Raw genomic sequence first — 64,891 nt, 5'->3', positions numbered from 1 at the left:
AGTTGGTTCAACAAGGGTTAAGCATCTCTGACTGATTTTATCTTCGTCTTGCGGCTCCTGTTTTTGGACATGTTAATTGATATCCTTGTCTCCTGTCTACATGCCTATACTGATGGGCATCTACCTCCGCTGTTCATGCGTGGCTCACTTGTCTCATACGCATCTAACATTGTTGTAAGGTCTCTGCTCTTATGACACCACCATACATATTTTAAATAGCTGCAGATATTTGTTTGAACATTCCTAGAGGACATACTTCTGTAGATACAGACAATGCTGAATGATTAGCATCTTTATGCGTCCACTCATGCAGACTGAAACAGCCTGATTATCTCAGGAGGGTGAGGAAAAAAAATTATTTCCTATCAACAACATATTTTAACAATTTGAAGGATCTGTGAACGTGCTCCCTCTGCTGGTGAATATCTTTATGGCAAGTCAAAGAAACCTCAAACACCCCCATCTGCTTTGTGTAAAAGCAGTGCGATTTGCTTGTTGTAGTTGGTGGTTTTTGGCAGATAATCCTGCAGTTGTGTGTAGCCACCAGTCCAAATGTACTGAAAGTGGTCCCACCACTGCTGATCTCTATTGCCCGAACAGTGACATCAGCCCTCTCTCCATTGGCTGCTGATTGTCAGGCCATCCTCTTCACGGCATGTAACACCTCGCTGTTTAGTCCCACTGCCAGTCAGAGCTCAGTCACCTCACTGTGGACAGTCAGGCACTTACAGCTCGGTTCTTGCAGACATGTGCAACATGTCTGCAAGGACTTGTTAAGTCTGCAGGACTTGTTAACTAATATAATGCTGGTGTGCTTTTCAGGGCATCTGATGTCACAATTTAGTAGACATGAAATGATTCAGAAAATGATGTTGGCCTAATGCACGCAGATGTTTAAATCAAAAAGAAAGTTAAATCAGAAACTTAATGTGTATAACAAGATTAATCATATCTTTCCTTTTCTGTTTCTGAAACCTACCTACATGCAATTGTTTTTTCAACAATGTCCTACTGTCCTCCAATCTGGTTTCTTACCACAAAGGAAATTACTGAACCAATAGCACGACTATACAATCGTGCTTTCAAGATCCACAGTAATCTCCCAAAGTGGTCTCACCATTGCGTTGCACTCACACGCTCAAACGCTCTGACTTATCTGAACTACATAAACAGCCACGCTATTGCATTTTATTTTCAGATTCAAAATAGCACTTCACCAACACTTGGTGCACTTCTCCCGACAAACGATATGAGACCAGTACGCATTACTAGGTCAGTTTCACAGGTGTTCATTCCAGTCCCCCCATAGAAAAACAACTATGGTCAGAAATCCTTTTTTCATACATACACCAAAATTTGGAATGACATTCCTCATCACATCAGAACACTACCATCCATCACATATTTCAAAAAGGCATACAAACAGTTCCTTTTCAACAGTTACACTTGCACACGTTGATTGTTCATGTATTGTCCAAGTCTTGTTTGCACTGTTTGTATTGTTGTTTTATGTGTTTGCATCTGTCTAGCCCATGCTGATGTCCTGTACAAATGTTTCTGTCCTCCTGTGCTGTAACTATGTTCAATGTTTTATGTTTCTGCAGAACAGGAACCTGCTGCAAACCAGTTTTAAAACTGAGTCAGGCCCGTTTATATTGTAACTTAATGTTACTTTTAAATGTTCCCTGTATAATAAACGAAAAATGAAAATGAAATAGGCTATCTGAGGTTTTTAATCCCCATTATCTCCAATTAGACTCACATTTCAATATGCTCAGGCGATTGTGCAAAAGATAGAAGTGCCGCTATTTTTCACATTTATAGAGAATTATGGAAATTTGCTGACACCTTGCTCTTATGACTTGTTGCGATACTATAGGCCTAACTGTGTGCTTTTGGTGATGCATTATGTAAATGAATTATATTGTATTAAAAATGCTAAAACAACAGAATGGATCCTGCTGTTGTCTCATTTAACTTGTCATTCCTCTTTAAATCTTAATCCAAAAACATCCCTCAGAAGTCTCCCCCTTCCCCTCCAAATCACTTTTTCTCTAATCCTAATTTGCACTAAAGAAGATTGCTAAAGGGCTGCATGTGCCTAAGGAAAGGGTCCTAAGGGTCAGACGAGGTTATTGGGGAATAACCCTCCATGCAGTGCAGTAGGGACCGTCTGGATTAGTGATGCAAATGTCCCATATGTGATCAATGGCTAGGCCGTCACTCTTCAATCCACCTTTGTTGGGGGGGATCAACACACGGAGAATTTATCTTTGCCATCTTAATAAATGAAAGTCATGATTGAAATTGCAGGAAAACGTGAAAATAACAATAGGCCAAGTCTCAATGAAGTGAATACGATAACACTCTTTAACGAAACACAAGATAACTATTAACGTGACGATTGATTCCTTATCATGACCTAAGACAAGTGTATCAGCGACTTCTTCAAATCACACATTGTATGAAACAGAAAACTAGACAATAGGTTTGGCATTTTCTTATTTGCAGGTGTCCTAAATAATGACGAAATGTCGTGACATCCAATTCTGTGACCGTAATGCGCAGATAAAATGATCAAAATCAAATGGTTAAGATGGTAGCTTACTTTTGAGTCGTCTTCCGTGTGAGTAATAGTCCTTGTATTTCAGGGTGATAATTAAAAACATTGATTGAAACATTGATTGAATCACACCTTTTGTTAAATCACGAATGACTTCCTCGAGAACAAACACTATTTGTAGAGCTATCAAACTAACCATTCGTCATCCAGAGGACTCTTCCACTAATCCCTGACAATCAGATGCGTGTTAGATAGCTTAAATAAACTTTATTCTCTGAGCAGAAATTCAAGGGATCAGTGTTACACTTTTCCTATAGGATTAAACAGATCTTCATTTGCTCTTGAATGGAGGCAGGGAACCTACCGTTGCCCAGCCCTGAAGGCCCAGGGTACCCTTTTGATCATTTCAGTCTCTCCTTGGTGCAATACTTCTGATTGGCCAAGAGAGTAAGAAGGGGGAAAATCTTTAATTAAGCAGATAATCTCTTGTTGGGCAAAGAGCAGCTCCATTTCAGAGCGCCCTCCTTGAATCTCGGAAGCCCTGGTGAAGTTTCATGTGCTGGTAGCTCAGTCACCTCTCCATCGTTAGACTGTCTGCAGGCTTTGGATCAGAGTCACCGCCACCCCCCTCACCTGTCAGGATGTTCATGCATTTGGAGGTTTTCTATTACATTTTCATTCTCCTGGCTCACATGAGGTCGTACTGCTGCTGGTGAGTTTAATTTAGTATTCGACATCACTTTTTTGCAGATTAGTTTTGTGTCCTGATGATGTTCATCTCTAAACAGTTCATCTGTGGCAAGTGTTGCAATATGCAACACAAGCATTTATTTTTGTCAGTATAAAATAGTTTGAATGCTGTATGTATAATAGTATTATTCAAAAGTCATAACATGACTCATACAATCACTTAATTGAACAATTGGGCAATTGGAAATAAGGAAACCTAAATTAGGGACTGTCTGGATTTGTTTGCATTTCTTTCACCAGTAGGCTTCCACTTTTGTATAAGGCACCTTCTATGAAGGATTTGTAAATTGTAATTAATGGTTTTATTAATGATGAATAAATCATTTACTAATGATTTATAGATCAGTTGTAAGCCATAAGTAACAACAACTTTTGGGTTGCTGTGAGAACTCACCTCTACCATCTGACTGCTTACTTCTAGGAAAGAGCTGCAGACCAAGATCCATTTATTAATGTATCAACACTAAAAATTGCAGACTTGATAAGTTAAAGCCATGTATTAATGACTTATTAACATTTATAACGGCAGACTTGATAGCTTATTAGAAAATGACAAACCGATGAGCATTATCAATGGATTTCCAACATTTATAACTGCATTCATTTTCAAATAGAATGAATGGGATTTTTCACAACCTGGCAACCCCAAATTTCAAATAATCAAGTGTTAATAACATAGTTATTGCCCTCAGTTCTTACATTTCTAGAAACTTTAAAAAAAAAATATTTCAGCAGTATTGTTCACTGAGGTTACAAAATGCACTAATGAGAGATGTTATCAGAGGAATTTGTGAAGGACACTGAGCTTCCCTGAGTGAATAAGCTGTCTTCTTTTCCAGGTCAGTGAATAATTTCTTGATGACTGGACCCAAGGTAAGCCAACTTTCTTTTGATCTGTTCTCCCTGTCCTTTTCCCAAAAGAGAGAAGGAGAAGTTTCTTTGTTGCACTGTGATATCTGAACTCAAGATTATGGACAAGCTCTTGTACCTGTATGTTTGCAACGATGGCACTAATGATATATCAGTGATATTCTAGGCCCTTTGTGCCCCCCCACCTCTGTACACTTGATCTTATTCAGAGGCTCTGCGTATCTGCGGGTTGAATGTTTTAAGGGGCGAGGGAAGGCATTGCTGTAGTGGGTGGTCATCATTAGTGAGCCAGGCCCCTGTGAAAGAGGTGGCACTCCATCTCCCCAAAGGCCACTTGAGACATATTAGTTATATTATCTTTCACACAGTGTGAACAAGCCGCAGAGAGCCAAGGACAGAGCGTACTGGTTTAGGAGAGCTAAATAGATCAGCGTATTCACTGCGGCTGATAGAGTTAAAAAAGTAGAATCATGTTTGAATTGGTTCACATTGTTTGTGTCATTAAACGGACAATGAGCATACTCTCAATCTCCAAAACATTAAGGACTTGTTGATATGTTTTGCACTTTGCAATTCTTGAGAAAGAAAAGTGGCAAGACACATTGAAGAGTAAAAATTTGACACCAGTAGGAAGATATCAATGTAAAAGTGACTGAGACTGGTTCACATCACAATTCCTAGTTTTCTTGCAGATGTAACATTTGATTTTCTTAAATTTTTTGCATCAGGTAAATCCTCCCTGAAGACGATACTAATTTTTATGGTGGATATATCTTTGTATCAAATCATGCCAGATGCTTCAGAACCATCTCAACTTCTCGAATCATGTTGTCATTGTTGCATGATGTGGGGTGCCTGTGAGTTATTCTATGGGTTTAATATTACCTCTTTCTCTGCTGCTGCAGGCGTACCTGATCTACTCCAGCAGTGTGGCAGCAGGAGCTCAGAGTGGCATAGAGGAGTGCAAGTATCAGTTTGCATGGGACCGCTGGAACTGCCCCGAGAGAGCCCTGCAGCTGTCCACACACAGCAGCCTGCGCAGCGGTAAGTCCAGAGTTCCCAGACACCAGCTCAAACATCTCAGCACTGCAGCTAGGCTGAGAGAGAGAATTTCCACTTCTAGATGGGAAATGTGGCTAATAGGTTTCCAAAGATGTTTCAAAAGTGTTTTGAAATTGTGTGCTTCTGTTTCAAGATTCTGTGTTAGAGGGGAGTTTTCTTTTTCCCTTTGTGAAATAGCGATGTTGGCTTAGTCCAAACATTCATCACCCTTTTAGATGGGTACAGTGGGCACGGTCGCTTGAGGCAAAACAAACACCCTAATCCATTTCCCAATATACCCCAGAACCACTACCTCTATGTGCATCTTATGAAAGCAATATGCTGAGATTCATTAGACAAAGAGTCAAATGTGTTTGGCAATACCAAATCCACCTCAATTAGGCACAGTTTAGAAATGTAGATACCATTAAGACTGGTTTATGGTCCTGAACAGAATATAGGATGTCGACTAATTAAGTCACTTTTTTTTTTCAAGACGTTTTATAAATTAAAAATAGGAAAACATATGTAATATGAGATGCAGGTAATTGAACTTATTAAGAGATTGTCATAGAAAGTATACGATTCCTAACCTACAATGAGGGATCTGTGTGATGAGACAACCTCGTTAATAAGTCTCTCTGCTGACAGCAAATCGGGAGACAGCGTTCGTTCATGCCATCAGCTCTGCCGGAGTCATGTACACTTTAACCAGGAACTGCAGTCTCGGAGACTTTGACAACTGTGGCTGTGATGACAGCAGGAACGGACAACGAGGTCAGAGAAATACACAAACGTGTACATAAATACCCATAGATCAAACAGTACAGGTTATTTTTATATTCAATCTTTGTCATTCTCCAAGGTGGTCATGGTTGGCTCTGGGGAGGATGCAGTGACAATGTTGGCTTTGGCGAGGCCATCTCCAAACAGTTTGTTGATGCGTTGGAGACTGGGCAGGACGCACGGGCAGCCATGAATCTCCACAATAACGAGGCTGGGCGCAAGGTACAGTAGGTGCTCTTAATTCACTCACATCCACTTGGCAATGAGAGATGAGCCCTTGGTATAAGATGAAGCACAAGTATGTGATGTTAATGCCTTGATTTGAACCATACAGTATTTAAACTGGGTAGTGGCTTGCTTGACATTTTAGGAATCTCTCCTGGCCCTCCAACTGATTGCCCAGTCTAAAGCATCTTTTGAATATTGTTTTCCTGCTCAGAATTACACTGAGTGTGCCACCCAAGCATCCCTTTCACATTGCTATAAGTGAGGTGCCACTCGTCCCCAATAATAACAGTGTGTTCGGTGTACCAGAAGGGCCTATTTACCACTGCTGAATGCCCCTTATGACAATACCTCAACTCGAGAATCTCAGGATCACTGGTGCAAGTTTAATTAGAGATCCTGGGGAGCCAGACATTGCACAGCATTCTGTATTATGCTGCTTTTTAAAATAAGTGTTTAGTTTTATTCTTGCAATAAGGATCCCACATTTATGTTGGTCTTTGTTTGGACCCGAGGGAGTCTGAGGGGACCACAGGCGTGCAGCTGAAGTGCTCTTTGTTTACGGTGCCTTTGCTCCCCCCTGTTGGGCCCTGGGATCCCCATGGCACCTGGAGCATCATTGTAACAGAAAAAAAATGGGGATAGAAAGAAAGAAAAAACTCCTTTTTCATTTCTCCACTCAATGGGACACTCCATTGGGTCTTCTCACACTAGAAAACATGTTGATAATGAACATGCTAAATAAATACGCCTATTTCTTCTGGGGGGACAATAGGACTCAATGTGAAACTTTGATTCAGCCTCACCTCAACAGAAAGTTCATCCCCTCCTCGCGAAAAGAAAAGGTCCTCTTTTCAACCGACAGCTGTTTTGTGTCGGGTAAAGTCAGGAAACACTGAGGAGGACAAAGAAACTCAGCTATGGACCTTGAAGCTATAATTTCTTCATTTTAGTATATTCATCCCTTTTTTAAACTTAGAATACAATCAGTTAATTTGACAACACATCAATCAATCAAGAGACACTGGACATCCTGTCTTTTACACACATATACTTACATAGACACACATACATATGAGTGCAAATGCATATTCACAACCACAGAATCAATTTCTTTGTTTTGACACTTGTTTTTCATATGAAACTAACATTCTTTAACACACTATGAATACATTTTACAATAATAAAGTCTCTTTCCGTGTCTCCAGGCTGTGAAGGGGACTATGCAGAGGACATGTAAGTGCCACGGGGTGTCTGGAAGTTGCACCACTCAGACCTGCTGGCTGCAGCTGCCAGAGTTCAGGGAGGTGGGCAACTACTTAAAGGAAAAGTACCACAGAGCTCTGAAGGTGGATCTTCTCCGAGGTGCGGGTAACAGCGCGGCCAGCCGGGGGGCCATCACCGAGACCTTTAGCTCCATCTCTCGTAAGGAGCTGGTTCACCTCGAAGACTCCCCCGATTACTGCCTGGAAAACCGCACTCTGGGCTTGCCGGGCACAGAGGGCCGCGAGTGCCTCAAGAAGGGCAAGAACTTGAGCAAATGGGAGAAACGGAGCTGCAAGAGGCTTTGCGGAGAGTGTGGGCTGGCTGTGGAGGAGCGCAAAGCTGAGATGGTGTCGAGCTGTAATTGTAAATTCCACTGGTGCTGCGCGGTGAAGTGTGAGCAGTGCAGGAAGACAGTGACCAAGTACTTTTGTGTCAAGAAAGGAGGTCAGAGGGTAAGGAATGAGAGCGCTGGTAGCCGCCGGAAGAACCTCAGACTGAGGAAGAAGCACTGAGCATCTTCATCACTTCTCCCCTGCTGTCATCATATTTGTACCACCGCAGCTCCTCTCAACACCCAAACTCTCTGTGCATGTTCAGATAGTGTTTTGGATAAAAGCTTAGCAAAAATACATTTTCAGAACATCTTCATTGTCTATTTTGTATTAAAGATGTTAAAGACAGTGGAATGTGCACAAAGGCACATGCTAGATAAGTTTACAACTTTGTAGAATTTTTGGTATAAATGTATTTAAAATATATTTTTATACTTTTTACAACATTTTGAAAAGTCACTGGGCATTTGAGGAGTATTTCTCCGGCTTCAAAATTCTCTGATTTATTTATTTTCATACATACGCATAAATCTTCGGGAAACATTATTTTACAAATTATTAGTTTTTGAGTGATGGATGATCTGACTGTTAAGCAACGGCATAATTCACTTTTTAAATCACAACTTTTGAGAACCCGTTGGTTATGTTCCCATGAATACTTAAGACTGTCAGCCTATAGCAGTAATCTTCATATATATTTCAACCATCACTGCCAAGCTTTGAATTTATTTGGAAGTATTTTGACATTTTTGGGGACAGTCTGCTTTCCCATCATCTGGCTCGCCCTGACTATGCTGCCCTCTTGATGTATTTAATTGTATATAAAATGAAGCACTTTGTACTGTACATTGTTAATTTATTGCACAGCCTCTCTTAGTTGTTCTTTATTGTTAGTTGCCATGTATTGAAAGAATAATAAATCCTTCAATCTTATATATCATTGAGCCTGAAGAAAGTGTTCATCCTTCTTTATTCCTTGTGGCAGTGATACCTTTTGGTTTGCAGTAAACACAACCTTCCCCTTCACATTGTTCACATGGGGTTAGGATACTCTGGGGCAAACCAACAAGAATATATAACTTTCCAGCGTACTCTTCGTTCCATCACGCCTTTCTCAATTTCGCCTCAACAAATACCTCCCCATTCTCTCTCTCATCATGGTAATCCTCAAAGAGCCCCCTAACTCCCAAGCGCTTGGAAGTTTCTTTACTGTTTAATACTAGTTTAATTAACTTTGTCCAGACAGAGTAGGGACGTGGGGGTGGAGGGCATGAGGCAAGTTGCCCTTAAAAAATCATCCCGCCTCTAATTTTGTATGCTAATCTCCTTTTTCACGCCGCACCTCTTTAGGAGTGGGGGAAAGAAATGTTGGGAAAACTTTGGTTTGCCTGTGCAGGGCTTCCTGCGGCTGTTTTATTTCTGGGCCCACCTATTTGGGTCCTTTCACTCCTCTAGGGCCTTCCTTTGCTCGATTTAACAATGAATGCAGAGCTAATCAGCTCTCTCGGAAATGCACCACTGTCGAGGAAGGTAATCCCTTCTTCTCTACTCTCAATGGGCTGTCGCCTTCTAAAGGACTTTGGGAAAAGGCTTTGCACAGATTCACACTGTTCTCTCAAAAGAAGTTAGTTCAAGTATTGTGCCCAAACAAGTGGGTTTTATAAACACATGCTTGCCAGGATACTCACCCCACCTGCAAGTAAGAAGTGCCAGGCCCAGGCAGACTAGCACATGGCAGCCGAAGCTGAAACCCTTCAGACGAGATGGGACATGAAAGAAGAGATTAGAGGTCCCATTGAGAAGGGGGCGTTCATTTCTGCACCTTCCTCCTTATACTCAATAAAGTGTCAAGGAAACACCTTGTTGACATCTTATTTACCAAATAATGATCATAATCAAAACTCCTCCCTCTTCTGGTGACCCCTGTGGGCTGCCTGGATTTCTCTGCCTAGCATGCAGCAGAACCCTCTCAGCAACAAAAAAACAGCATACCAAGTTTTTGCCCTGCGGCTCTGGGGAAGTTCTGCAATTTACTGTGATAGGGAGTACGACAGGGGCACATCAAACATGTTACTTCACAGGATTTTAAAGGTAATGCCAAATTATAATTAGGACATGCATTTTAACAAAGCCACTTTAAACTCGGCATGCAGAGTGCATTGATTCTTCTTTAGACTTTTTCTCGGGTTTAGTATGTGAGTCATGCTGTTGTGTATTGGCTCATTATCAGCAGAAAATTGCAGCCTTATACCCACATGTAAAAAATATATCACAAAAAAGAAACGCCTGCTGACACAGCTGTCAGTTAATGTGTGGGAAAGTCAGACAGAAAAACACGTTTGGCTGTTTTAGAGTAAGACAGCAGTTAGACACACCTGGAACACCGTTTGCCCTTCTTCAGTCAAGATCAGTTGTGCATCAGCAGCAGAGATGAAAGAGAGGGCATTGCTCTAGTAAGCAGTATATGAAGACAATACCGTGCTTAACCTGGAGACCTAACATCAGGTGCTGGACTGCAGGTTTAACTAAGAGAAGCAAAACATCTCAGCTTTAAAGAGTGGATGCTTATATTGTACAGAGTTGCCACTTACCCTTTAACCTGCTTCTACTTTTCTTTCTGTCTTTAATCACGGGTGGGTTCATAATGGACTCCTAAAGGTAGGCTATGAGATTCACATGAACAACTAGAGGCCACAGTTTGAGGCAAAAACCTGAATTGCAGACATACAAAAACATGCAACATATCTTTATCATCAGCAGTCTCTGTCAATTGTATTCCCTCAAATAAACAACCACACAAATGCAAAAAAGGGAAGGGAGGTGAACTGAATAAAAAAAAAACACGGCATGTGAAACAGCACATAATATCAATCATGACACAGAACTTCCCAGAGAGTGACACGACCTCCGACCATGGGGTCTAAACTTCCGTCTCTCGAGCTGGCCCTGCCATGTCCAATTTGGCGTAACACATGAGCCCGAGGTGGCGGCGACACCACAGAGGAAGAGTGTGGTTTAAAGCAGATGCTTTCTCACAGAGCTTGAATAATCGATTTAAACTTCTGTGGGAACACCAGAGATTGTTGTTAGAAATGTGTACATGCTTTTCTACTATACAGTACTGGCAGTATAAAAAAAACAATTATCAAATTTTGAGTTTTGGTTAGCGGTGGAATTAAGTTTTTATGTTTAAATTACTTTTGTGGCTCTGCAACATACCACTGTGACGGATAAATAATATAGGAGAAGATTTATCTCAGGTAGCAAGTGATAATGCAGTCAATGAAGGAGGGGAAAACGACTTATAATGCTTCAGAGAATCCTTGACTAATAGGATTTATGGGTTAGGGATTCTGGACCTATAACACCTAGAGGGGCGAGGGTCAGTATGAATGTGAGAGAAAGCCAACACAGATGAGTGGGACGTCCACCATTTGCTCCTAAACCAAAACTCAGTGACATCTGTAGTTACCTGTGTTGAATCTTTGTGACAATGTGTTAGCTATAAGCTCAAGAAACATCAGATGCTGTTCACTGTTTCATTGTAGCAGTAGCTCCTCAAGAAAGTCTTTGTTTTGACAGCAGCCCATCTGCTGCAGTGGTGTATGTGTTTGTTGCTATCAGCAGGATTGAGATGCAAGCTTCTTGAGGCTCACCAGGGTGATCAATCTCGTGGCTCTATCTGCAAAGAATGGGGAGAGGGGAGCATCAGGGGGATCAGCTCAGCTCAGCTCACTGATCTGCACAGGAAACAGAGCATGGGAACCCACCAGGGAGCCCCAAACTAGTCCCTGCAGTGGAAATCTGCTGATAAGGCCTGAATCAAGAGAAAACATACAAGATGTATCAGGTTTTACAAAAATGTCAGGAAATGCTTTTGAGACCCAATTCTGCCTGTCTGTGGCTTTAAAAAGCTGTCACACAGAGGTTAAAAACCCAGAGTGACAATAATCTAAGTGATAAGATGTACTTGATTTCAACAGTAGGACATTGACGAAACAGGGCTAGGCTCCATCAGCTGATCAGTCCAGTGTGCAAGGTACAGCGTGCACTGCTATCTCTTGAAGAGTGATCGCCCAGTGATCAATACAGTGATGCTGAGGCAACAATGACCTAGTCAAATATTGTCTCTGGATTTCAAAAGTGTTTGCTCAGTTTTTTCATTACCATAGAGAGGAGAAAAGACAAAGAAAGTGGGTACAACTTATTAACCTGTCTGATGAAAAACTGTCTGATGAAAAAACTGAAAAAAAATTACATTACTCTGCATTTTTGCTACCTACTGTACAGTGCATTGTTCAAACAAGCACTGGTGGAAAAAAAGTATTTAGATGGTTTACTTAGGTAAAATTACATGCGTATTATCAGCACAATGCAGCGTCAAAAGTAAAGTATGTATGCAGAATGACCTCTCACAGTGTTATACTATTATATTGTTGTACTTTAATGTTGTAGTTGGGCATGGTGGAACTGATTTCAACAGCTTCATATATTTTTGGGTAGTTTAATCTAAGACAATGCTTTAAAAGTAACTTGTCACTTTAGTTGTGCAATGTAGTGAACATACAGAATGTCCTTAAAAAATGTAGTGAAGTAGAAGTAAAAAGTAGCATAGGATGGAAATACTTAAGTGAAGTGCAAGATAAGTACAATAATTGAGTGAATCATCTGATATAATTTGAACCCCTGCATGCAGCATATGCTCATTCGGAGTGCAATGTAATGTTCCCTAGAGCTGTAGATGGTTTTATTTTTTCAGTCATTCTGACTTTGAAATAAGCATTTATTGTATTCCCCTGCCAATTACTCTGATTTCTAGATGGAGAAAAAAACAGCAGTGTTGAATTTGCCATTAGGGATGTGTTGTCATCCAAAGGCAGTGGTGGAACTACAGTGCTGTGAGATCAACCAGGGACCAAAGTGGCACGTTGTAGAGGAAGAAGGCTACTCTAAACTGTTACTTAAGCTTAGAGTACTTCCCATACTTCCTCAATCAATACTTAAGTAAAACAACTAATACCTATACCACTGTGTAAAATACTCTGGTACAGGTAAAAGTCCTGCATTCAAAATGTTACGTTGTAAAATTAAAAAAGCATTATCAGCTAATTAAAGTATCAAAAGTAAAAGTACCTATTATGTAGAATAGCCACGTTCAGAGTATTATGTGCATTATACTGTTATGTGTGTTATATTATATTGTTATCATTGATGCAGACATGCCAGCTGCATTTTAATGTTGCTAATTGGAGCCGATTTCAACTACATAATATAGGCTACTGCTGGGCATTCTACTCTCTAACAATACCTCATATTTTATAAGATGATCGTATGTTTTGTTTAAAACAAAACTTTATCTGCAAAGTGTATTGATGTAAGATAACTGTAGCGGGATAAAAAGTACAATATTTCCCTCTGAAATGTAGTGTAGTAGCTGAATGAAGTAGGTTAAATATTCAAGTAAAGTACACATAGGCCTATTGATTAATTTTTACTTGAGAAAATATACTAAAAGACTAGCTGAGATTTAAAGACTGACATATTATGACTTTAAATGTATCAGTAATGATAGTGTCTGCCCATGGTTTTTCTGAAAAACTACGAGAAAGAAGAATAAGAAGAAGTGCAATAGCGCCATCTAGTGGTTAAGGCAAATGATCATAGTATGAGCATTCTAGTCACCCAATGCACTAGGTGTCGCTGTGCGATATTCTGGACATACAACTATCGAAATGTTTCCCTTCTCTTCCTCTTCCCTTTGTGTCGTTTGTTTTCTGTCTGTAAACACAACCTACACACGGAACAGAGCCGGGGACAGGGGCTCTTGCAGGAAGGTACATCAGTGTGAATGGGAAAACTTGTATGATAACGTACATAGTCCCGCGGCTGACTCTTTAGCCTAGCAGGGAGAGTCCGGAAGAAAAGCCAGTGTCTGGTTGTTTCATTGTAAGGAGGACGGAGACATCCAATCCGCGCTTGTCGGCGACCATGGCAGCGGCGACCGCTGTGGAGGCTGATCCGTCAGCAAACGAAGGCGGCGCTGCTTTTACCGGCGTCCCGAACTGGGACTGGGATGAGTCTCAGCTCCGAAAATATTCATTTCCAACCAAGCCCATTCCGAGACTGTCTCATACGGACCCCAGAGCAGAGATGTTAATAAGCAACGAGGTAAACCGTTTCGCTTGCTGAAACTTTTTACGTTAAACATACCTTACCCTGCCCGAAGAAATCTCAGACCTTTTCATAGTAGGAACTTAACGTTACAAAAGTAACGTTAGATCTGCACCAAAAACCCTGTTTTGATAACACTTTATTGGTCAAAAACAGTCATTAGTGTTCATCATCTTATTCACGTATAGAGAGGCAGTGAAAGTGAACTGTAAATCATGTTGTTAAGGTTTATTTCTTAGCCTGGTTTTGAGTGAAGGTTTTCATCGTAACGTTAGGTCATCCCAGGGAAATTTATTAAAAAATGTACCCTAATTATAGAAGGCAACTCAATTTGTAATTTGCATTTTTAACATTTGATAATCTGTACAATATAATAAGCAGCCTAATTGTACATGTTTTGTATAAGTGTGACTTTGCTTGCTATCATTGTAGTTTTGGGAATGACTGCATAATAAAACTGCAAAGCCCATTGGGATTTATGTTTAAGGGTAATCCAATCAGCGATGTCCCATCAGGTAGTTTGCCTTTGGCATCTGGTTGGAAACACCTGCTGATATTGTGGCTTACTCAGAAATGCAACATAACCCATAACGAGCAGTCAGCAGCAGTTTTTCTACTGTATGTGATTTATTGTGGATTTTCCCCTTTCACCTTTTTGATGAAACAGCTGTAGGTTTCTAATCCAACTGAAATGCTGGCCCTACTGTCAGTGCTGGGAAGGATACTTTCAAAACGTATTCCGTTACAGAGTACAGAATACATGCCCAAAAATGTAATTTGTAACGTATTCCGTTACGTTACTCAGATTGAGTAACGTATTCTGAATACTTGGATTACTTCCACATTGAATTACATTTTATAAGTAGGAAGCGGCCATCACATACAGCAGTTATATTTCGTTCTCTCTTTCTTTAATGTGAAATGCTGTTTGAATTTCCAAGATAGATAGATAGCTCCATCTTTACCTCTATCAGTGATCACGCAAATAGCTAGTTTTTTCGTTTTCATATTGGGGCTTCTGGGAAATGCATGGAGTTGCGAGAGTGAATAAACCCGTGAAACAGAGAAGTATAGTCATGTAATCCATTGATTTCAACAATGTAACTGTATTCTAAATACCAACTATTAAATTGTAACTGTAACGGAATACAGTTACTCATAATTTGTATTCTGAATACGTAACGTACATGTATTCCGTTACTCCCCAACACTGCCTACTGTACAAGTACTGGGATTGAGGCAGTACTAACCTACTGCATGGGTGACATATTTACATTTCTGAGTGGTATTTGTCTTTCGAAGCAGTGGACAAGCTTCTTTCTCTTCCATAAACCTGATGAGCAGGCGTCAACGGCATGACCGTATTGTTTTTACACTTGTGGAGGAAAACCTCATCCTGCTTCTCATTATTTTTTATTCAGTGTCAATGTCAGCTGGAGCATTTCCCAGCAGGGTTGTATACCTGTTCAACATTGACATTAGGTAGCCTTTTCAGAAATCTCTCCTAATAGGGCAATGAGTGAGCATGCAGGTGGCTTACATAGAAGTGCATGATAATGTGTTGTCATTAGTTATCATATCCATTTTAAAGGAAGTGACAATTCACCCCACTCTTAAAGGTTCCAGAAAATATCTACAAATGAATTGTTACTTAAAGCTCACCTTTGTCTCGAAAGTTAAAGCTTTTAGTTCTAGAACTCAACCAACGGTCTATTAAAACACAGTGGAGCCCTGGGGACACATAAGGTATGTCCCTGTCGCATCTAGGCAGAATCATGATGTTAAGATACATTTTTATTATTTAAAACGACAGACGAGTTTACAACCAACACAACTTTATTTTATCTCTTCGGAAGCGCGCGCGCGAGAGAGAGAGAGAGAGAGAGAGAGAGAGAGAGAGAGAGAGAGAGAGAGCGCGCGCGCGCGCGCGCGCCCATCGGTCTACGTTCAGTTAGTCACGTAGCCCTCGGAGCTCAGTGTATCAAATGCCATAAACTGCACTGTTGATGAATTGCGCTGGCGTGTCTTGGGATTTATGTTCCTTTTTTTGCATAAAAAAGCTATTAATAAAGACAAATGTATACCAGTGGTATCAAAAGAAAACGACGTACACAATCAAGATGATACACATGCAGTAATGTTTATGTAACACGTCTTCTACTTTAAAAGAATTACAAATAGTTTTAAAGGAAATGCCCTACATTATATTCCAGGCTATTTTATGAACCACATTAACAGCAATAGATGTTAAAGTAGAATTATAAATTGCAGTTGTATTCCATAGTGCATTATTCTATAAAGAGATTTGATTGTTTTTCTAAGTGTATAGCCTAATTCTCTTGAAATAAACAAATATCATATGAAAAATAAAAAATATGTATGTAAATAAAGTAGCCTAATGTGTGTATGTTAAAACATGTTTTGTTATATTACTGTATTGAAATTTCTTTATCTGTTTTCAGGAACCAGTGGTTTTAACAGACACAAACCTTGTGTATCCAGCTCTCAAATGGGACATTGCATATCTGCAGGAGAACATTGGAAATGGAGACTTTTCTGTTTACACTGCAGAAAACCACAAATTCCTCTACTATGATGAGAAGAAAATGGCTAATTTTGAGAACTTTGTCCCCAAGTCACAACGAATGGAAATGAAATTCTCTGAATTTGTGGATAAAATGCATTTAATGGAGGAAAAAAGTGGAGAGGAGAGGTAAGATATATTTATAATGATATTTGAGTTGGAACAGGAATATGATATAAACTATGTTATTATTAATCTAGCCTGGTTTGATGCTCAATCTAAACAAAATCCTCTGTTTTTGAAGCTAGTGTCTGGAAAAAGATGTGACTGTGCTGCAGGTGTGCTTGACAGGGAAGGATGTTTTTTTCTAATGTGGTGGAGCAAAGGACTAAGCATCTATACAGGAGAATCAAGGGGGGAGCTTATTATATGTGCACCAACACCAAAACAAATTCCTTGTATGTGTTAAAAAATGTACTTTGCAATAAAACCCTTTCTGATTCTGATTATTACTGTGACACACACACACACACACACACACACACACACACACACACACACACACATCACTTACTAAAGTGAAATCGCTGTTTGACTCACTGACGCGTTATTATGGATCCCACATAACTTCTAGGCAAGTCCTGCCCTACGAAGCAGCTCGATTGGTTGAGGTTAGGCATTGACCTCGAGTGGTTAAGGTTATAGCCGATCGGTCAGGGTATAGGACCTGAACAAATCGGGTTACGTTACCTTGCATACATGGAGGCCTGGCCAATAGTAGTGTGTGAATGCTATTGAAGGGCGGGTCTTGCCTAGAAGTTGCGTGGGTTCCATAATAACGCCTCACCGGCGCTTACAGTGGCTCTTATCTGTTTGCATTTTACTGTCCACTTCCTTCAATGTCATATTGTTCTTCGTGGCTTAAAAGAGAGGTAGCCTGCTGAAATATAATTACCTTGTAAACAATCTTATATCCTGCAGACATACTGTATTAATTAGCATATTTATAGAGCTGTGTTGCCACTTGTTTCAGGCGTCAGAGAGTAGAACAAGGTGGCTCATACATTTTGCATTTGTCTTTTCTAATGCATTTCAAGGGTATATTTGCAGCAGACCCTGAATGACACGGTAGGGAAGAAGATTGTTGTTGACTTCCTTGGTTTCAACTGGAACTGGATCAACAAGCAGCAAGCCAAGAGAAACTGGGGACAGCTGACATCCAACCTGCTGCTCATAGGCATGGAGGGTAAGGGCTCTTGCAGTAGTTATCCACTGCGAAACAAATCCAGTTTCACAGTTTCTGCTGTACAATGTTGTCCTCAATGTTTTTCACACAGCACATTCTGTTAATATTCTCTTACCACAGGCAATGTGACACCAGCACATTACGACGAGCAGCAGAACTTCTTTGCACAGATCAAAGGCCATAAGAGATGCATCCTCTTCCCTCCAGACCAGTTTGAGTGTCTCTATCCATACCCTGTGCACCACCCCTGTGACAGACAGAGCCAAGTAAGCCACATATATGTAGATGTTCACCTATGGTATAATAATAAAAACTTATAACTTAGCACATTTGTGATTTAGTTCTGTTGCCGTAATCTATAATGTTAGAGATAATTCACAGTAAATCTCTCAGAAAGAGAGAATCCCCTCAAAGACATTATACAACGATGTCTTCACTTTAAAAAGTGTTATAAAGGTTACTGTGTTAAGATTACTTTGAATAAGGACATACATTTTGTTAAAACTGGCACATCAAAGCAAGACTCATTTGAAAACAAATGTCAGAAGTAGGAAGGAATTAAAAATGTGTTTTACAGTTAATAAATTTCGATGCATGCAGGTTCAGTATGTTCATGTTTTGTAATACATCCATATTTTTTATTTATAGGTTGATTTTGATCATCCTGATTATAAGACGTTTCCCAATTTTAAAAATGTTGTTGGCTATGAGGCTGTTGTGGGCCCAGGAGATGTGCTCTACATCCCGATGTATTGGTAAGAAGTACTTCTGTATGGCCTTTTCAGAGACATTATGTAGAAATGATTAGCTCCACCACTAAATCAGATGATTATCTCCAGGGGCCTCAGTTATCAACAGCGCATAGAAAATGTTCTAAATTCTGTCTTACGAATGAAATTTAGTATGTGATTAGGTAAAAAAAAAAAAAATCGGCATTTATCAAATGTGCACAAGCCAACTGTACGCACATCAGTAAGTAATCAATCTTGATAAATCCCACCTATTCTTAACGACCATGCTCGTTCACGGCCATTTCCATTCAGAAACGCCTCCAGTTAACTTTATATGGTAACAGCACATCCCTTTATCAACCACATGAATGTGTTTTTTCCCTCATGGCAAAGAGAGCAAAGAAGAGGAACTTATAAACACAGAAATGGAGGTACTGGTAGACGAGGTTGAATCCAACCAACAAATATTGTTTGATTCACTCAGTGCAGGAGGGATTACAAACAAAAGAACAAATGCTGCATGGGACAGGGTCACGAATATCATGACCCAAATCCAGTAGTACATTTTTGGGGAAGCTGTAACTACTTAGAAGCCACTCTGTCACCGCTGTCTTATATAGGGTTTGACACCAATTAGGCAACTTGTCTGTTTAAAATTAGACAAATGACTAATCGAGTGTTTTCTAATAAAAGGCAACACAGGACATATGTGGATGTTGATTGCATTATGCATACTGTGACACTCTTAAATGCTTTCTAATAGTAGTATTGCTATTCTACCACTAGATTCTGTTCTGTAGCATGGCCAGACCTGTGCTTATATTTACACACATTCCTATGTGTAAGTACAAGTTGATAAATTCCACATTTTGCGTGGCAATGTTCTTACGCATTACATACGCACACATCATAAGGCCCCAGGGCTTTGAACTTCTTGGATGCACTGCCAGCTGATGTGTGTTCATGCTCCCTGCATTTCAGTATGATATTCTTTTGATTTAACTTCTCAACATGCAAATTAGTCATCCAATTTTTTATTTTTTATTAGCATTGATTGTTTACTGTACCTTGTTGATCGTTTAAGTAGTAATTGGTAGACATTTGTGCTGTCAAAAGTAACCACAGTATAATGCAGTTGTATTTGTTAGTAATAAAGCCAATGTGTTGAATGAATCCACACTGAGTGCAGGGCATTGGTGTTATTTTTATAAACTACTCGTAACTGGTAAGAACGGCAGAAAGTTGCTCTTTGACAGCCAGAGTTTGATGAATTTAGTTATTTATATTTTTCGTCTTTCCTCAGGTGGCATCACATTGAATCACTGTTGAACGGTGGAGTGACGATCACTGTAAACTTCTGGTACAAAGTATGCATATTTGAGTCTTCACAGCCGTTCCTTTAACATTTGTGTTGTCTTTGCCACTACATGTTTCTTTGTGATCACTCACCTATTTGACTCACTTGGTTAGGGTGCCTCCACACCCAAGAGGATAGAGTACCCCCTGCGAGCTCACCAGAAGGTGGCCATCATGAGAAATATTGAGAAAATGCTGGGAGAAGCTCTTGGAGACCCACATGAGGTAAAAACACTTGCTTTTATATCCTCTTTACAACACAAACTCTTTCCTATCAGCAGTTACATAAGTCACATGTGGATGTCACACTGTCACTTTCTAGAACTTAAATCAGATCCACATTTAGGTCACTTGTTACATGAAATCCCTGGGGCATGCTGACCCTTCCAGCAACCTAATTACTGCGAATATTTATGGCGTACGTACTTGATTTAGTACAAAGGAAAGACATATATGCAGTCTGGGACAGTGAGTAAAATAATGTAATATGTCTGACACTATGAGGGCAGCTTATCCTAACCAAGAGTCCTTTTGTTTTTTCTGTAGGTTGGACCTTTACTGAAAACGATGATCAAGGGGCGATATGACCAGGATCTCAGTTAGAGCACCACTCTTTAAAGAGTTACCTGGACTGCGGTGCAATCTGTTTGCCGCGTAAAAGTGAGACTGCTGCATGCGTAATGCACATTCTGGCTTTTTTAAGCTACGTATCACTGCATGGCAATAAGCAGCCACCTGAAAACCATTCTGCTTCAGTTGTCTCTGAGTGCTATGGTCATTGCAAATACATCAATCACAGAAGAAACATCGGACTAACTCACTGGAATTCCACCTACTTTAAGAAGTCTTTTTTTTTTTGTTTTTTGTAAATCTTTTGTCTTTGAAAAGAAGGCCTCATTTGGATTAAGTCTAGATATATTTATGTAAATCAGTGTTCTCTCAACATTCTTAATTCAAGCTAGTGGGTTTTTGGGTGCTCACCCAGTGAGTAGAAGTTGTCTGCGATCGGTACCTTTGGAACAACCTCAATATTTTGACCACTAATGGATGAGTCAAAGGGTATTACATATACAGTACACATCAGTTAGATACTTTCTTATATACATGTTCTAACACAGTTATGGATTGATTCCTTAGTGTGGAGTGATCATATTGTATTCCCCATCTTTATCACTAATACAGCTTTAAAACTGATTTGGCTCATACCTCTAAAGTTGACATGTCTTTTAAGGGTCTTGTATAAATATATCCACATAACCTGCATTATCTCCACGCCTACCTACATGGTTTTGGGGAGTGATCAGCAAGAATATTCTGTTGCAAAGAAGACAGCATAGGCACGGTAATAAAAGATAAGTACAGTGATTTTAAAACTGTGATGAAATATGTGTGGGCTGGAAAAAAGGGGGCTCATATATTTAGCTGAAGGAGTATGTGACTGCTTGCAGCTAAATTGTTTACCTGAGCGATGCTGCTTTGTGTTTATACATGCTCTTGCTTGTTTGATTTGTTTGACTTTATTGAATGTGCTATTCTGCGTACCAGTAATAGATGAGGGGCACTGAAAATAAATGACAATACAGGTAACTTAAATAAATAAAATACAGTAACTCACAGTTTTTGGGGAAACTTCTCAGAGTAATTACCGGTGATGTTTTCTTAGGAATAGGATGGTTAAAACTGTAAAAGTGGTTAACTCGAACTGCTTAAATGATAGATTTATGTAAAAATCTTATCAATGGACTGAACTAGTAGGACCATCTGCTGGGATGTAGCTTATGTATCAGCCATTGCAGCACAACACAATGTACCATCTAGTGGTGAAGTTGTATTGTTACCTGGTCCATGCACTATACTGCTGCAATACAAATATTCAATGTGCTATATTGAACGCAGCAGATCTGGGATGAAATGACAAAAGTCTAATTTCAGTTGGAAACCTGTACTTGGTCAGCGATCCTCAGACATGCACTTATTTTTTACTCACATGCAGCCATATTTTGAAGACCTTAAAAGAGAGCAAGATGGCTGTTTCTGTGCTAATTTAAAGTGCTCTCCTGAACTATTGTAAAAAAAAAAAAAAAAAAACATTGAACAAAAAGGGAGGATAATTTCATGTTGTGCTGTATGTGCCAAACCAACATACAAATGAGTAGATGGGTATCTATATTCAGAAAGGAATATCCATGCACTATATTTACCAGGAATACACATTCAGGGTTTTGTTATGATTAACCTTTAGATTGTTGATAATGTGCATATCTATTTCTTACAAATTGCACAATGATGGAACAGAGATACTTCCTCTGTAAAATAATGACATCTCTTCAATTGCTAGGTTAACCCCGTTTACTGTATGTGCCTTGTTTAACAGCGGCATGGCACTAAATGTTGCAACAACTTGATTTTTTATTTTTTATTTTATGGTCAAAATGTTTTCACTCTGGCATTAAATAGCTTTAGAGGTAGGATTGACATGGTTCATAGAGATCGAGGCATGTTTTTATTGATGGATGCCCGTTTTCTGTTTTGAACGTACAGTATGTGCTCTCCTTGTTCCTCTGATTAAAGTTTGTTTGCAAAGTTCTACACTGCCGACTTCTGAATAATGTGATGATTTCTTATACACAAAGCTATGAAAAAATATTTGGTACTTTTCAACTAGTATCTTGAGTAACATGAGTGAACAATTCAAAGAATGATGTGAATGATCTACAAAAATGTGTATTTATTTACTACAAATTGTGCGTCAGCCGTTTCTTAAAGCACAGGGTTAAAACTGACTAAACAGCTTCATACGGTAATTTAAGACGACATTGCTGCTGATAATCAGTAACATCTTTTCAACACTTGATTGTGTTACACCTACACTCAAAAAATACCAATTCAAAACAATTGCTTATACAGTACAGTTGTTGCTTGAAATGGATGCAGACAAATAAAAGTATATATTAGTACATCTGACCAACCCATTTATCCTAATATACAACTAACAAAAATCAAATAAGAATCCAATCATAATCAAGGTTTCTACAACCAACAATCACAAGCGAAGCAAAATTCACAACACACGAGATGAAAGGAGCTGCGATAGAGGACCACTTCGGTAACATGTAAACAGACCCTGAAAGCACACAGCGGCCCTCTTCACAATAAATACATGATTGGAGACTTTGCAGATCTATACATCTATATCAAAAATAAAGATAATGCTGTTGGAATGAACTTTAAAATCAAGTCCTCACGCAGCATGTTTCGCTTAACATTTAGGGGGCAACCACAGTCCTCCATTACGACTGAAATTACAGCGCTGTAACCTCTTGAGACTAGAATTTGTTGTGCTAGAAAATGTATTGCAAATTAATGTATTGACTGTTATATAGCGTTTTTCATTAAAGTTGAGTAATACAATTACATTTTAAGCTGCACCCGTTGTTTGATCAGAGCTCAGCTGTGCCGCTGGCAAATATTTACCATTTCTCTCAGGTTGTAGCAACAGGCTGACAAATCTCACTTTTGGATGACTTTGAGCCCAGGTCATTATGTTTAAAAAGAATTTAAGCAAGTGTATTTCTGTTTTTCATTTTAGAAATTATAAACAAAAACATAATTTTATAAAGTGTAAAACTTTGCATATTATCACATACACTTCCTTTATTTGCTCTCAGGAGAGGGAACCCACATATCAAACCCTGCGTGAGGATTGCTGTGGCTACCTGCTGTACAAATGTTCATAAAAAGATCTATAGGTCTCAAAAATAAGTTTTCAATCAAAACCTATTTTGTAGCACAACAAATTGTCCAAATCACAAGGCTTGACCAAACAGCACTGTTTTCATGTATGATGTAAAAATAGAACTTTAAATGAAATTGGCATCAATGATTTGATATGTACATACAAAAGCAGTTGAGACTTGTAACGTCCAGAAGAAACTACAGCACCACGAGAACTTATTTACAGAAATGACAATAGATTCATCATACAACTTTATGTCACAGTTATGAATCTATAGTTTCTATTGTAAGTTAAAGAAAATAAAAAAATAAGAAAATTAAGAGTCAGTAAGTCAGTGCAACATCAGACCTGCTGAGATGGCAACAAGTAGATAGGTTAGGCTGCTACACAAACAAGAACACAAGTTACAACATCACCAAAATATCACACATGTCAACTGAAACACTGTAAAATGTTTTAACCAAGGCATATTTTTATGTTCCTTTACTTGAGAAAAATCTAACAAATTCAGGCCAAATGAAAAAAAACAAAAACTTAAACAATATTGTCATTAGCTGCTCTTACACTGTGGTGTGCATGTCATTAGTGGAATCTGTACTTTCGTGCAGGCTTGAGGTTGACATATGTCTTCTTCATGTCCTCTGCTTCGTCTTTCTTCACAAGGTGATATCGCTCTCCTTTTGTGGTTACCACCTGGTTACTGTGGTACCGAACTAGCTTCTTTGGAGCCTGTAAAAAAAGAAATGGAAGGTTTTATTGCATGAAACTTATACAGTATATATATATATATATACACACACACACAGTCATGTGAACAAATTAGGACACCCATGCTAAAGTTGACTAAAAAGAGGAATAAAAAAATCATCAATTATTTTTATTAATTAAAAAAAAAATGAGGAAAAATCCAACCTTTAAGGACACCAATTTTCTTTGTGAATGAAAAATGTATCGTAAATAAATAAATGTTCTAACTTAAAATACAGGGAGCATAAGTGAGTACACCTCTATGTTAAATTCCCATAGAGGCAGGCAGATTTTTATTAGTATTTTATAGGAAGAACATTTCTTTATTTATTCTATTCTATTTTTCATTCACAAAGAAAATTGGTGTCCTTAAAGGTTGGAATTTTCCTCATTTTTGTAATTAAGGCATTAAGATCAATTTCCTAAAGATGATTTTTTGTATTCCTCTTTTTAGTCAACTTTAGCATGGGTTCATAAACTTATGAGTGCCACTGTATACACATTGTGAATATGAAGTATAACTTACATCTTTGGGGGTGACAGGCCGGTGTGTTTTCTTATCTTCCTCCCTGTCCACCAGCATGTACCTATGGAGATGAAATGTGGTCATGAACATAGAAACAAAGAAGTGAGGCCAGTTCTGCTCTACAAAAGATAATAGCAATCTTACTTACTTCTCAAGGATGCTCTCTTTAAGTTTCTGGTCTGCCAGTGAGGAAATACTCTTCCCATGGTTTACCTGTGGCAACACGACACCATCAAATCAGACTGCTAACATACACAAAGTAGGCAGCGACTGACAAGAAACAGTGTGTTTCTGTGTGTAGCAGAGACTCACATTAAGAGGAGTGGGGCTGAGTTGGACATCACCCTCTATGATAAGGCGCACAGCTTCCTCCATGTCTCCTTTGGCAATGGACAGGGCGCTGCGAGCCTCGGACAGACTACACTTGGGAAACATCTCCAGCAGATGCTGCTCCTGGGACTCCCACTCAGACACTGGTAGCTGAACATGTACACATATATATTAGCTCTAATTTAGGTGGATGAAAACAATATCAATAGTAGGAACACAATGAGCACAAGTTAAATCATAGTAAAATGTATCTAGAAAAAAGAATGTGCTGAAATTATAACCTTGGCAGTGGCGCCCTCTGTTTGTGTTTTAAGGCACTGAGTTTCTCCTGGTGGAGGTTCACTGGGCAGGTCGGTGAGTTTCAATGAAATCTCTTCTGCCCTTGCTTTAGGCTCAACGTTTGCTTCATCAGCTAAAAAGGACACAAATTAACATCAGCACACTGTAGTGTACATGTGTAGCTGATGATCCCCATCTTAAATGAGTGGAACTGCCAAATAAAGTTTGTTTTTGTGACTCCTTTGATAGCATTATGAAAATGAAGACACCACTTGGAAAGGGTAAGGCTGCAACAGTACTGCATGTATTAGAAATGACAATTAAAGCACTACCTGAGGTCCTAGCAGTGGCTAGTTTGGAAGCCAGATTGAACATCATTTCACAGACTTTGACACTGCAAAATGAAAAAAAAAAAATGTAATAACAAATGCCTAAGTAATGTCGTTGTCCAGCTGTGGCCAGAATAGAGGGAAAAGTGTGACTGTCTGTTTACCTGTCAATTTCCGCAAAACCAGGTATGTAAGCTTCTAGCATCTCTGCAAAGACCTCCACATCAAAGTTCTCCTCAACACTCTGCTGGGAGCCAAGATCCTCCAGGACTCCAGTGATGTAAAACAGAAGAACATCATCCAGTGTGCTGCATTGAGTGGTAAAAAAAAAAAAAAGAGGTTACTGTAAATCTGATGGAACTACAGTTGTTGTGAGGATACAAAAAAGCTGTAAAGTTGTTTACCTGAGATCTGCATCAGGAATGTAAGCCTGAATAAATTCGTGCAGCGCACTGTGGATGATTTTGTGGAGGTCCATTGCGTTCTCCTACTGCGCAGTAGAGGAAATACAGAGTAAAAGTGCTGGAGTTGGGGTACAGCATATGACCAAACAGTTGTCCCCCATGTACCAAATATGATACACCACCATCAGGCATCAGCTCAGACCTACATGCAAATTTTACAAAAGCATTTCTTACGAAAGCTTGGTTGTGAAAGCTCAATACTGACCACCACTAGCGTCCTACCGCTGCAGCATCGGTAGGACGCTAGTGGTGGTCAGTATTGACTTTTACGACCGACCTGTAGTTAACGTCAACGTTACATGGACTTCTTGGTAGCTAGCTAACGATTAATTTCAACAAAGATCGACAGTCATGTTAACGCTAACCATAATGCAACGGTGAAACATTAATTGCATATCGCCGTCTTCACTAAACAAAGTAAGTTAATTGATGTCAAAGTACCTTAGCTACATAATATGTAACGAATGTCATCAACTAATGCTTAGCTATGCATCACACTCAAGTGCTATATGATAACGTTGCTAGCGTTGGTTTGTTGCCCAGCATTAGCAGTGCAGCTACTCGGACATTTCCGTAGTTATCAGCAAACATTAATTACTAACAAGGAAACTTATAAATCCATTAACGATATATGGTTCTTTGATTACCATCATCACTAACGCCACAGCTATAAGCTATCATTAGCTAGCTAAACCTTTGCAGGACAGCCGTGTTATTATCCACCCTACACAGCCAGTTATTCCATGCCCTGTCATGTTTTCAACAGTATCATTGTTCATCTTCGTATCCTCTAAGAAATAACGGTAACATTAGCCTGCTAGGTTGTAAGCGAACTAGCGCTAGCTAAGTGGGTAATCATTAGCTAACAACAATTGCAAGCTAACGGTTAACGCGTCATGCCAAATCAACCTCGATTATTTAGAGTTATATCGGAGAGACTTTTAATGGAGTAAAACTTACTGTGACAGAAACTATGGGGACATGAAGCTCAACGTTTCCCCCAGATGTATCAGGGGGGATGCTGGTCACTGCAGTGGTTACTAGCTAGCTAGTTCGTTAGCCCGCACGAATCAAAACATTAGCACGTCATTTCCTCTGATTGTAAACAGCCTGGTTAAATGTATGTAGCTATTATTTTATGAATGTATGCTACGTGTGTGAAACTTTCTTTGTTTAACATGGATTTGGTAAGTCTGTGTGGAACTAAGAAAGGGGAGATGTATGATGTTAAATGAAAAAGTAAAAAAAAAAAAAAAGTAATGATTATTCTATTTTTGATATATTGTGTGACTACACACACATACATTCTGGGATAGGAGAAAACTGGGTTGTTTGCATTTCTTTAAACCAATCACAGTCCTAAACTCCGGACACAGCGACAGTGCCTCAGTGCAAAATAGTCGGAAAGGAAGTTGTTTTGGTGGAAAATTTGCACCCTGGAAATGAAATGTGTGAGCTATTTAAATTAGCTGGAAACATGGTTAAACGTAATTTGCTCAGTGTATCGCCATGTTTACTTCGTCCACTGCAATCCCCACTAATCAGTCCCAAAACGGCCCAGTTAGATAGTAAATGGTGTAAACATATTCCTTGTAAATCTTTACAATCATTCCCCGACTGAACCAAGCAGGCCTGCCTTATTGCACAAGCCAAACTTTCTTAAAAACTTGCCATTTTCAGCTTGTAGCTTGCTAGCTCAAAGTTTGTTGTTGTTTCCCGACGCGAACATAGTTTGAGAATGGCAACACACAGAGAGCAGAAGGTGAGGGACATCCGCTGCGTGAGCCACACACCGTCAGGCAATTATCCTGGAGATGTGCTTCCGTTGATCCAGACTACATGGAAACAAATCTGGCTATGGGCATGCGCTTGACATTTTTTTTCCCATCGCCAAATTCCCTACTTTTGGCTTTAATCCTTAATAAACTAACACATATTATTAAAAATGCAGCTATTATGGTTAACCCTTGTCCACATTATAGAAGTTTTCCACAATATTTCATACGTCACAACATTGTTTACAACATATTACACACACCACCTGCATTTCTTTGGGGAACATACACAGACATATTTTAGTGAGACTACAACAATATGTGTGATTATCAGAAAAGTATTAACCTTTTCCCGGTAAGTCAAATAAAGTGAAGCAGGGCTCAAAACAAAGTAAAATAAAATATGGAGGGATAAGAAGGGACCTCTGCGTTGATATGGCATTCCATAATACTTTCTACAATCAATGAAAGCTGCATCAGAAAACACATATTAATGACTTTATATATGTGGTGTCTAAACATTCAAATCTTTTTCATGTATCCCAGCTGTCATCAAAAATTAAACTGATGCTTTTACAATGAAACATACAGCTATCATACAGCTAACATGTTTGGTTCAGACTTTCTCAATAAATGTTAAGCTTTCTGTGACCCACATTCTTGACTCAGTGTGTGAACACTGGTCTATACTGTACATTAGGCCAGTAAATAGTCGTCTACTCTCACTTGGACATTATCTTATCTTTTGCCAGATCCATACATAGTTGATGATCAAGGTGTTATCTGAGGCAACATCAATGATGTCATCAGATCCTGCTCTCAGTTACCTCCGCCTGTGTTGGTATTATAGCAGATATGTACCTGTAAATCATTAATGCCCATTCAATTGTTTCCCTGCTCCCTTGGCAGTATCTCTTGCCGCTGTAGTATTTCATGGGGGGAATATGGTACACGCTGCTGATAAAACAAGCACGAACAATTCTCAACTTGGCTGAACTCTGTTTCAACTCTGAGCTCATGGCTAGACTGAGGCATCAGAGGAGAGCGTGTAAAATCTACAGCAAAGGAGAGCATCTCGGTTTTCTCCATGTGTGTAAACAGCTGAGCCACCTGCAAACAATAATGAATGATCTAAAAGCCACCCTGAATCCTGTATATAATCATGTTTTTCATCCTCTCCAATGCAAAATCAGTGGTAAATACTAACTCATGCTGACAGACCTACTAAAGCGGAAACTGGTTTCTTTTTTTTTTCCTTCTTCTTTTTAAAGTAAAAGGTGTCCCAACACAAGGTGGCAGCATTGAGTTACAAGTGACAGCAGTAACTCATCCACAAGATGGTATGCTAGTGACACCTTCCAGTAACAACAAAACAACAAAAGAGATTGTCAAACAAACATCCTGAGAAACACACAGACATTCAGTTGTATATTCATTGTATAATCACATGTAAACACACACACACACACACACACACACACACACACACACACACACACACACACACACACACACACACACTACTTTAAATCAATGCATATGAACGTCATGTAATATATTAATATTAAATAGTAAATATTAATAATAAAAATAACAAGAAACATGTTGCACCTTTCGCCTCAAGCAGTGTTATTAATACAAATTGCCATTGAGGGAGGCCCAAACAAGTACAGTAAAGTGGTTGAGTTAAAACGGTGTGACTAGGGCTGGGTTAAAATAATCTTTCAGTGTTCTGATATCAATTAATACAATCCTGAAATCGATCTTTTAATATATGCCTGTTCAATGACTGTCATCTTAGTCCTGTTAAGTAAAAAGTACTTTAAACAAACTTTTTGGGGGTCAATTCCTAATGTAAACATTAACCTGGTGCATTATTTAAAAAAAAAAAAAAATTGAGGCTTGCTTCTTGCTTGTACAATTTACAGCACAAGTTCTCTGAGAACCTCTTTTATATCCAAGCAAAATTGGTATTGGTATTGACTGAAATTTCCCTAATGTAATTGATATCGAATCAGAAATGTAATTGAATCGGGACATTGTGAATCAGAATTGAATCGATTCAGGAAATCATTGGCGATACCCAGCCCTAGGTGTGACAGAACCGTATTCTTGTGATAGTTTTGTGTGTCTGATCTGTGTGACAGTAAACTAGATAATTAAATATATTTACATACATTTTTGTCAAATGTATTTAATGTAAGTTTAAAATAGACCATGCTTTTCCAAAGCACATATATGAAGGGAAACCAATATGGAAATGAATGCATTTCTTCTGCTATAAGGCATAAGAACGGACTGTTCTACAAATGTCAAAGAGGTATTTTATTCAAACACAAATAATTTAAAAAACTTACAAACTCATACATTACACATTAATATAAGTGGAGGGCAAACCTTAATATGTGCTAATGGTATGTTTACACATTTCCGTTCTTATATGCAGGGTACAATCAAGCATGTCATGCAACAATGTCGAGGCAGGGCACATAATGTGGATATTGTATTGGTGGCACAGATTTCCATTTTCACACAGACAATGGGGACTGGGGGGGGATGTCTGAGCAAAAAAAAAAAAAAGATTACAATTCTCATCAGTCACCAAAACACTGAATGATTTACTGCCAAATTAATTACCCTTTACCCAACTTTAGACAATAATGCTCGGAGCTGTCTGTCGGAACAGTATTATTCTATTAACGTTCGATTTGCAGTTCAGCCACAGTGACTTCATATTTAGATTTTATTGTATTTTCTTAGTGAATGTGTAGCATTGCATCCACAATAGAAAGGCACAGAATTATCTGATACTTTCAGTCGAATCACCTGTGCGGCAGAGATGTGATCAGCACATTATTTGGAGAGAGAATTTGTTAAAAAATTCAAACACTTAACATATCTGTTCCAAGGCATTACAAAAGGTGCATTTACAGGGTGAATTCAAGCACAGTACAGTTTAATTAATTGAAACTTTTACAATATAAGGCCTCCTTTACAATCATAACCCATCTTTAATCAAATCTAATCATGGTACCTCTCTCTGCTTGGTCTTGAAGGTTGTGTGATTCAAAGCGTTATTGTCTAGATTCTCACACAAATACAGTATTAACAACACTTGTGAAGTCAAAGTTGGCATATGTTTTTTAATTGAATTTTACCCGTACACTTTTTTAAATTTATTTCTAAAGAGCTGCAGGTTAGTGACTTGAGGCATGGAGCATGGGCATGAGATTTGCTGGCTGGTTGTCCGAAGGCGCGGCTGACCTGATCCAGATCCGGGCCACCTGTGTGGGCTAGCCTTCCCTCCCGTCTGTCTCCAGGAAGTGGTCACCAGGCAGCCCATTGCCATTTCCCCCCTCCACTTCAACTTCCAAGAGTGCGGGGTTAGACAGGACGTGTAGACCATGAAGCACGGAAAAAATTGTCTCAAATCTAATCAAACAATTATATATTTAATGCAGAAACAGATAGATCTTTAAACAGTGAATGGATATATAGTAGATACATATATGGAAGTAAACAATGTAAGATGTTGAATCACAGTTTTGCAGTTAAAGACCTCTTTTTGAGCATCTGTGTCATTTGGACCCTCCTCTTCATTGGATGTGTATTCTTGTTCAAAGACTTACCTTTTTCCTAACCTAAATCTACACGGGTCCATTTTTTACCCGTGACACCACAGATGTCACTACGGTTAATAATATTAAGTTGAAAAAATCCCACAAGCAAATCGTTTTATTTTTAGTCTAGTATAGTCAGATAACATAATTACCCATTGTCTTCATTATTGGAAATATAATAATTAATAATAATAAAAAAAAAAATTAAGTTAAAAACGAGTGGTATATTTTAAGATGAAAGGTCCTTGGGGCCAAAAAAACATACATAATAAGTTAGCTATGAGGTGAAAAACAATGTTGGATCATAATTATTGTTTTATGAGTATTTTGGAGTTAAATCATGGGTCAAATTTTACCCGCTAACACAAAAAAATGTGCGCAGCTTTCTAAGACATTACAAGGGTTAAAAAGAAGTTTTGTTAGGAATACGGCAGGTGCCAAGTAGGACGAGCTAGCTTAGGTTCATCTCAGTAAATGGTTGGTCTCCCTTGTCTTAGTCTCTGTGTCTCTGTTCAGCAGTCGATAGGTTAACCTGCCTGTGGCATCCATCTTGTGTGGCCCGCCTCGCATTACCATTGATCTGAAGGAAATAAAGAGCACACGTGTTATTATATACAGCCCAGAAAAACACCCTCTCACATTGATGGAGTGAGCAGGCCAAATGTATGAAATATTGCCCCTCCGACATATTTTGTCTTCCTGTCAATAGTGCAGTCTTTGCCCACAACCTGGATCAATAGGGACTTATCTTTTCATGATAACACATAACGATGTTGTCTGTTGTCTTTTTCTGATATTGAAGTTCTAATTCTATTCCTCCGCCTTTTCAAATCATCCACACTGATATGTATATTTGGGCATGCCTTTATAACAATTTCTCGTTTTTCCTTGTTTTTTACCCCTAAAGAAATGAAATTGGTGTGGGCCTGCTAGTCTGAGACATGGCAGTTACAAATTTACATGTTGGTTTTCTGGACGTTTCTCTGAAGCTTTTGGGGGTCTCTCATGTGTGAGACTGCTCAGCGGAGAGAAGACACCCCTCTGTAAAAACATCTGTTGTGGAAATGGCTGTCAGACTCCCTTTTGTGGGCTCCGTCTCTTCTGTGCACAGAGAGTGTCATTTGTTTTGATCATTTATGTGGGTGAAAGCATAATGATAAAAAATCTGGTGAATGTACCCATGCAGTTGAGCAGTCTACAGTTGTGCTGTTTTTTTTAATTTTTTTTCATGGAAAGGAACATTTCGCTTTGATTTAGTAACTTTGTGGTCACACATTGAGGCATGTCATGTAACTATGTTTGTTATTTATCGTAAAACTACAAAGCGTTGTGAGGGATATGACGTTTTTAGAAATATTTTGCAATTAAACATTTCAGTTTGCATACATTCGCTGTACATTAGTGTACAGGCGCAAGCTGCCTAAAGATGATAACAAAAATACTCTTTAATTATTCATGATGTGGTGATAGTTACTGTGTATGGAAGAAGTCACTGGAAAAGAGAAACTGGCATTGTTTCTTATTGCTTCGTGGGATTTCTTTGTGGGAAAATGCAATTTCTCTTTGCACTAAAAATAATACCCACTGTAGTCTTTTCTTCTGTCAGCTTTGAGTGAAGGGAGCAGTCAGTAACTTTATGTAAATGCTGTTAACAAGTAAAATGTCATTCATAGAAAGTGATATAAAACTATCTTTCTTGGTCCTTGAAATGTATAACCACAAAAACTTTTCATTACGACTTTCTCTCAGAATAGCCCAGGGTGAGCCACTGTTCTCCACCTACACAGGAAATGTTTTGAGAGTACCTGTCCAGTAGTGCCACAAGGCAAATCACTTCTTTGTTCTCCCAGGTCAGCTGCCATTTATCTCAGTCAAGCTGCTCTTTCAGCTAATTCCTTCTCCCTGCTCTGCTCAAAGCATGAAACCAATTCATTCTGAAATAAGTCATTGCTTTGTATAAAATTATAATGAGCGATTTCAGACAAGTTAAGTCAAGTTTAAAACAGATTGTATTTCCATGCTTGTATGTTTTCAGTGTTTTAGTGGCCCTAATACAATAGGAAAATCACTGCATTGTTGAATGATTGGCGCCAATTAAGGAATTTGTGTAAGTGCATTGTGACAGCCGACTAATCCAGGCTGAATTGGACAATGTATCTATATATCTTGAAGTGACAAGTAAAAAATCTAGACATATAACTTTGACAATGTCTTCTCATAAAATTAGACAACAGTTCTGGGTGGAAATACTGCATTCCTTGTGAGTCCCAGGAGCCCGGTCTGATATGTTTTCACTTGTTTTGAAGCACAGCATCAATTTTAATCCATGTTAGATGTGATGCTTTTTCTCAGATTACACACTGGCTGGAACCAGAATGGGTTTACAGTGCGAAGTCTGAGAGTTATGTCAATTATGTGTCTGACTATTCTCTGTTTTCTTCATAAACACACGTAAATTAAATATAAGCAAAAAATGTGTTTATGTAAAATACTATTTTCTTTTAACAAAATAGAGCTAATTATGTGTAAAAGAAACCAAACATTGTGTATGAGACCTGGTTTAAAACATGTAAAAGATAGGCTATTTATATGATCCATAACAGCAAGATCCCTGCATGAATTGATGGGACGCCTGTTTGTGATTCCTGCAGAACAGGTGAGTGTTTAGGCAGAGTGTCACCTCATAAACTGGCTGATAACCTGTTCCTGTGTCTTCTTATCTATCTTCCAGACAGTCCCTGGTCCCTGAGCATGTTGTCGTTTCCCCTCAGGCCCATTATCAGATCCCCTCTGTAGGCTTCCAGCAGCTGCAGTTATTGTGGAAGACTCACCTTTTATAGCCCCATGATGTCTGTGAAAACATCAGCTTTTATGAGTGAGTACATGTCGTGTGGTTGTTGGGATGGTAGTTTCCTTTTTGACGGAGAGGCTTCTTTCTAATTTGTTTCTTTTTTCATTATCCAACACAATTTTAATAAAACATCCTTATTACAGTCTTTCAAATTTACAACACACCTGATACATTAGTTGTTAACAAACAAATAAACAACTACAGAAATAGAAACATTTTTCAGTTTGTCAGTGGCTAATGTTGATCTGAAAAGAGTGAATAATATAACCGCATAAACAGAAAAAGGACAAGGCAAAGGTTATTTTCAAATAGTATATCCTTAATCATCTTTTTCCAATTGTGTTTCAGCACTGATCGGCCCCTCGCACTATCTCTGGTAAAGGCGTTATCTCCCTCTGCCATTCATGTACACATTTATTGGATTCCAAGTGTCTGGGATCAATCTTTTGGCCACCAGAAGAGCATAACTAATGGCAACATTAGAATGGCTTTGTGAGAGGGACTGGCCGGATGCGGTTTAACCAAGCAGGAAATAATCTAGGATTTTATATCCTGCATGAATGGCCATAGGATATGCTGAGAATAAATTAATCCCCCCCCAAATTTAAACAGTGAGGTTATCTTTTAACAATTTCAGAGGGGTGGACGGTTTGTTCTGGGGTGGTGGTGTGTGTGTGTGTGTGTGTGTGTGGGGGGGGGGTTTGTTTGCTCCCAGCATGCACACGTGGAATTTCTTGGCAGATAATGACCGTCATCTTAATACTCAGCTAGGGTCACACTATCTATTCTGTGTCTGACCGCAGGTCTAGACGGCCTTCCTCTGGAAAGACTTTTTTTCCCTTCCTTTTAAAGAACCCACTTCTATTTTCCTGTTGTGCCCAAACAAGGATTTTATAAAATGGGTGACATCGCCACACAAGCTGTCTGCTGAATCCCCCTTAATTAAAGTGAAGTTTAAAGCCTTCCTCAGACACTAATAAACCCCCTCTCCATTAAGATCCTCCTAATTACTGTGAGCAAAGGAAAGGGGGACACACACAGACAGACAGCGTGGAGGTAAGCCTGCTGGCATTTGGCCCCATAAGCCACACAAAAGAAAATGTCCCCTGGGTTACCCATCCTACCAGAGAGATTCCTTTTTTTTTGCAACCTCTCTCCCCCTCTCATTGTTGTCTTCTTTATGAATGAAAGTATATGACATGTAGGGCTGAGTGTCCATTCATGGAGCTGGTGGAATGTGTGAATAAGGGCTTTGAATGAGATATGAATCACAGCCACCTGATTAGTCATTAAGCAGTCTTTTGACATTACCATTGTTTAAATGTGCATGGTGGAAGTGAGAGTGCTGTCATCTATAAACACCCGTTCAGTCAAGTGAGGCTGATTAGAAAAGATGGATATGCAGTGTAAACTGAGAGATGCAGGGATCTTCTCAGAAAACGTTATCAAGCATTTTTCCTGGTGAAACTTTGGTATCAGCAGACCAATTAAAAACATTTTGTGAAGATTATTTTGTATAAATCTTTGCTATGTTGGATGTTAGTCCCACATGGCTTTACCGTGGCTTAAATTGATTTGGACAAGAGAATCTCATATCGTTACACATCACACTGAGCCACAAGTTCAGAGTGTGTGAACAGTCACTACAGCTTTGATGGCAGAGGCCTGCCCAGAAAGGTTAAACGTGTTTGGTTCATGTCCTGGTCTGCAGATTAATGACATTAACAAAGTTTCCATTAGTCGTGCAACTGGGGGAGACATGGGCGTCCATGCGGAAAGCCACATGACCGAGGCAGAGATAAGAGAAAATGAAATACGTCTTCGTGGAGACAGGAGGGGCCAGGAAGTGCCACTCCAAATTAGCCGCAGGCCTAGTTTGTTGTTACTTCATTAACCCAACAGCCCCGGGAAAAATAAAAAGAGGGGTCACAACCTTAAGCAACGGGGAGGCCCGGAAATTTGCAAAGAGAGGCTCCTTCAGACTTTGGCTGGATGCAACTATTGACAAAATACAGACAAGTGTTTATTAGGGAAAGTTGTCATTTAAAGGAAATCACACCATTGTTACATTTTAGTGTTTTACCTCAAAAACGTCTTTTTGCATTAGTACTTAAGTTTTGATTAATTCAGTTGTATTTGCTACAGTACAATGCCATATATACCCTAAAGGAAAAAACGGATTAATTTACTGCAGGTTTAATGATACACATGCATTTCAATATGAAACTTTTTTGTAAGTTTTTAATTAAATTCAACATTAAATGCTACTCAATTTAGCATTGTGGCATTAGTATAGTGACCGATTTCTTTACAATGCCCTGACAGGTTGTTGCAAAAGAGCCAACCATTTAGTCAGTCTCTTATCTCAGTCTGATATTTTACTTCTTTCAAAAATGTTAAATGTTAAAAATGTAAATGTCAATAACCCAAAAGCATTGTTAGTGTACCAAATGACACTATCCAATCTGTCTGTGGAAGTCTGTGAGTAAAGGTTAATAAAATGATTCAGATCTGACAGCATATGGGGGTAAAGGTTCACACAGACACTGTCATTCTTGAATCACACCAAAACACTGTCTGCTAGTGCTAAGAAACATGAAAGTATCAAACACTAGACAGTAGCATCAATAATATAAATTCATTGTTAGCTGTTATACAAATAAGAATAATATAGGGTATTACTGGATCATCAATATTAGATAATGTGCATTGTGCTGTGTTTGTTGCTCTCGAACATTTGGTGGTGTACAAACAAGAGCTGAGTTGTATCATGCTGTCCTTGTTGTAATGCGAGCTGTGCAGTGGCTCTTTATTTGCAGGCAGTGACTTTTTCAGAGTCTTTGGTTACAGACCCTTGGAAGGAGGGCTATTGTATTCTCACCCCTTCTCTGGCAAACATACCTCTGCTGCTCTCTTCCTTTGTACACTCCCCATAACAAACAGGCCTGGTGGATTCTGGGGAGTGTGAGTAGAAATCTGAAGTTATCGGTATTACTTTGAGTTATTGTTTTATTCATTAAAAAGGAGGTGTATTAAATCTCACAAATGTGTTTCCTTAGATCTGTATTCCATATTTATTTCTGAAAAAAGTCAACTAAATTACTCTTATTTTTTATCTAGTTTTGTTTCTCCCTCTCTCTCTCTCTCTCTCTCTCTCTCTCTCTCTCTCTCTCTCTCTCTCTCTCTCTCTCTCACAAACAAACAAACAAACACACACACACACACACACACACACACACACACACACACACACACACACACACACACACACACACACACACACACACATACCTACTCAGCAACATGGATCAGCAGCAGCTGACTTGGCAAGAACCTCTGTGGGACAGGTAGACAGAAGCAAGGTCCAGCGAGTGTCTACTGAGGCTGCAGACACATCTGCCTGCTTGATTTCACCTGGTAACTGAGCATGTAGTATTTACTTCTCGGCTAAAATGCAATCAGGGGCTGGTAGCTGGCAAGGAAGCAATGAGCCTGCGATTAGGTGCAGTTTTTTTTCCCCCTTTCTCAAGAAGTAAGGAAGAGTTAGAGTTGAAGAAGTGGCATGGAAAAAAAAAGTTTGGCAACTCAAGCAAAACATGGGGACATTTTTTAATTCATAAACTTATGATACATACATAACAAACCCTGATATGTAACCATTAAAAACTGTAAAATCAAATAATGAACTTTACTCTCAAGCCTTAAGTGTTTTCAAGTCATGTCCAATTTGTCCGTGTTTTCCTAGAATTACTTTAAATAGTTGTTATTGCACCTAAAGGTAAAACAAAATTTTCATTGCATATTTTCCATGACTTTAAACCAATTTCCTCCGACATTTAATACTAAAGCAGTGGTTATTATAACATTTAAGCTTAAGGTGTAGCTTAAATGTAAACTTAAACTTGTAGAATGAAATGCATTATTTTGAGCGTCTTCATTGCTGACGGCCAGAGCTTTGCAAATATCTGATGATAAACGTAACAGTGACACTGCTAAGGTTCCTACGGTAGAGTGCTCCCCATGTGCACGTATAAACATTTACATCCTCGAGAAAAGAGTCACCTCTCTAATCTGGCTGAAGAAGTGTGTGGAGAGGCCCTTTATCTTGCCCTGCTTTAACCGGTTGCACACAGAAGAGCCATTTACCTCCACTAATGGGGAGTGAGTCTTTCACTGGGGCCTGTTTGCCTCTCAGCCCTCTAAAAGAAACTTCGCCAGAGAGGCGACATTAAGAAAACCAGTTAATCTGAAGCATTCTGTCTGTGTCTACCCAGGGAGTGGGCCGAGCTCCTAGGTGCCTTCTTAAGAGGCTTCTCCTCACAGCAACTATGGGAGTGTTAGATCAGCACTTTTCTCAGTCTCCCTGATGAAGACACAGTGGTTAAACAAATAAGTGGTTAGCCTTTTTAGTGATTGTTTATTGAGTTTAAGGGCTTTAAACCATGTTCTGTGTTTTGCCATAGTACCTTTCAGACGAGTCGAGTACTGAAGTAACATGACAAATCTGATATTTTGTTAACAAGAGAATCTGCACTCTGCAGCCATGCTACTGGCTCTGTGAGGCTGTACTTAGGCACAGTGCTTTGAGTTAAATGCTAATGTTTGTGAGCATGCTAAAAGCTTACAGTGAATGAGATGCTGATGTTTTGCAGATCTAATGTTTACCATGTTCACTATCTTAGTTTAGTTTTGGTACATTTGGAACATTTGCTAATTAACACTAAACACAAGGTACAGCTAATGCTGATAGGAATGTCATAAAATAAGTTTTGCAGTATAGTCATAAACCTGATGATGGTGCTGCATGAAAAGTTGAGGGAGTTATTACAGGTTGTCCTGAACATGAATGTACCAAATGTACCAAATGTATGGAAATCCACCCAATAGTTGTCCATGTATTTCAGTGAAAGCCCCAAATGTAAACCTGCTGGTGGCGCTAGAGAAAAAGTCAGAGGATCACCAAATCAGTAGGATTCACCCTCTGGGGACTAGAGCTGCTAAGATGAATCAATTAATCGATTAGTTGTCGACTATTAAAGTAATAGCCAACTATTTTGATAATCGATTAATCTGTTTGAGTTATTTTTTATGAAAAAAAAGTAAAAATTCTCACTTGCAGCTTGTTAAATGTGAATATTTTCTAGCTTCTTCACTCCTCTGTGACAGTAAACTGAATATCTTTTTTGTGTTGTGGACAAAACAAGATATTTGGCGACGTCATCTTGGGCTTTGGGAAACACTGATCCACATTTTTTTTTTTATCATTTTCTGACATTTTATTGACCAAACAACTAATCGATTAATTGAGAAAATAATCGACAGGTTAATCGACAATTAAAATGATCGTTAGTTTCAGCCGTACTCGGGACCATAAATGTTTGTACAAAAGTTCATGGCAATCCATCCAATTGTTGTTGCGATATTTCAGTGTGGACCAAAGGGCACTAACATCCATCTTCATCCGCTTATCCGGGGTCGGGTCGCGGGGTAGCAGCTCCAGCAGGGGACCCCAAACTTCCCTTTCCCGGGCCACATTAACCAGCTCCGACTGGGGGATCCCGAGGCGTTCCCAGGCCAGGTTAGAGATATAATCCCTCCACCTAGTCCTGGGTCTCCCCCGAGGCCTCCTCCCAGCTGGACGTGCCTGGAACACCTCCCTAGGGGAGGCGCCCAGGGGGCATCCTTACCAGATGCCCGAACCACCTCAACTGGCTCCTTTCGGCGCAAAGGAGCAGCGGCTCTACTCCGAGCTCCTCACGGATAACTGAGCTTCTCACCCTATCTCTAAGGGAGACGCCAGCTACCCTCCTGAGGAAACCCATTTCGGCCGCTTGTACCCTGGATCTTGTTCTTTCGGTCATGACCCAGCCTTCATGACCATAGGTGAGGGTAGGAACAAAAACTGACCGGTAGATTGAGAGCTTTGCCTTCTGGCTCAGCTCTCTTTTCGTCCAACGGTGCGATAAATTGAATGTAATACCGCACCTGCTGTGCCGATTCTCCGACCAATCTCCCGCTCCATTGTCCCCTCACTCGCGAACAAGACCCCAAGGTACTTGAACTCCTTCACTTGGGGGTAAGGACTCATTCCCTACCTGGAGAAGGCACTCCATCGGTTTCCTGCTGAGAACCATGGCCTCCGATTTAGAGGTGCTGATCCTCATCCCAGCCGCTTCACACTCGGCTGCGAACCGATCCAGTGAGTGCTGAAGGTCACAGGCCGATGATGCCATCAGGACCACATCATCTGCAAAAAGCAGCGATGAGATCCCCAGCCCACCGAACTGCAACCCCTCTCCACCCCGACTACGCCTCGATATCCTGTCCATAAATACTACAAACAGGATTGGTGACAAAGCGCAGCCCTGGCGGAGGCCAACTCTCACCTGAAGCGAGTCCGACTTACTGCCGAGAACCCGGACACAGCTCTCGCTTTGGTCGTACAGAGATTGGATGGCCCTGAGAAGGGACCCCCTCACCCCATACTCCCGCAGCACCTCCCACAGTATCTCCCGGGGCACCCGGTCATACGCCTTCTCCAGATCCACAAAACACATGTAGACTGGTTGGGCATACTCCCAGGCACCCTCCAGGATCCTTGCGAGTAAAGATCTGGTCCGTTGTTCCACGACCAGGACGGAATCCGCATTGTTCCTCTTCAACCTGAGATTCGACTATCGACCCGAACCCTCCTTTCCAGCACCTTCGAGTAGACTTTACCGGGAGGCTGAGAAGTGTGATACCCCTGTAATTGGCACACACCCTCTGGTCCCCCCTTTTTTAAAGGGGAACCACCACCCGGTCTGCCACTCCTTAGGCACCGTCCCAGACTTCCACGCAATGTTGAAGAGGCGTGTCAACCAAGACAACCCCTCCACACCCAGAGCTTTAAGCATTTCTGGGACGGATCTCATCAATTCCTGGGGCTTTGCCACTGTGGAGTTGTTTAACTACCTCAGCAACCTCCACCAGGGAAATTGATGCCAATCCCCCCCTCATCCTCCAGCTCTGCCTCTACCATAGAGGCGTATTAGTCGGATTTAGGAGTTCCTCAAAGTGCTCCTTCCACCGCCCTATTACCTCCTCAGTTGAGGTCAACAGCGTCCCATCCTTACTGTACACAGCTTGGATGGTTCCCCGCTTCCCCCCCTCCTGAGGTGGCGAGCGGTTTTCCAGAAGCACCTTGGTGCCGACCGAAAGTCCTTCTCCATGTCTTCTCGAACTTCTCCCACACACGCTGCTTTGCCTCTTTCACGGCAGAGGCTGCAGCCCTTCGAGCCCTTCGGTACCTTGCAACTGCCTCCGGAGTCGTCTGGGATAACATATCCCGGAAAGACTCCTTCTTCAATCGGACGGCTTCCCTGACCACCGGTGTCCACCACGGTGTTCGTGGGTTACCGCCCCTTGAGGCACCTAAGACCCTAAGACCACAGCTCCTCACCGCAGCTTCAGCAATGGAAACTTTGAACATTGTCCACTCGGGTTCAATGCCCCCAGCCTCCACAGGGATGCACGAAAAGCTCCGCCCGGAGGTGTGAGTTGAAAAGTCTGTCGGACAGGGGCCTCCTCAGACGTTCCCAATTTACCCGCACTACCCGTTTGGGCTTACCAGGTCTGTCAGAGTCTTCCCCCACCCCCTGACCCAACTCACCACCAGATGGTGATCGGTTGACAGCTCCGCCCCTCTCTTCACCCGAGTGTCCAAAACATATGGCCTCAGATCAGATGAAACGATTATAAAATCGATCATTGACCTTTGGCCTAGGGTGCTCTGGTACCAAGTACACTTATGAGCATCCCTATGTTCGAACATGGTGTTCGTTATAGACAATCCATGACTAGCACAGAAGTCCAACAACAAACAACCACTCTGGTTTAGATCAGGAGGCCGTTCCTCCCAATCACGCCTCTCCATGTGTCTCCATCATTACCCACGTGCGCGTTGAAGTCCCCCCAGCAGAACTATGGAGTCCCCAACTGGAGCCCCATGCAGGACTCCACTCAAGGTCTCCAAGAAGGCCGAATACTCTGAACTCTTGTTTGGTGCATATGCACAAACAACAGTCAGAGTTTTCCCCCCACAACCCGCAGGCGTAGGGAGGCGACCCTCTCGTCCACCGGGTTAAACTCCAACGTAGCGGCGCTCAGCCGGGGGCTTGTGAGTATCCCCACACCCGCCCGGCGCCTCACACCCTGGGCAACTCCGGGAGAAGAAAAAGAGTCCAACCCCTATCCAGGAGTATGGTTCCAGAACCAAGACTGTGCGTAGAGGTAAGCCCCACCAGATCTAACCGGTGGCGCTCCACCTCCCGCACAAGTTCTGGCTCCTTCCCCCCACAGAGGTGACATTCCACGTCCCCAGAGCCAGCCTCTGCTGCCCGGGTCTGGTCCGTCGAGGCCCCCTGACCTTCACTGCCACCCATGTGGCAGCGCACCCGACCCCAGCGGTTCCTCCCACAGGTGGTGGGCCCATGGGATGGAGGGATGTCCGCCACGTAGCTTTTTCGGGCTGTGCCCGACCGGGACTCCGTGGCAAACCCGGCCACCAGGCGGCTCGCTGGCGAGCCCTCCATCTGGGCCTGGCTCCAGACGGGGGGCCCCGGGCTTCCTCCGGGCAGGGTCACTTCATCCCTTCCTCGATTTTTCATAGGATTTTTTGAACCATTCTTTGTCTGGCCCCTCACCTGAGACCACTTTGCCTTGGGAGACCCTACCAGGAGCACAAAGCTCCAGACAACACAGCCCTCAGGTTCATAGGGACACACAAACCTCTCCACCACGATAAGGTGATGGTTCCCGGAGAAGGGGGCACTAACATGACTTAAAAAAAATCATTTGAGACACCAAAAGTTTGACAAGAACACACACAACACCACTATACTACACAAAACAAACAATGAACACAACGAAATATGTCTCTTTTACCTCTATAGTGTTCAATTCTTACTCTAGCCCATTTAGGGCAAACAAATTATTAATTTTAGAGCCCTGGGTAACTTTCTGAATCAGGCAATAAAGCCTCACAATCCCCTAAAAGGAACTTGAGGAAAGAGTCCTACCAGAAGGAACAGAAGCCCTACTACAATCACAACCAAGTCACTGTTAACTTACCCTTTGTTTGTGACAGTGGAGGCTTTTAACCCCCAGACACTAAGTCTTTACTCACCGTTTATGGAGCAATCCTACTGTGGCAGGAGTGCTAGAACAAGGTCATCTGTGGCTGAAACCAGAATGACCTGTCGTTAAAGATGGGACAAATAAACACAGGAGGAACTCTGGACAATGGGGCTAATCAGGTAGGTAGCCACAATAGCAGGTTGCTGGCAGGTTAGGAAGAGCAGAAAAAAAGTGTGTAGGGTGGGTGTTGGAGTTTGGATGAGGGTATAGGAAAAGCATTTTAATGAAATTCAGCATCTCTACAAGATGATTCAGCAGGCATAATCAGAAATGCACAACAAAATGCATACCGTTACACACACACACACACACACACACACACACACACACACACACACACACACACACACACACACACACACACACACACATATGCTTGTGTTTTAGTGGGTACGACAGATGCCGTATGGACTGTTGTATTCTCAGCAGTAAAGGAGGGCCCTGAGGGTCTCTGCTGTCTGACAGTACACCAGGGATCAGCTGTGACACAGTGACACCGATCCACTCATGTCACACACCATGCTGTCCTAACACCAATGTGTGTGTGTGTGTGTGTGTGTGTGTGTATGTATGTGTGTATGTGTGTGTGTGTGTGTGTGTGTGAGAGAGAGTATGTATGTATGTGTGTTGTGGGATTTCATCATGTCAAATGCACTACAGCAGATTTATTCATGTCAGTAGAATGACATTGCCTTGTCTGCCTTTATGCAGCTTCCCAGTGTATATCACACTAATATCCCTTTTTTCTCAATTAATTCAGTTTTGAGAAATAAAATGCATCAAAAGCATTTTTGTTTTTATAATTTGAAAGCTTTCATACTGCCTGGACAGTGTATGTACGAACAGAAGGAAAGCTGGGATGTGCTGTGGGGTGTATTGCTCATGTTTGGCCAGTTGAGGCCATGCTTTCCTCAGGGTAAGCAGAGTCTGACTCCAGCCTCAACATATACCATTACTCTGGCCCACTTTTTTCCTCATAGCTGTATATATGGGTCATGCAGTTGGAAGCATTTGCACAATCATCTTGCATTCTATACCTGTTCGGCAGCAGTGGAAAGTAAGAAAAAGTATATATGTATGTATGTGTATGCATATATATATATATATATATATATATATATATATATATATATATATATATATATATATATATATAAATATATAAATTCTGTATGGAATTTTGAGGTACAGTATGTGCAGGTGGGGTGTTACCAGTGTGTGTGTATTTCCTTTTACTCCATTACATTTCACTTATTTTTTTGTAATCTGCATTTATAGGTAGAATATGTTTTTATCTGCAAAACATATTCTAGGCTAGGCTCAGAAAATAAGATGCTTTACACCCTCAAATGCTTCTTGCAGGTCAATGCGTTGATAATTTAAAGATCCATATGGGGCCATTCTTCATTCTTAAATGTGTACATTTACTTACATTTTACTGCAAATATGTTTACACTTTTACTTAAGTTAAATGTTGGAGTGTTCTTTTTATTGTTTGTTAATTTGACTTGGGTTCAGGATTCAAGCATGTTTATCACTGCTGTCCTTTCATAAGTGAAGAAGTCATTACAACAAATAATAAGTTGTGAGCAAATTACCTTTAAAGGAGCATACAAATCTGAACAATCTCCACATTTAAACCAGAACTGTACAGTTTTTGTTCGTTTTTTTTCTTCTTAGAATTCAGTCTTTAGCACTTTAAGATCATTGCCATTCATAGTTAGTGTGCTAACATATCACATATATATATATATATATATATATATATATATATATATATATATATATATTTATATCTATATATTTATATAGATATAAATAGGTTAACACCACAAACATAACATATTTACACATGACATGCATAAGACTACCTATGAGACTGATACTGAGTCTGCTTTCTGCCTCTCCCCCAGCAATGGTGGTCTATGTGCCGTGCTGGTCAGCCTCTTTCCAGGTGCAGACCTTCTCCACTGAAAACCACCATGAGCCTGTCAAATAAGTAAAGCCAGGGAGATGTGTGCCCTGTGAAAGGGATATGCTCACCCTGCTAGTGGGCGCAGAGACGCTCCTTTGTTTCCTGGCATGTCTCACATACTTTCAGAGCCCAGATAAGCCCCAGCACCATGAAACACTGCTTTATGTTTGGCCTCGGTAACGTACCAGAGAGAGCAGCGTGGACTCAGAAGAGAGACCAGTCAGTGAGCAGGTAATATGTCCTCAGTGTCACACCTTATTAAAAGGCCAGATACATATAAGAGCCCTGGTTATGTAGTCCTGAAGCATTTAAGTATCTGCTGAAAAATAATAACCAAACTTCCTGTTTAAATATTCCTCCCTCCAACTCCTTCACTGTCACTCATTTTTCAGTTATTTCCTTCCCTCTCTGAGGAGAAGGGGTAAGCTGGGATGGTGAAAGGCAAGGGGGTGGGTTGGAGGGTAGAGAGGTGGGGGCTTGGCTGTTTCCTGAAATCGGATTAGCAGCTACTCTACACTTTGATTGCAGGGACTGGGGCTTTAGTTTAGCCCAGCTCAAGACCACCCAACAGGTAAACAGGTACATTACTGTGGAGCAAAGAGGAAAGTGAATGGTGAGGGGATAGAGGATATATTTACTCATGAGAGATGGATACACAGCGAATGAAACAAATACGAGACTAGCTGGCAGACTCGTGAAAGTGGATTCCTTAGTGCAGTTAATCTGAAAATAATTCCAAAAAACTGCTCAATGAAGTGGTGGAAATTTTACAAATTGCAATGAAACAAACAAAAAAGTAAAAAAAAACAAAACATGCCAAACCTAACTTTTGAAATTTATTCTGAACTACCAATTTGTGAACTTCCTCTGTTTTTGAACCAACTCTCTGGACCTTCACAAAAGACCTACATATCTCACTCCCAGCCCTCCCCGCTCACCAAGATATCGAAACCTCACACTGTCATGCTGCTGCCACTGCATCCCACAGAAAACCTCCTGAAAATTAGTTTTTGGCAACCGGCTCGCAAACACACTCTCCTGTCTGCTGCAAGCCACCAAGGCTTTGTTAGGCAGGCCTGCTCTGAGCCCAGAGCCTTCAAGACCCCCATTATGCAGCAGGACTCAGCGGGGCAGAAAGAGCAGGAGTGTTTTCGCCAGTCATGTGGGCACACAGGCATTATACACTCTTCAGTGGCACTGTAGATATTTTGTGAGTCTTACAAACAGAGGGGAGGCCTGCAAAGGCTGCAAGAAGTTTTGATAATTGGGAGTTATATAAGTTCTCAAATCCTCACAGGAGGATTTTAAGTTTTCCCCCTTCCTTTTCCCCTATTGTATGTTTTGAAAAGCTGTGTGTGAAGGCCCCACTGCGAAGGTGACAAATCCTTTGACATAAATCGTTGTGTAAAGGTTAAAGGAGTACAGTCAAGTGCGCAAGAAGAGCCTCTAATTGCCTGCTTTGCTCTAGCTTTGCAGAGCAGTGTTTTACAAATTAAACAACAGCTCCTGCGCACTGCAGAGCATTTGTCTGTGTGTGCACGCACCTCACGCACGCGTGTTTGTGCGTCTTTGTTTACATGTGCCTTTGTGTGTGTCCACTTATGTCTTATTGTTAAAATAAGCTTGTTCAGAACTCGTGTCAAGATCCGCAGATGCACATATCAGCTGCAGCTGGGCAGGAAGAGCTGGAGTTTTTACTAATCAGTGATGGACAAAGCCAGGGATCCCTGCATCTCAAACATCACTGCTTCTGTCAGGGGCCCCGAGTGCAGAGCAGGCGGGCTGAGCAGCTCTGATCAGCAGTGTTGTGTTATTTTTTTTTCTCCCATTGAATCACACTGGGGAACGTGTGTGTGTTTGAGATGCAGGGATGCATGGTGCTAACCCTCCCCTGAGTAGTAATGCATGAACTGTTAGCAAAACATTGTTGCTGCTGCTGTTGCCTTCTATGGTAATAAGACGTGGATTGGGGTGCGGGTATGGGGGGTGCACAGATGTAATTCAAGGTTGACATCACAGGATTTGTAATGCACCTATAGTGAGGGATGTTATTATATACTTAGGCGAAGTTTCAGAGTCAAAACAGAAGACACCCCTGCAGTCACTCACATTAGGCAGCTCGGATAAATGATGACAACATGATTTAAATTAGATATTTCGTATATTTTGTATATTGGAAATCAATCTTTTGATAAAATACATATATTCAATAATATTTTGAAACAGAAAGCCCTTGCAGCTCATTACAAACCCCCTGCATTTATATCGCTGTGCCTTTTATGCAGCATTCCAAGCTGTCAAGCCGCTCGCTTTCGTGACCCCTTATGTGTTGTAGAGAGAAGAGTTCAGGATGTGTAAATGTATTTATGAATGCATGATTTTGTGAAAGTGTGTATTTGGCTCTCTCCTCTTGCTGTCTAATAACTGGTAACCCCAGCTGTGAGTGTGTGTGTATTTGTCTGCCTGTGTAAAGCTGAGGCTCGCCGGGGCACTGAGGCGAAACCTGGCCCCAGTCAGGCCAGTGCGCAGAGGGCAGAGACCAAAAAGCCTCCAGCCGTGCTTTCTCTCTCTCTCTCTCTCTCTCTCTCTCTCTCTCTCTCTCTCTCTCTCTCTCTCTCTCTCTCTCTCTCTCTCTCTCTCTTTCTCTCTCCCTCCCTCTTCCACTGGGATTTGGAAATAGGTAGCTTGGAAGATGTAACATGTATTTATTTTGTACACTACACTCAGGGATTTTTTGCCCTTTTGTAAATGCACACACAGCACATTTTAGTGACCGTGCAGCTTTGTGGATGATTTGATAAAATTTGTCAATTTTACAATACTGAAGCAGACTTCAAATTAAACGGCAAAATGCATTGATTGTAGCTGCACTTACAATGACACAGAAGCTTTTTCAGATTTTTAGATACATACCTGCAGGATGATGTCATTTGTCTGTGCCTCCCAAAACAGCTGAAAATCCCTGCAGCAAAAAGAAAACTGTTATTTGGTTATAGGACCATATACTATGGTTGAGGTTTGGTCAGGTTTAGGTAGCCTACAAAAACAACTTGGTTAGCATTATGATACTCATGGTTTGGTTTATAATTACCAACAATAACCACTTGTTTAAGGCCAGGGAACAATTGTCATAGTTAATAGAAAGCAACATTGACTATTGGGAGGAAACAGCAAGCAAACAATTCAAAGTCCGAAGTTTTCTTGACCCATCGTCAACCCTCACCACCTGCCTCTGCCACCTTTCCTCTTTTGCTCCTGACGAACAAGAGTCATACTACCTACAGCCTCTAGAAGGCTATGTAACATACACAAATTATTTCTGGGCATTGCATGGACTGATGCTGTTTCATTGGAGGTCAGTCTCCTTTTTCTTGCATCTTTTCACTGTGTTGCCTTCTCACCGCCTTCCTCTCTCGCAGGACCCTTCAGTAGCCTAAAGAGGAAAAGCAGCATGGAGCCAGGGCCACTGGTTAAGCATTTTCATGCTGGATTTGAAATCAGATTATATGTGGGCCTGCTCAATTGACTTAATGGATTTGAAGAGACTAGATCCTATTAATAAAGGAATAAAAGAGATGGAGGAAAGTACAAAAGGGGTGACTGTGGCCCCTCCAGTGGGACTAGAGGACTAATCTGCCATGCAAATTAAATCCTGCCTCTATGCACTGGGCCCTCTAATGTCCTCCATTACACACCTTTTATTTGTTGTGGTCTAATATTGCAAACAGATATGGTTCCAGCGACAGTCAGGGAATCACACTGGTATGGGAGTGATTACTGGGGAAGATGGAATTTGCATCATTTCTCATCCCGGCAAAGTGCTATTTGCCTCGGAGGAACAAGCAATGGGAATATTCCAAGATGGTCCAAGATTGGGACTGACACTCGTTTGGTACCACCTTTTTTCACCTCCTAAAGAATCCACCTCCATGAGTTCCTGGCAGGATTATGATGCAGTTGAGACTGAGAGGTTTAATCAGTGAGAGTGGCAGTATTTGGGCCATAACAGAGCTTACCTCACCGTTTTCTCTTTTGTCTTAATGAGGTTGTACTTTGCTTCATTCCTTGGAAGTCTACCTCTCACACTCTGTTCTTGTTGGGCTGTCAAAAGTAGCTGTAAAAACACACATATGTCACATAATGCTAATCCGATTTGCTCAGGGATCATGACAGGGATTATACTGTACGTTTAGTAGCCATAAATCTGTGAAACTTTTACTGTTCTTATTGCGTTTTCCAGCAGCAAAGTTCATCTGAGTCTGGCACAAGTTTGCAGGGCAGACAATTTCTCTCTGATTAGGAATTAAAGCTACAGTACAGTAAACAAGGCTAGGAGAAGAAAAATCCTAAGAACTCTTTCATAAGTAGCTTTCAAGGCTTTTTCTTTGACTAATCGCCGCAAATGAGTAGATGAAATACTGGCTCAAGTGTTTGTTTGTGCATTGGCTAGTTGGTGGGAAAGTTTGCTTTCTTAGCTTGAAACTGATTTCTTCTGTGTCAGCCACTCAGTTCAAAGCAGATAAAAAGAACACAGGTGCACATGAATACAAATTAATACCTACATCCTTCATATAAAACAACATTTCCTTAAACTGGCACCCAAATGCACATTAACCTATGTTCCAAAATAAATGCATGTGTCCTCACAGATGTTTCATTATTGCAAAGTGTAAAACATATTAGGATAATAGAAATGATCTCCAAATAATGCATGATGATGCTAATTTATCAGTGTAGGAGGAGCATTGTTTTTGTCCAATCACAACCGGGAAAAACACAGAACTGAAGCTAGCGTTCGTCAGCCTTTTATACGTGTTTGACTGTTTGACCAATCACTGCAAGAGAAACTGCTTCTGCAGGATAAACATAAACTAAATATAGAATATATCCTGTGTCTTTGATATCAACATCCTGCCAAATAAAAATGAATATCCACCTTTCAAACAAAGGTATGCCTGGGAGTGTGGACCTCATTTCAAGCACAATTAACTTGAAATGGAGTGCTGCAAGATCAATAGTCCCCAGTTGATCCAGAGGGAGCTGTCAGTCTATGGAAATGGCACACATATGGTAATATCCCCAGCTTAACAACAACTTAGAGGATTTACTGTTGCTGTTTTCAGACCCACATGAATAACAAACAGTGGGCCACCCCCTGGGAACCATTTTGTTTTATCCCAGCTTCAATTAATCTTTAAGGAGGAGGATACCATTCGGGATAAATGGCAGGGGGGAAATGAAGAGGGCGTCTGTAGATGTGGAAGGTATACTGCTAATTATGAAAATTACAAATAGACAATCCACTCATGCAAATTCATTGATGTGTGTGTTCCATTGTTCTTTTCACCTAACTAGCTTTTCATCATCTCTTTATCGCTCCCTCTGTCACACACACACAGACAGATAAAGTGTGTTTGCACTTTCATTCTCTAATTAGGACACTTTTATCTCAGTGAGAGTTGCTATTGACAGGCATGCAGACATTAGCAGGATTATATGAGTTCTTACACTGATGAGTGTGATGAGATCTCAGGAGATGTGTATGGATTTTACCTCCTGCTGACTGCACTTCTCTCCTCTTAGCCTCAGGGCCAGAAACCTGTGGCATAACGGACTCTCCGAGAAGAAATGAGAGTGAGGATAGCTGGCAAGCACGGTAGTTATACGGTCCAGTGTGATGTCATTAAGTCAGATTCGTTTAGCAGAGTCAGGTGCGGACAGCCAGCACGTATAGACAATGCAGTGTCACCTGAGAGAGCGCTGGGGCTTAGGTAAATTCGAAATTGATTTACCTCAACTCTGCGATTGATGAAGTCCGTTCAGGTTAAACTCCAGAGTTCTCGATTGGGCATGCACTCGATTGGGAGTCGCTATTGAAACTTACTTCTGTGTGTCGCCCCTTAGCTCAAGCCAGGTGGGAAATTGAGTTACGAAGCACAGTATGAGAGGGATAGATGACCTCTGTGACAGTTGTACAGTTTGTGTCTGTCTTTCATAACTCCAGCTGGAGAAAGTCTGTTGATTGAACTGAAAAGGAGACTAAGGTAAAAATCCATATTACTCTTTTCATACTCTAATCTTGTGGCAGGTTGAGTCCTCTTGAAAAAGAGCACTAGAGGAATGGCGGCATTCAAAACCCAACATGGGAAGCCCTGCTATTGGCAGATCACAACCTGCTGGGGCAGCCAGAGGTATGAAAAACACTCTCCCTCCTCTTTCAGGAAGGCGAGATGTAGGTGGAGACGTCATGACAGGCACAGAGGCAATTCCCTGTCCTGTTTTCCAGGGAGTGTGTTAAACTAAATTTAAATTGCTACTATGATTTTCGTCACTCGCCTCTGATGAAGGAGAAGTGATGTTGGTAAAGAAATGAATAAATGAAAAAAAGCACCACAGCCCGGGGCCTGTGGCTCTTCCTGACTCCAGCTTTTATCATGTAAATAAGGCGAATGGGACTGGGTTAGGGGGACAATTCCCCAGTCGCCACTTGAGCCAAATACAACTTTCCTGCGCTTTAGGCCCACAATGAGAAATGTATTTGGATGCCTCAGTTTTAATTTAACTGGAGTGGCAGCTGAGGGGTCACCAGGGACCTCATCTCATGGCTGCTACGATCACTCGGGTGGAAGGAGGGGAAACCTCAACCTGGTGCCGTACATTTCAATGTGCAAGATCTCTTCCACAGCTCCATCACTGTTTGTGTGTGTGTGTGTGTGTTTATGCGTGTGTTTGTGTGTTGCATCTGACTGTTGCACTCGCTCTGTAACACTTCTTTGGTTTCCCAGGGAGGAAACACGCTTCTTGCTCCATTGTAACATTTGATTCATTACGATCTGCAACAGCACATCAGTTCACTTATTATGTCTTAAAAAATCCACCCAGCCTCCCAAAGAGCAAGGGGGAAAAATCCACCGAAGAGGCACTGCCTTGCAATTGACAGCTGTTATTGTGCTGTGCCATCTGGTGCATTTGCCAGGGAACAGAAAAGGGTTAATATTCTATGATGTGTGGTAGCAGTGGCACAGGCTCTTTTGCACAGCCAGAGTGAAATACCGGGTGCCAGGAGTCTGTGCACCCGATGGAGAGAAACCCTCAACATTAGCATGGCACCATATCAACCAATGTGGCTAATTTAATGGGTCAAATACGGTTGGGAGGGTGCCAAAATAACAGACGTACCAGGCAGAATCTCTAACAGGGTGGAGAATCACAAAGAAGAGTTACAGCTCCGCTTGGCATTATGCAGCTTTTAATCATAATTCTCCACAGATAAAGCATAGCAACCCCAGAAATTTTATTTTCCTTTTTCTTTAACCCTACATTTTGGAAATCTTTGTTCAGCTTGTGTCTATTCTTGTCCCTGTACATTTGTGTGCAAGTATGTGTTTTGCTGTGTTGGAGCTGTCATTATTCATTGACCACAGATGTAAATGGATCTAAACAATGGGACGCGCGTGCTGTGGGTAGCTATCGCCCCTGGAGAGGACAGGGCCTGCTGAAATTAATAGGCCTCCCGTGGCTAAATAAGCAATGTCGAAATAAGCCTAAATGTCCCCCAATCGCATGACAGACAGGGCCCAAGAATCCGAACAGCAGGTAGTTATTATATGAATTGCTGGAGAGGGACATATTGCAGACCCAACATGCCACATCAAAACCATCACACTGAACTGGATTTGAATCATTATGTGTGAAGTGAAGAAAAAAAGCTCATTTGCTGCACAATGTTTTTAAATAAATTCTTTCACAGCATATAAGCCTTATGTGGAAAGCCAAACCTTACATTCCATTATAAGATTGTTGTTAAACTTTTTTTTTTTTTTTTGAAGAGGGAAGAGAGGCAAATCATGAAAAATCAACCATTACAATGTCTTTCACATATGTGCACTCATATGTTCGAAGCCTGGTTGCCATGTTGAAAAACACACAAGAATATGGGTATAAATATGCTCCTTAGCTGGAAGACACAACTATTTGAGCCATTGGCTCATTTCTAATTCTGAGTGCTGGTTCACAAAATGGTCCAACATTTAAAGCGACTGGCAGGGGGTAAATTAGTGCTCCGAGATGAATTATCATACAATTAAGGACCCCAGAATGTGCCAAAACACAAAACACACAATATGGAGGAAAGACCTACTTTCCCCCTAATTCATCAGAGACCGACCAATGTCCCATCCGCTTTTAAAGGAACAGGCATTGGCTTTCAAGCCCATTTACACTCATACTTGTTTGCTCTTCTTGTGTTCAGCATTCCAGAAATTTATATTAATTCTAACAAGCAGTCTAATTTTACGATATGTGGTAAGATTCTTTTATTATTATTATTATTTGATATTGTGATTCCTAAAGACACAATAATGAACCTGCATAGAATATTACACTGACACTTAATTTTAAAGTATCAGCTTTTCATTCATCATAACACATGTTCCTCCTACTGTTGCTCTCTTGTCTTTTCTTCTGGCTTCTGTGTGGCGATAAAGGCGGCTGTATTGGGGATCTGAGCTGTGTGGAGTGATGAGACTGCTGAGGTGGTCAATAATCTATTACGGCACACAGCCCTCAGCAGAGTGACAAATGTCTGTCAGAGAAATGGGCCCAGAGAGGTCAGAGCTGGACTACTGACCTCCGACCCCCTCTCAGCCACCGCACACAGATACTGTAGACCAGGCTGACAAAGACTACAGTGGCAGGTGTCTGTTTTTGTTTCCACCCACCTTTATCAAAACATACCAACCAAATTAATTTACCTTTACAGTAATGTCAGAAAACCTCCACATCCAGCTCATCATGATTGCACGCTTGAATAACTCTTGCAATCTTGTTTAGTGCCATGTAAAATGAGGCTTTAAAATTCATGAACTGGCTTTGTTTTTTTGGGAGTGGGACTTGAATCTCCTTCCTATTTAGAAACTCTCCATCACAGGAGAAATCAGACACTCTTTCACTGTGAGGAACTATCTTAATCTTAACCTTTCATACCGGAATAGTTTAGGAATCAAATTAAGTACAAAAGCAATCTGAGGCATCAGGGTTTCTCAGTCTACTAATCTGTGAAGGTACATTTTACATTCTGATTACAGCATAGATTTGGTAATTACTTTAGTTTGTGTTGCTGTGGGTTGGGCTACAGTACACATGTGGACACAGAGTGCATTTTAGACATTACCTATTTATGATCAGGTTTTTTTTCAAGTATTTTGGTTATATGTTGCGCATCATATCCTGGTTCCTAAAACGTGAATAAGCCCTTATCCCGATTTTCCAGTAGAAACTGGGGTACTTTAATCAGACACCCTATCCAGGTTTTGTGATCACTGACTGACATGTTTGTAGGTGCACCATCAATCCAAGTTACGTAGTAATAAATCAGTAAAACAAAATAAAAAAATTGATGAGTAACAATGTAATGATGATACTGAAATGAAAAGTGAAAGTCTGACTTTAGCAATGTAGAGCATACATTGTATTATAGCTCTTGTCTTTTTTTTAAGATCATTGTTGGGGCATTTTTAGGTGTTTATTTGACAGGAAAGCTTAAGACAGGAATGGGGAGAAAGAGGGGGAATGACATGCAGCAAAGTGCCACAGGTCGGAATCGAAACCGCGGCCACTGCAGTAAGGACTGAGCCTTTGTACATGGGGTGCATGCCAACCAGGTGAACTACCAGGGTGCACATTAGCTCCTGTCTTTAATTACCAGTGATCAGATGCTAAATCAGAGAAGCTAAATCCAACCGAGAGGTAAATGCAGCAGAGTTCAGACAGCGACAAACCAAACTGTGTTTATCCTGTGGCTGAGATGTTGAGGGCATCAGAAACATGAATACAGAGTTATGAATAACCAGGTTTCCATGTAAACATTATAGCCTGATTAAGATCAAAGCTGGGATAGGAGTCAAAAGCGGGCTACTTATACTGTTCATGTAAATGTAAATGTATGAAATGATAACATTGAAAGTTCCATGCCTATAAAACAGATCACATCATAATCCAGTGGTAATTCTCTTCAAAGCTGAATATACTTGGCATATGTGCTTGCGTCCTAATAGAAATATTTAAGTCCTTTTGGCCAAGTAATAATTAAAGCTAAGATCTAAATGGATGTACAGTATGATTTTGATTCTTAGGCCTGTGTTCCAGTCCTATACTTTTTCTGCCTCTAGCAAATTTCTACACAATATTTTGTATTTGTGTGTTGTATTGGCTTGCATGGTAAACATGTTTGTTTTGCTTTGATTTCTCAGTATGCGAAAAAAAATCTTTTTAAAGTGAAAATGAAGGTAGGCTTCCACGTTGTGGACAAAACCGTTCTGTTTCATATCGTATTGTATTGTATTTGAAGAAGGGCCGGCATATATGACTTAGCAAAGTGAGATTCTCGGAATTAATTTGTAGCTGAGTATATAAAAACTCCCTTACAGCCTTCTGGAGTCACCCTGAGAGGAGTCAGTGGTCTTTGTGTATTGGCAGCCCTGCTTCCATGTTATAATGATAGGAATGGACGTAGACCATTTAAGTATCAAATCAATAGCAAATTAAATTTTTTAGCAGTGCAAGCTACACTCAGAATCACCTGTAATTATCCTTGACAGACTTTGGTTACGCTGCTCTCGTGTCACTTTGCTTCCAATGCACACACTGCTTAGACATACAGCAGTTGCTGATTATAATTAATATCTAATTAAAATAGTGCAATTTCTAATATTTTCCATGCCATCTGTGCTTCGTATACGTTCTTTATGAGTGCAGACAAATGGCACATGTATTCAAAACACTACCTGAACACCTGAAGTAGGTTAAGCAGAAACACATGCGTTTAGCCTGGTGGTGTGGTTTGGAAAATGGGCTGGGACCTGATTTGGATAAAAACACGATGACCCACAGGCACTCTTATAATGAACAGTGTGTCCTCTGAGCCTTTCGTTTTCCTCCAGCTTACTACATTTGTCATCTTCATATGAATAAACAGGCCTGTTTAATCTCTCTGTCCTTTCATGGGATTTTTATGGCACATATACGCTAACAGCAAGCTATGTGCAGCCTACAAACATGCTTGTTTTGTCCTCTTTCCATTGAATGGTTTTCAACAAAATCTACATTGCAAATGAACTGCAGAGAGATGCAGTACCGATCCGTCATTCTCTGAATTTATGTGGAAACTTATGACAGTGTTTGGAATTAGATCAGACCTCTGCACGTGATCAGTCACATACTGTAGTTTTTGTAACATAAACCTCAGCAACAGCTGTAGCATAGAAAGGCCTTAAAGGTTCACCTTAGGCTGCTGTGAGGCAGGGAGATGGGAGATGTGTTGATGCTGACCTGTCTGTCTCCCTGTGCTCACTTCTGCAACACATCTACTGTTGATCAAGTAGAAATTAACTGCGCCTGAATGACATGCCATGCTGGGAATCTGCACATTGGCTCTGCCTTTTTAATAGACTTACACCTCATTTGGCCTCTAAAGCCTGTGAAGCCTCCCATGGGAAGGCCTGAGGCAAAGACACACACACACACACACACACACACACACACACACACACACACACACACACACACACACACACACACACACACACACACACACACACACACACACCACATACACAATACATTCACATACAGAAAACCAGAAGGAGGTATGTGTACACCAGAGGGATAGACTTAGAAAGATGTGGAGAGAGAAAAACAAGGGGAAGGCAGAAAGAAAGTAAGAAAGATTACTTGCAGGAGAAAGATGGGGGGGAGCGAAAGAGAGAGACAGAACTGGAGACAGGAGCAGACAAAGAGACAATGGTAGATAAAGGAGAAAACACAGAATAAGCTTGTGCTGTCTATGTTCGGCAGCAGCGACAAAGCCTGATTAGGCCATCCCTGTGCAGTTAGGGAGGGAGCGAGGGCTGAACAATGCAGCCCTTCCCCTTCATAACAACAAACCTTCCTGTCTGACCCCCTGACCTCTGTCACCGGCAATACGTGTCACAGCCGCGACGACACCCTGTCAGACCCACCCCTCCCTCCCTTTCTCCATAACCCACCTCACTCCCTCCCTCCAACCTCAAGTCCGTCAGTCCAACCTTGTCAGCTGATGAACGCCAAATTATTCACTTTTTGAACAGCAGTTGTGATAAAGGGGGATCTTAAGGTCTTACATTTTACTTACACTTTTAAAATGTTGCTCAAAAGCTCCACAGTGTTGGTAGAGGGAATAAGTTAGGACTCAACCCTCCACTCTAAAGTACAGAGGGGTTTCAAGTTTTATCATTGCTATGACCAGTATTTCTATTTTTGCTTCACATTGCTATTTTTTTTGAAGTTTTGGTAGCTAATTTGAGCTATAACTGGTGCTGGAGAGAAATATCAGTTTTTTAGTTTCTTACTTTGTGTCTCTCAAACACACATGAAACAACTAATTATAACATTGATAGAGCTGAAAGAAAAGAGAGAAAATTAATTAGCAGCTATTTAGTTAATCAGCAAATATACCAAACTGGTTCCAGGTTCTCAAATGTGAGCTTTTCATTTGAGTTGTATCGTCGTATATTTAATATGTTTTGTGTTCAGACGGTTGGTTGGACAAAACAAGTAATTTGAAGACCTTGGGTAGTAGTAAATTGCAATTTGCTAATTTCTGACATTTTAAAGACTAAACGATTAATCAAGAAACAATCATCAAATTAATCGATAATGACAATAATTGTTGCAGCCCTAAACATTATGACCCAATATATTCACTGACTCTGTCCTATAGTATCTTTAATTTGCTCTGTAGTACTACATTCACCAAGTCCCCTTTGACAGAAAACGTACGAGATAAAGTGCTTTCATGACTCAAATTAGAACATAGAAGGCGTTTAATTTGTACAACTTTATGTATTTTTTTTATATTTTGCTGCCTTAGCTAGAACAAGTCATTCGCTGATTCTCAAAATGTATTGTTATATAATACGATATGCTTTTATAAGTGTACGACTTGAATAGTCCACTGGTGTCTGTGGTGGTACAGATGTATTTACTGATCTGGGTATATGAAGCTCAGGATGGAGAACTGGGTTCCTAACTCCTGTGTGTGGTTAGGTTTAGGCAACAAAAGCACATTGGTTAACATGGTTAAACGTTAATAAGCAAACAGGTCCTATCTCATCCTTCAAGTCCCTTTTAACTTTTTGAAAATTGAACCAAGACCATGATCTTTCCTTATTTAACCAAGTGTTTTGAGTACATAAACATAACCAAATGTAAAAACAAATAAAATATGTCGTCACTGAACTATAAGTTGTCACAGTTTTGCAGATACATTTATTTGTGAACTTGGCAGATGCATGCATTAAAAACACTGTGCATTATGTTGACAAAAACGTAAAAAGTAATTTGGACCCCATTACGTATCACTCAAAACATATGTAAGTGTAATTTCTGAATACCATGGTTGCAACTGCATAAAGTGCATTATTTTTTTTTAAAGATAACATACTGCTTACCACCGGTATGTTTTCTATTAATTCTGTGTATAATGTAATTCTAGCAGATGGTTACAGCAGAGTTAAAAATCTGCTGCAAAATTGCATCCCTCTATCAGAAGTTAACAGTTAACGATTAAAGCAATTCTCCAGTTAAACCAGATCTAATTAGCTTTTGCCAATTTCCCCCCCTCTCGTACCCCTAAACACTCCATCTGCTGTATTGGAGCTTCTGATAGTGAACTCCACTTCTAGGAAGAGGAGCCGCTGTAAAGCTCTCTCTCTCTCAGTTTTTTTTTTTGTCAGGGGCTGGTTTGAAGTCATCTATTGTCTGCTGGTGGGGGGGGGGATGGGTATTGTCTACATATTAAGTGAGGTTCTGTAAGGGTTTCAGCAGCATCTTGACTCCCCTAAGCTGAGGAGCAGCTGAGGTTAAGTGGTCTCCTTGCTCATGGCACCCATCTTCTTCTTCACCGTGACAGCTGGGGACCAGACCGTTGCCATAGATACACTCTCCACCCCCAGTTGACTGCTCATTTGAAATGAACACACACACACACACACACACACACACACACACACACACACACACACACACACACACACACACACACACACACACACGTATACTGTATCAGTTAATAGTGATTGATCTTTGGTCTTCTTCTGGCCTTTTGATCAATTCCACGTGTTCTTCTTCTCTTTATGTTCTCGTCCAGAAGCAACTAAACTAAAAAGTGAACAGTGAACAACCTGAATGCTGAATCTGAAGCAAAAACCGTTTTTCTTTCCTTCACTCTAAGGTCTAATTGTTATCTATTAGAACTGATTATGAAACATGGAAAGTCAGTTTTTGGAACAGTAAAAATAAATTTCAGTCACTGTACTTGACTGCATTTCTGTTTGTTTTGCTCAAATTGCAGAACTTTTCACTGAAGGTGGAAGAATTCCAAGAGATAAACCAGTGATCAGGAAAATAATTTCAAATATTATTTTCCAATAACACACTTCACAGGGCAACTTCTTGTGTGCCAGGCTACAAAAGATACAGGTCTTGTTCACTGATTGAACAAACTGGAAGTTGCTCTGTTTGTAGGAACATCCCTGAGTGATATGTTCTATGTTTGGAAATATGAATACTATAGTATAATTTATTTCCAAAGCCAACATTATTTATGTTTGTTTTCAACTGAGGATGCAAACAAATCTTTAAGAATAAATATATACTTGGGGAGGGTTCTCAATATCTTCAGGTAACAATGGAGCTTTTGTTTGTTTGTTTCATTTAGAAACTTATGAGGACCAAAGGCCTAAAATACCTCAGACTCTCAGACTGCAATATTGGCATGATATATCATTCTCATAAAACGTCACAAATAACTGTTATTATTGACAGATTTAGCTCAGAGCATAATATTTGTGTGCTGAATTTATGTTGTGAATGTTATTATGATCACACAATGCTTTCTTTGAAAAAACATCTGCTATATTTTCTTAAAAGAACAAACTTCTACCGATGTCATTAACTTAATAGGGTAATAATGTGCTGAATAGCCTAATAATTACATATACAGACCAATGATGGCCTGTAACGTCAGTGTACATTAGCCTTTACATAGTCTCACTGCTGTGTCAGCTAATGGCTTGTATCCAGTTTTGTACATAAAAGTTATAATTATTGTATCACATTTCAGTCTTTACTGAACCTGCCAGACTTAGCAGCTTAATATAAACATCTTTATCAACTATATATATCTATAATCAACATTTTGATTTAGAGTTTAGCTACAATTCTCAATTTCTGCTTTTACAAAGCCAGCTTCAAGCGATGCATCAAAAGAATTAACATGGACTTAGCATGTTAATGATAAATGAGAAATTACCTGGAGATTTATGAAGAGATGTCAATATTTGCTTAACCTGCATGCATCTCTTTGCCAGGGTGAATGTAGACACGGAAACCCACTGTGTTACAGTTTTTTCAAGCCTGAAGGCTGTATATGTATTTCCTGTAAATGTCATGTGGAAATGCACTGTATTTCTAACAACAGTAAGCGCTGCCAGAGCAGTGGACGTCATGACTCCATATGATAAGCAAATCAATATATTTATAAACTTTACAACAGCGAGAATGGACATCTTTGACAATGGACACTTTGTGAGGTATTATGATAAGTAAAAAATAGAAATCTGTAAATGCCCTCTTCAAAATGTATGCAAAAGACAGCAATTCTACATTTCTTCACAAAAAATATGAATTCCTATATCTATGGACTTTCTTACCATAGAAATTTGACTGATTAATTACAGAATGTAGTATAAAAGTCAGCAACCTGCCTGAAAGGATTTGCAATTCCGATGAAACGATACTCCTATGCTTTCTGAGATCTGTCATGTGAACAAGTGCAATGTTTTACTGCTGTTAAATCATTTGGCATAAAGTTATTCTAATTATTCATTAAAATATAATTTAAGTCAACAATTCTACATTCCTTGCTGATATAAACTATAAATATATCGTATTTATCGTAGATCATTCGCACCCCATTACTGCTGGTCAGTAAAGACGGTCCCATCCAGACAGAGCTGCTATATTCTGATGCTACTGTGACACCTCTATGTCCTGTGACCACCATCTAGGGTCAGACATTAAAAGCAAAAAGGCAAAATGTTCGGATGTGACAACGAACAGGCCCCACCCAGGACCCCAGACCAGCAGGCTGAGATTAGAGGACATTTGTTCCACAATATTGCTGCCTCCTGGTTTCCTAAGGCTGGTGCGTCTGCACAGAAGGTGCAGGCAGATATTTGGGCAGCGGCCAAAGCCTTTCCTCGCTAGCGGGCCACCTCGCTAGAGCTGCAGGTGCTGAGAAGGACTCCCCACTGCTTCCTAGTGTGGTCTGCGACCCTACAGGCTGATGGAACAAATGCTGGTCTAGGGAAAATAAACTTATCTCATTTGGATGACAACACATAGCCTCAGGTTACTGTGTTGTGTTGCACCAGTTTTGAGAAACAAGTCTGATGGGGTCAGTGGCTCATCTGAAGCAGAGAAAGCAGTTTTGCTGTAAAAGGATTCAGTTTCTCTCTGGATTTGCTCATCGTATTAATATCTGAACTTCTTTTGAAAAATCAATATACTGTTACTGATTGCTAATGCAACAATCAAATGGGAAATAGTAATGATTTTACTTTGCACTTGGGGAGCCTTTGGTAGGTAGCTGGGACTGTTGGAGGTATTCTCTGTGGAGGGGCTCTCTTCTGGCTGACCTGGCCCTGACCTCTGAGGTGAACCCCATCACACAGAGGTGTTAGCACGCCACCCAGCGTGATGGATCACCCCTCAGATCCCTGTGATCTAACAATCGCGGCCAATCATAAGGACTCTCACTGTTACTATAATGATTGGCAATGATTTGGGTATTCAGATGATGGATGGAGGCTCGTGCCGGGTCCTGAGAGAGGGCGAGTCAGGCTGGATAGAGCCAGGACTGAATGTCTATTGATAGCGTTTGGTAGGTTAGGTAGCTGTTCACATCTTTATCATAATGAAGTGGAGATACTTAACCCTGGAGTACGTGGAGGTCTCTTGGTGCTGTAACACTGATGTGTAAGGTGACCCTCCTCAGGGAGACACCCACACATTGGCTAACCCCTTTTAACCAGATGATATGCTAATTTTTGTGACCTTAAATTGAGCTGGGTTACTCCCACTTCTGCTGAAAAAAGAGGATGATGAGCTCAGAACAACATATAAGGGATTGAGATTTTTTTTTACACTTCTTTAACATGAATTTCGATGTTGGTTTCAGTTGTTTGAGTCATTAAGCAGACACAAATCAGCCTGCACTGTAACTGAAATCCATGCAATGATTTTCTAGTACAATCCTTTCTAATATATACAGAGGATCACAGTAATACAACACTAATGTATACAGCATGAGCTCCATTTGTGTGGAGAAAAAAAGCATTTCTGCTGCAATAAAATGTTTGAAGCTGGGTTCTGTACTGTATCTCTATATAATACATGCAGCCTCTATGTCTGGCCTTGGATTTGGGTAAAGGCTGTCACAAGTCTCATGAGTGCATGCATCACGGAGCAAGGGTACTCATCCAAACCCCACCCAAAAACCCACTCCCCCGGTGCGGGGAATTACTGGGCCTCTCCCAGCTCCTGGTAACCCCTTCATTATCCACACACCAATGGGTCCGGATCAGATTCAGCCTTTCTGCAGGGGGGAAAGAAATGGAAATTGGGAGGCAGGGGCTGCAGTCCATGCATCTGAACAATGCCTCAATGTTTAAGAAATGGCCTCATGGATGGGAAGTGATAGGGTTCAGTTGTGCTTAGTCTGGACCAGGCAAACTTGTTTTCATTTGGTCATTTGTGAGAATCTGCTTAAATGGTTCCTCTTTGGCTATTTAATTATCACATGCGTAATTAGCAGCATTGCTTCACAGAGAACTACATTTTTAATATTATATTTTGCTTTTCCCATGATCTGTGTGGTCTGTACTCAACCCTTTCTGTGTACCCATCTCCTTTTCTTTCTCTATGTCCTCTATTTTTAAATTAACCTCCAAATAGACCTCATCTGTCCAGAGAGAGCCTATTAACTAAAGCCCTACTCTCATCCAGGATGACTGCCACCGAGGGCTGCAGACTCCACCCACACAAACCTGTCCCTTACTGCCCATCAACCGAACAGCCTCACATATCAGGAAACAAAAATCAAATGTGGAGAAGAGGTAACAAAAGGATTTCATTATGTATAATTAATTACCTACTGGCCCTTTCCGAACCGAAGAATTAGAGGGCTTTAATTGCTTTATCACCTGGGCCTTGTGAGCGCAGCAACTCAGCAATCAGCCTGATTTGTTTTAAATGAGCTGCCATGGGATGGGGTGGAAGCTTGATGCTCTCTATCTGCCCTCCAGCACCTATAGGTGAAGTGTTGGACTGAAGGTACGTAGAGTGAAGCTCCTGACTGGTAAATTGAATGTCTGTAAATGAATGGAAATCAACAGTGTCAGTCCTTGAAGCTCCATAACATTTTTTGCTGGAAACATTCTATAAGAAACAGTAGGCTATGTTAAAGGGGCCCCTTTTTTTGAACGGAGGTTTTAAAACCCCAACACAAACTCCCTCAGGATGTAGCGGTAGCCTTCGGGATTTGAACACCAGTGTTACTGAAGCAATTAGCATATTCCTGTATTAAAGGAGGGGAGCGTGACAGTGTTTTCCAGGATGTCAGTATGTATCATTAAAAGGCATATTTTAATTAGGGACATGTTAGTTTGTTACACTAAATGGATTAACATTGCTTGTCAAGGGTAGAGATATGTTTTACATTTAAGTCCACTGGGGAACAAGGTCTCAATTTAACAAGACATCTTTAGTTGAGATGGGTCTTGTTAGTGGGGATTCAGAAAATAGCACTTAGACAGTTTCATATTTTGAATATGTGTGAAAATGCTGTATCGCTGGGCGGCTGTTTGTGTGTAACTGGGTGTAAGAAGTCAATTATTATATCGCAAAAGTCTGCAGGCTGTGATCTGGAAACAATATGCTCAAAGGGCAGACAGTTTGCTATCATTTGCAAGTATATTATTACCAAAAGACAGACTTATACTCAAATTGGTTTAGTTTTACATTATGATTTGTAAAACAAACGATCTCAAAGCATGTTTGTCCCTTTTAAAGTTTATGAGGAGGGATTAAAAAAAGCGAGGAGCTTGACAGTACACTTTCTGA

At 40.6% G+C, this 64,891-nt stretch overlaps 3 protein-coding genes across 4 annotated transcripts; 2 read left to right on the top strand and 1 right to left on the bottom strand.

The window, feature by feature from the left end:
• The first annotated feature begins 4,171 nt into the window (after positions 1-4,171).
• Positions 4,172-8,777, top strand: wnt8b (wingless-type MMTV integration site family, member 8b). Its single transcript, XM_078273761.1, has 5 exons — positions 4,172-4,186; positions 5,089-5,227; positions 5,876-6,001; positions 6,090-6,232; positions 7,444-8,777. Exons 1-5 carry the CDS (start codon positions 4,172-4,174, stop codon positions 8,011-8,013), a joined length of 993 nt encoding a protein of 330 aa, XP_078129887.1. The 3' UTR covers positions 8,014-8,777.
• Positions 8,778-13,604: 4,827 nt separating this feature from the next.
• Positions 13,605-22,818, top strand: hif1an (hypoxia inducible factor 1 subunit alpha inhibitor). Its single transcript, XM_078272848.1, has 8 exons — positions 13,605-14,001; positions 16,467-16,717; positions 17,626-17,774; positions 17,895-18,040; positions 18,423-18,529; positions 19,809-19,872; positions 19,976-20,086; positions 20,408-22,818. The coding sequence occupies exons 1-8, from the start codon at positions 13,822-13,824 to the stop codon at positions 20,462-20,464; spliced, it is 1,065 nt and encodes a 354-aa protein (XP_078128974.1). The 5' UTR covers positions 13,605-13,821; the 3' UTR covers positions 20,465-22,818.
• Positions 22,819-23,415: 597 nt separating this feature from the next.
• cuedc2 (CUE domain containing 2) lies at positions 23,416-27,360 on the bottom strand. Of its 2 annotated transcripts, none has more exons than XM_078272850.1 (9): positions 27,233-27,360; positions 26,213-26,295; positions 25,973-26,116; positions 25,812-25,873; positions 25,482-25,612; positions 25,183-25,350; positions 25,019-25,083; positions 24,871-24,931; positions 23,416-24,326 (listed from the first exon to the last, which is right to left on the bottom strand). In XM_078272850.1, the coding sequence occupies exons 2-9, from the start codon at positions 26,284-26,286 to the stop codon at positions 24,180-24,182; spliced, it is 852 nt and encodes a 283-aa protein (XP_078128976.1). In that variant the 5' UTR covers positions 26,287-26,295; positions 27,233-27,360; the 3' UTR covers positions 23,416-24,179. The 2 variants fall into 2 exon arrangements, with proteins under 2 accessions (XP_078128976.1, XP_078128975.1); XM_078272849.1 differs by having other exon boundaries at positions 26,213-26,298; positions 27,233-27,359.
• Positions 27,361-64,891: the final 37,531 nt, after the last annotated feature.

The sequence above is a fragment of the Sander vitreus genome, chromosome 17 (assembly GCF_031162955.1).
Source record: "Sander vitreus isolate 19-12246 chromosome 17, sanVit1, whole genome shotgun sequence".
In the NCBI taxonomy this organism is placed as follows: domain Eukaryota; kingdom Metazoa; phylum Chordata; class Actinopteri; order Perciformes; family Percidae; genus Sander; species Sander vitreus.
This window is presented reverse-complemented; position numbering and strand designations above follow the sequence as displayed.

Bases quoted from the DNA above. Each gene is read 5' to 3' on its own strand.
- hif1an (XM_078272848.1), top strand. From the start codon at position 13,822: ATGGCAGCGGCGACCGCTGTGGAGGCTGATCCGTCAGCAAACGAAGGC. The intron at 14,002-16,466 runs GTAAACCGTTTC...ATCTGTTTTCAG, and splicing joins AGATGTTAATAAGCAACGAG to GAACCAGTGGTTTTAACAGA. The intron at 18,041-18,422 runs GTAAGCCACATA...TTTTATTTATAG, and splicing joins CCTGTGACAGACAGAGCCAA to GTTGATTTTGATCATCCTGA.
- cuedc2 (XM_078272850.1), bottom strand. From the start codon at position 26,286: ATGGACCTCCACAAAATCATCCACAGTGCGCTGCACGAATTTATTCAG. The intron at 26,117-26,212 runs GTAAACAACTTT...CACTCAATGCAG, and splicing joins ATTCCTGATGCAGATCTCAG to CACACTGGATGATGTTCTTC. The intron at 24,932-25,018 runs GTAAGTAAGATT...TCATCTCCATAG, and splicing joins AAAGAGAGCATCCTTGAGAA to GTACATGCTGGTGGACAGGG.
- wnt8b (XM_078273761.1), top strand. The intron at 5,228-5,875 runs GTAAGTCCAGAG...CTCTGCTGACAG, and splicing joins ACACAGCAGCCTGCGCAGCG to CAAATCGGGAGACAGCGTTC. The intron at 6,002-6,089 runs GTCAGAGAAATA...TCATTCTCCAAG, and splicing joins CAGCAGGAACGGACAACGAG to GTGGTCATGGTTGGCTCTGG.